General features: G+C 46.9%; 1 protein-coding gene across 1 annotated transcript; it reads left to right on the plus strand.

Moving 5' to 3' along the window:
* The first annotated feature begins 18,149 nt into the window (after positions 1-18,149).
* PIGQ (phosphatidylinositol glycan anchor biosynthesis class Q) lies at positions 18,150-59,458 on the plus strand. The gene is made up of 10 exons (XM_065412338.1): positions 18,150-18,847; positions 27,164-27,295; positions 34,179-34,299; positions 41,937-42,063; positions 42,980-43,133; positions 47,894-48,005; positions 49,831-49,911; positions 50,953-51,067; positions 55,498-55,559; positions 59,306-59,458. The coding sequence occupies exons 1-10, from the start codon at positions 18,174-18,176 to the stop codon at positions 59,456-59,458; spliced, it is 1,731 nt and encodes a 576-aa protein (XP_065268410.1). The 5' UTR covers positions 18,150-18,173.
* Positions 59,459-60,948: the final 1,490 nt, after the last annotated feature.

The raw sequence follows: 60,948 nt of genomic DNA on the forward strand, positions 1-60,948 counted from the left end.
TCCCCGTGCCCTGCAGTCCCTTGTCCCAAGATGGGCCTGGCCAGGGCAGGGCGCTGAGCTGTGTCAGGACCCTGCCTTGACAGAGGTGTCTCTAGGGCTTTGGGGGTGGCTCTCAAACAGGTTGTGACAGGGCCACAGTCCCGAAAAGGTGAATGTGAGCCTGAGGGCCAATGGCTGTGTTTGTTTATCAAACCAACAACAGCGCAACAAAAGGTCAAACCCTGTTGCCGTGGGAGATGGTTTTTGAAGCCTCCTACAGTCCTCCCAGTGTCCAGCTGAGACTGCCCTGCTTGTCATCTTGAGTTACGTATGGTATTTATTTGTACTGGACACCCCAGATCCAAACACTGCCAACCTTTGGGGGAGGACTCATCTAGATCCAAGCTCCACAGCTGGAGCTGTTTCCGTCGCAGACAGAACGAAATCCCTGATCCAAACACCCCCAAATTTCAGGGAAGTTCTGAGCTAGATACGAAAGCCATAGCTCGGTACAACAATCCAAACTCCAGATCCAACCTGAGTCCATCTCAGTAAAGGACAGAACCCGAGACTCCAGATTCAAACATCCCCAGACTTTGGGGAAGTTCTGATCCAGACGCATGTACCACAGCTTGAATCCATCTCAGCACTGGACAGAACCAGGCCCACCCGTAGATTCAACTTTGGGGAAGTTCTGATCCAGATCCATACTCCCTGGCTTTAGCCCATCTCTGCAACAGATAGAACGAAAACTCCTATATCCTAAATCCCCCAGTGTTTGGGGAAATTCTGATCCAGACATTTCAGATTGGACCCAGCTGATTCTTCTGGGTACAGGAACAGTCACAAGGGTGGATTCATGACAGTCATGAGTCTTTTCCTTGTTTGAGCTGAGCAGATGTACAACACTTTCACTAGGGGGCTGAAATGGCTCAGGTAAAGGTCCCCCCACTGCATCCTTGAAACCAAACCTGAGCCCATGCCCTAGAAGTCTGATTGATTTGGGCCATTGGTTGTCTCTGATCTGCTAGTTTCCAGCCGGGATGGGAAACAGAAGGGCAACCATAATGCCAGACAGGGTGTACACCTGGTCTTTGGAAAGCAGCTGGAAGTGGAGAAGCATGATCTAGTAGTTGTTGCAGCATAAAGCCAGGCGTAAGGAGAACTGGCTTCTATTCCTGTCTTTGCCACCATCTTGCCATGTAACCTTGAGTAGGGTATTCCGTTAGAGAAAATCCTGCCTTTACCAGTCGGAGCCATGATGGAGGGGGTGGAGGAGAACAGACCTGCTTGTTAATACAAGAGTCATCCAGCAAGATGGACGCATGAGATAGCTCAGACTGGGCACTGGAGGGGCACCGAGCTGCTTCATTGACAATAATAATACGTAGCAGCTTCTCATTCATTGATCTCAAAGCGCCTCGCAGAGTTGGGAAAGAATCACTATCCCCTATTTTATAGATGGGAAGCCTGAGGCACAGGGCTGGAAAGTGACTGGCCCAAGGTCAAACAGTGAATCAGCAGCAGAGTCAGTAAAAGGACCCAGGAGTCCTGACTCCCCCAGCCATGTACTCAGTCTACCAGGACACACCTGCCCCCCATGAGAAGGAGCAGCAAGCCCTCCGGCTACGGATGACAGCCCCTTTCATAGCATTCTCTTGAGAGCTAGGTAAGACCCCTGTGCTGGTGCTGAGCACCCTATGCCCTCTTCTCCCACCAGCACAGCCCAGGGCAGGATTTGGCCTTTAACCTCCTGTGCCTCAGTCTCCCCATCTGTAAAATGGGGGTGATAATCCTGCCCTGCTGCAAAAGTTAACTCACTAATGTGTGCAAAGTGCTTTGAGATCCTCAGAGGAAGGTGCAAGTGATGGGACGATCCCTACTTCCCTGCCTCCTGGCCCTGCTCCCTACAGGTGTGGTTCCCCCATTAGTGTGCTGCATTGCCTTTCCCAATGGGCCCGCTCTGCTTCCAAAGGCCCAGCCCTAGTTGGGTTTGGCAGCCCAGTTGTGTTGACACAGGCACAGTGAGTGGCTGAGTCGAGCCAAGCTCGGTTGCTAACAACAAAAGCAGCTCACAGCCCAGCTCATCCCTTCCTGCGAGACCTGCGCTGCAGGGAGGTGGGAAGCAACAAGGGAGCAACAAACCAGTGGGAGGAAAAGCTCTCCACGCACACAGCAGAACAAAGGTATATGCAATGTATTTCCTCGGCTTTCCGTGGGATTGGTTCTGCTTTGAGCAGGGGGTTAGACTAGATGACCTCCTGAGGTCTCTTCCAACCCTGATATTCTATGAAAGGTGTGTATTGTATGAGCCTATGCTGTACACCTATGGGTGTGTGTATTTCTGTGTGGCCTAGGGATTAGAATGCTGGACTTGAGTCCTGGATGCACTAGGACAAGGGTAGGTAACCTATGGCACAGGTGCCAAAGGCAGCACGCAAGCTGATTTTCAGTGGCACTCATACTGGCCACTGGTCCAGGGGGCTCTGCATTTTAATTTAATTTTAAATGAAGCTTCTTAAACATTTTTAAAACCTTATTTACTTTACATACAACAATAGTTTAGTTATATATTAAAGACTTGTAGAAAGAGACCTTCTAAAAACGTTAAAATGTATTACTGGCACGCGAAACCTTAAATTAGAGTGAATAAATGAAGACTCGGCACAGCACTTCTGAAAGGTTGCTGACCCCTGCACTAGTGTTGCCGGCACAGAGTGCCCGAGGAAAGCAACAGCGGGGTTCGTTGCCCGGTGTGCTTCGCGCCAATGAACACACCAGGGTGGAGAAGCAATCAAAGTTTATTTGAGATCTCAAAGCGGTGCAAGGAGACTGGCACGTCTCAGATCAAGCACACCATCATAAGCAGCTTTTCTCTTTTTATACATTTTGCAGCTAAGCTCTTTCCTTCTCCCACCCCTTCCCCCTTTCCCCCCCTCTTCCTCCTATAATAGTTACATTAAGCAAGTGTCAATTACATTTAAGCAGTTAAATCATCTTGGCAGCTATAAGTCCAGCTTGTTAGTAACTTCTCTTTGAATTATTATCTTGTCCCTTTCCTTTGATTTGTTATCTTGCCTTTCAGCCAGAAGTATGCAGGCCTCATTATTACCGCTTGGTACCGGTATGAGCGGTGCTGCACCCGATAACTGGCTGTTACACATTCCAATTTCTGCATCTGGCTTTTGAGGTCGATTAGAGTTTAAACATGGAAGGACTTTGGTTCATTTAGGCCTAGTGCAGGAAGGCTTCATCGACACTCGTGGTCTTCCACCCTCCTGAGTTACCTAGGGTTATGCCTAATGACACCAACACTAGGACAAGGCACTTTATCTCTCTGTCTCCATTCCTTTATACCCAAAATTGGGGTAATGCCACTGACCTCCTTTGTAAAGTGCTTTGAGATCTACTAACCGAAAGGTGGTTATTATTGGCACAGTGAGCGAGCAGGGGGGCCAAGCTCCAAGGTGCACTGGTCACTGCATGGTGCTGCAGTGTAGTTGAGCTTTGAGTGAATGGAAATTAGATGGAGAAGAAAACTGCAGCACTGCATTCCCAACCCCCAGATCCAAAGAACAACTGGGTTCGACCGTATTTGTGCCTGTGTTTTTGTTGCTTTTCCACAAACTGTTGCACAAATGGGATTTTTGTCTGCATGGCTGTTTAGGGAATGGCTGGTTTTCATAGACATTCCCATATTTGCATGCAAATAAGGGAAATTACACACCAAGATGGATACTTGCACCTGAAGCCTTCCCCTCCTGCATTTGTTTGGAAAGTTTTACTCATCTAGTCAAGAAGCAGTGACAACATCATGTGCTGATGACCAGTCACATGCTACAAAGAACATAGTTCAAGATCTAGCCAAAGTAATGGTTCATAAACAACCACTAGCAGCTAAAATGAGTGCTCATTGAAAAAGTAAAAATTTGCAGAAATCAGAGTCTGTTCATGGAAATACAGGGACTTTTAAAAAGGCTACTTCTCTCAGATAAACTCTTCACTAGGCGTGTTAACTTGGCTCTAGTCGCTCAGCCTCACGGTGTGTCAGTTTCCTCTTATTTAAAATGGTCATGCAGTGAGTTTGTGTAATGTAGCCCTTTAGGTTACTATGGAAACCGTGGCCCTGATCCTGCAATGGAGTCACCCTGTGTGGAACCGACCGTAGGACTGGGGCCCATATCTTTAAATTTCCTGAGTTTTGTGCATTTAATTTCCTAATTGTCTTGTTTTTTGAAGAGGTGAAGGAGAGAAAATCCCCAACCCAACCCCTATGTCTGATATCAGGTTCAAATAAAATTGTAACAACATTCTTGGCTGAACTGTCTGTGGGGACTGAATGTGGAACCTCTGGCTTTCAAATTAGGAGGCACTTCTGCTTTAGTTAAAGGAGCAGCTACAGTAGTTTAAGGGCAGCAGTAGCAGACATAAACCTCTCTAGAGGAAGACATAGAACCCCACTGTGTTAGCATTGGTTACAATAGTATTACATATCTTTGAATGTCTGATTTTTTAAATAAATACACAGGCATTTATTTCAGAGTGCAAGTCACCAGATAAATCACGCACAGACGCTGTGTGCTTTTTCCATGCCTTCTGACTCTTTAAAGACTATTTTTTTTCACACTTGGCAAAGCTGCAGACTACATCTGAAACTGAAAACAAAACTGGTGTTGAGCAAACAATGCAAACCCACATCTGAACAATCTGCCTAATTCTTTAAGGCCAGTGGTGCCCAAACTTTTCCTGTCACACCTCCCCACCCCACCCCTTACCAGTAATGGAATCGGTCCACAACCCCTTCCATTACTGCACAGTTGGCTCAGCAGAGGAGCTTGGGCTGAAGGTGGAGCTGGGGGAGAACTGGGGATGGGGGAGGAGCTGGCCTGGGGGTGGAGAGGGAATGAGGGCAGAGCTGGGCTGAGGGCGGAGCAGCAGAGCTGCGGCTGGGGCCTGATGGAGCTGGGCTGAGGGTGGAGTGGAGCTGCAGCTGGGGCTGGAGCTGGGCTGGGGGCAGAGCAGGGCTGAGTGGCACTCCCTCCCCAACCCCCTTAGTGGCTGGCCCACCCCCCACCACGCACCATCTCGAACATTCCTCTGAGCCCCACAGTTTTTGGGATCACTGGTTTAGGCAAATATTGAATGTTGCTTCAATAAATAGAGTTACAGAAAAAAATGAATTAAGTGATGCTGGGGCCAGCCCACTAACACAAAGAGTACCAGAGGCAGAGCTAGTGATCCTATAGGCTAGCCTGCGCTGACACCACTGTGAATTATAAAAACCCTGCGCCAGATCCTCAGCTAGTGTAATCTTCACTAATGTCAATGGACCTATGCCAGTTTACACAAGCTGAGAATGTGGCCCTGTTTCTTAGGAAATACCAGAGTCTTGGATGCAGAGGTTATGCAAGGGTAACCCCATCCCTGTTTGCCTTTATTTCTTATATATATATATTTGTATAAGAGGCCAGAATCTGGTCTTAAATACATGGGTCCACTGAAGACAATGGAACTGTTCTGGATTTACACTAGTGTATCTGCGATCAGACTCTGCCCTCAGACGATATTGCTCAGTGGGGACTGAAATGATTGTATCACTTTTTCCAAACAGGAAGAGAGACTAGCCATGGACTATACTCTGGAGGCCACCCGGCGGAAGGAGAAACTTCTGAAGACTGTTTACACGCTCCAAGTGAAATCAGACACTACACTCCAGAAGGCAAGCCCACTTCTGAGCAACCATCATGGGATGGGCATGGTGACAGAACACCAAGTCCACCAGCTGGCTGAGAAGGCCAAGATCATCTGCCATGACCTGGACAACATCAGAAACCACCTCCACTACCGACAAAATGACCTGGTTCAGCAGATCCCCAACCCTAATGGCTGCCGCTATGGCGGACCAAGCGGAATCCATTGCTCACTGGATGGCTCTATCTATGTGACTAGTGAGAATGCACCCTGGGTCCACATCCTCACTCGCTCGGGTCAGACTTTGCAGTCCTTGCCATGTGTGGTACAGGGAAGGAAAAGTGAATCCTTTTTGCCAGAAGATGTGACTGTGACTCGGGCAGGGATGGTGGCTGTAACTGACATGATGAATGGAACCATCCACATCTTCAACCATCACTCCAAATTCTCCAAAGGGGAGTGGATCAAAATCGGGAAGGTTGATTCTCCCAGGGGTATTGGAGTGGACTCCACAGGAAGGATCCTGGTAGCAGACTACACTCAGGGCAAAGTCCACAGTTTTGCTCTGGACCACACCTTCAAGATACAGAGTACCCACTCTGTCTCCAACCTGCGTGGACCCCGCTACGTCTGCTTGGCACGTGATGGTGGGTTCATTGTGAGCGAGGAATGTGGTGACGTCAAGCTCTTCAATAGCAACCATAAGCTGGTGGGCTCCCTTGGCTGCAGATATGGGCACCGGTTTGGCAACCCAGCTGGGGTCTGTGCCGACGTAGAAGGCAACATCATTGTGGCAGATGAACAGCACCGAGCAGTCCACCTGTTCCCCAAGAGCGGGTCTCCCATCTGCCTGGTGTCTAAGGGGCTGCGGAAGCCTGCAGGAGTGGCTTGTTCCAACTCTGGGCTGCTTTTAGTAGCAGACTCTGGGGATAATTGTGTCAACGTCTTTAAATACCGTGTGAGGCCCCCCTATAGTCCCGATAATCCTTGGGCGGCCAGTGACAGTCCAAACCCAACTCCTAGATAGGGCTCAACAGTTCTGCATTGAAACCATTTATTTCAGTTACTTAGGGAACCCAGTGCCCCGTGTGATTGCCTTACAGTGACATCTGCTGGCAGAGACAAGAACTGGGACCCCAGAATTCTACCTGAGTTATTTGGATTGGGTCACCTCCACTACAGTAGCTTAAGATGTGTCATGATTACTCAGAATTCCCTCTCATCCCTCCTGCACATAAATGCTATTCCCTTCCAGATGCTACTATAGCTACCTGTCATCAACACATACCAATCTCAGACTGACTGGGTCTTCACATTTATGACATCAAGGAAGATGGTGTGAATTGAGAATCAAGTCTAGGTCAGAAACAGGGTAGCATTGTCCATTGTGTGTAGTTCACAATAGCCGTCATCAGGATGGAGTTAAACATTAAAGATAACTGATTATTTGTGGGTCAGATGGTTTTGTTTGGCCTTTATGTTTTAGACAGTACACTGCACATCCCAGGGCTGGAAAAATATTCACAGAAAGCAAGGAGTTCAGAATAGAGACACTAAAAAGATTACCGTCTGAGATCACCAAATTTCTATATTGATCATGATATACACGCACACACAACCAGGACTGAGCGCCCCACATTTGTGCAGCAAGCATTCCACACACATACAATAACACACACATACACAACTGCACCATGGGGACTGAGTGTCTCACACTTTTGCAATGAGCATCACACACACACACACACACACACAACTGTCATTGACTACCCCATAGTCCTGTAGTGAATGTTGCACAGACACACTCCACAACTGGCACTGAGTGCCCTACACTTGGTAGTGAGCATTGCAAACCCCGCAGCTAGGGTTGAACCCCACACCTTTCTGTCATGCCACAATTGTCTGCCACCTTGAACAGCCAAGAGCAGGAGTCTGTGAAGCGCACACATGAACCTTATCAGCAAAGGGCAACATGCTGCAGAAGTGGTGTGGGAGGGAAGGAAGAGGGTGTCCCACCCAGGAGGGGTTGTGTGGGTTACGGTCATTTCACAGCCCTCCCCAGGCTTTGTAACTGATGCACTGGTAGCTGGAGTAAGCTGTTCAGACGCCACTCACTCCCACATCACCCAGGCCATGGTGGAGTTACACCAGGCGCTAGATTTGACTCCGTCCGGCTGATTTAAGAGAACAGCCGATGCTTCTTTCACCCCAGCTGAATCATGGAGAGGACTTTCCCTCCTGCACAGCCAGGGCACCCACCAAGCTGCCATACTTTGGATCAGATCCCAGGCCCCCTCCCAGTACAAGGACAGGATCAAAGAAGATGGGGAGATGGCCCAGGAAGAGCTAGGCAGGTAGCTAGGTGACGCAATATGGGGAGGAAGAGATTATGAATACCCCCCTCACCACATCCACATATTATTATTGTTAATCATATTTATTACAGCAATGCCTAAGGGCCATCCAATAATGGGATCCCATTGTGCTAGGCACTGCACAGTCCCTGTCCCAAAGAGCTCACCATATAACTAGACAAGACAGATCCAGGGCAGGGACGGCATAGAATACACCAGCAGCGTGAACAATGTGCTGGCAGCAAATAGCATGTTACCAGTAGTGCCATGGATTTTTTTCTGGGTGGGCTTAGATAGGAGGAGACTCACTAGAGGGAAAGGAAAGCGAAGGGAGAAGGGATATGGAAGGGAAGGGGAGCAAGGGGACAAGGTGGGGGAGAAGAGGGTAAGGGAGCAGGGGAGTGAAGCTGAGGTGATGAGGCCGTGAAGGAGAGGGAGGTTTGGAGCAAACAGCCATTCATGCAGGGCAGAGAAAGTCCACTCAGAACTGTAGCGAGTTCTCTGAGATCCCTGCTTTGGGCTGCTTCTGCTCCTACCAGCTGGAATATCTGGCTGGCTCCTCTCTGCAAGCTTTTCCCCAAAGCCACTTGAGGGGTGGGGCAAGAGGGGAGGCAACACCTGGGTCCTCGTTTCCCCCAGAGTGTGTTGGAAAGTCTCCCTTGCACAGTTCTGAATCTAGGGGAGACCTGAGGGGAGGAGGTCCTCAGTGCTTAATTTGTAATGAAAGAGGTGCCAGGGATCAAGCAATTTTTTTTTACTTTCATAACTGACGCGGCAAGCCAGAGGTGCCGGGGCTCTGAACTCCCAAGCCCAGCAGTGCTGGGGCTCTGAACTACCAAGGCCAGAGGTGCCGGGGCTCTGAACTGCCAAGCCTAGAGGTGCCAGGACTCAGCCCTGGCAAGCCCTGGCAGAAATTAAGCACTGGTGGCCCTGACTGAGCCCATTTTACCCTCTCCCCCACAATGCAGCACATGTTCTCCCTAAAAACATGTTCTCCCATCCACTCCCCAGTTACATGTTCCCCGCACCATATCCTTCCATTCCCCAGAGATCTGAACCCCAGCATAAGATCTTCCCTGTTCCCAAACACCTAGCTATTTTTCCCTTTACTCCCCAGTTATCCAAAAGCCCTGTGTATTCTCCACAGTCCCTAAGCCAGGCCAGCCTTCAGAAAGGAGTCCTGGTCTGGGGTTCCAAAAACATGATCACTTTTTGAATGCGTGTACCAGTCCAAACCAGTCTGAGGAAGTGGGGATGGGGGTGGACTATGTGTATATGAGGCAGAAGGGGTGTGAGTACATGGAAAGCTAGTTGGCCAAATTTGCCCCTGAGATAACTCCATTATCATTAATAGACTTACACCAGTGGCCCTATTCACCCACCACAAGGTGAGAGCAGCTCCCTTGAGGTCAATGGGAGTTACTCATACCTTTTTGGGGGAGGGGAAGAATGGGGCCCTAGGGCTGAAGTTGGCCCACTAGCTTTTTCAGGGATTCAGACATTGTTACACTAATTGGGTCCAGCATTTGAAGAGTTAAGCCAGGCAGCTTGTCCTTATCAGTAGGCTCAGCCTGCTGTAGCAGAGCAGTTACATTTTGAATGTATGATGTAGTGCACTCACTGCTCTCAGGTATCCCGAGGCCTAGGAAAGAAGCAGGCAAGGGGGTAAGTTCTCTCACAGCTGTACCTGCCTGAGTTTCCTCTTTGCAGGGCTTGATACACTCGTTTCAGTGGAAGTTAGAAGCCTAATACCTTTGAGGATCTCCACCCAGATGCTCAGGTGGATGTGGCTGCTAGGGCATCCCTCTCAGTTTGCTGCTCCTCTTAGTTGCTAAAATATGGGGGAAGAAGGAATCGAGAGATGCTGATAGAAAAGGAAAGAACAAGACTGGTCCAGTGTCTTGGGGCGGGATTCCACCCTACTATGCGGGAGAGACCTAGGTTTGGCACTGGGACTCCTGCTAACATGACTGGGATGGGAAGTGCTGTCGTGGCAACATGCATGACAAGCTGAGAGGAATGCACAGAGGTAGACGGGCTGGGTCACAGGACAGTGGGCTGTGCTAACAGCATTGGACACAGCAAGCAGAGCTGGTTAGAAAACTGACATTTTCCCCGCAAGAGAGATAAGACAGGTGAGGTTTTTATTGGACCAACTTCTGTTGGTGAGAGAGACAAACTTTTGAGCTTACACAGAGAGAGTACCTCTCCCACCTTGTCTCTCTAATATCCTGGGACCGACACAGCTACAACAATCCTGCATTTCCCTGCAAGAAATTTTAATGACCAATCTTCATTCTAAATGTTTTGGTTGATTGTTTTCGGTTTGAATCAACACTTTCCTGTTAAAAAATTCAGCGTTTATAAAACCATATTTTGGGTCAGGAAAACTTTATGCACAAAAAATGCTGACAGCTGTAACTGTAGGATACCTGCTCCCTAAGACAGATCTCCCTATATGCTTGCCTCCAGAACCACAATCAGCCTTATTACTGTAACAGGGTAGCCTGCCCCTTTAAGAGCCATGGAGCCTGTGGCTAGCCAGCCCTATTCAATTATCAGACCCAGCTGTTGTAAAGGCTGAGCGTGCTCAACTAGCAGGAGCTGCTGGAGGGAGATGTGCTCCTGTGGTAGGTTCTGGAGCAGGGGGGGTAGGGTGACCAGACAGCAAGTGTGAAAAATTGGGACAGGGGGTGGGGAGTTATAGGAGCCTATATAAGAAAAAGACCCAAAAATTGTGACTGTCCCTATAAAATTGGGACATTTGGTCACCCTAGTGGGGGGGTTTGAAGGGAAGGATGTATTGTTCTTTCAGCCTTGGGAGAGGCCAGGGGGGAAACTCTGGGAGCTTTATGCTAGGGTGGGCAAAGGAACTGCTCTGTTTTGCCTATTTTGTGTTTGAGTTAATAAACTGAGCCCTGCAGGAAGGGTCCGAAAGAGACTTTGGTGTGGCAGTGAGCGTGTCCTGGGCTGGGGAGATAGGCCAGCAGCCTACAAGCCTGTATCCAGGGAGCTGCTACTTTGGAGAGTTTGAGACTGTACAGATTTGGGCACTGGGAAAACATGATGTTCACATTGGAACATTTAACATCATGTTGTGTCAGCAAATCACATTTCAATGTGAAGCTGGCATGACACAGTTTTGCCAGATCCTAGCATTCAAAAGTAATGTTAGCCCCTCCATCCCCCCAAAAAACATGAGACTTGCTCTAAAATTGTGAGGTTTTTAAATACAAAAATACCTTTTGAGGGCTTTTTTTATTTGCCTTCTGGTTTTTGGGACTTCAGGGTGAAACTGAGTCACATTTTCAGGCTTTTCTCTGCAAGCATCATGGCTAGAAACTTTTTTTTTTTTAAATAAAAGGTGAGATTTGTACAGTTTTATAGATTATAAGGCCAGAAGGGACAACTGTGATTTCCTAGTTTGATCTCATAAAACAGGCCAGAGGACTTCCTTGAATTAATTCCTGTTTGAGCTAAGGCAGATCTTTTAAAAAAACATCCAGTCTTGATTTAAAAATTGCCAGTGATGGAGAATCCACTGTGACCTTTGGTGGTTAATTACTCTTACCTAAAAATTTGCACTTTCTTTCTAGTCTGAATTTGTCTAGCCTCAGTGTCCAGTCATTGGACCTTGTTATACCTTTGTCTACAAGACTGGAGTGTCAGATATTTGTTCTCCATGAAGGTAATTAAGCTGTGATCAAGTCACCTCTTAACCTTCTCTGTGTTGAGCTCCATGAGTCTATAATCAAGGACCCCAACTTATTATTTTAAAGCCAAGCTCTTGACTTTTGTGGCCTGACTCACAGTTTATGGTCATTGGGGGTGAGTGATGCTGGTGTCATCAGGCCTCTGGCACCTTCCCTTTGGCTGGGTGCCCACAGGCACCCCGGCCAGGGATAATGTATCTGTTGCCTATAGAGGGGCTTTGGGGGGTGAAAGATGGCCCTGGGAGCAGAAGTGAAGTGCTGCAGAGTGCCTGCTCCCCTTGCCAAGGCATCATGAGTGGGAGGGAGTGGAAGCTGCTGGCCCTATATTAACCTCACACTCCCACCCCACTCACAGCTCAGGCCCCTCCTTCTATTCAGGGGAGCCGGGGTCGGGCACCGTATGCCTGGGGAGCTGGATAGCTCCCCCCCCCGCCCCACTGTGAGAAGGGTGGAGCGCTGCAGGCTGCGGAATCTTAGAGCCACGGCTTCCGGTGCCTGCCCGGGACGCATTGGGGACCGGAAGGCACGGAGTCCTCCGAGCGGCAGACCGCGTCTCCTAGCAACTCGCCAACAACACCCGGAAGTGGCTTGAATGTCACGAGGGTCCGGCCCGCTGTCTGTTTGACTGGGGTAGGAGAGGGTCACTCCCTGCGGTGGGGGGCGGAGGAGGTACTTTTGGTGGGTGAAGGCGTGGACTGCAGGGAGGGGGGCTCGGGTGGAGACTGGGAGGAAGTCATGGTGGCGAGGCTGCAAGGGAAGGAGCAGGAGAGGTCACAGTAGGGAATTATGAGAGGGAGGGAGTACGCTGGGGGATTGTGGGGGGTCAGGCTGGGGCAATGTGAGAGGGAGGTGTCACACTGGGGGATTGTGGGAGAAGGCAGTGGGGGGGTCACGCGGGGCAATATGAGAGGGAGGGGGCAGTGGGGGGGTCACGCTGGGGGAATGTGAGAGGGAGGGGCAGGCTGGGGGATTGTGCAGGAGGGGTCATGCTGGGAAGAGGTCACGCTAGAGGATTGGGGGCAGTGGGGAGAGGTGGTGTTGTGAGGGCAGGCAAAGGGTGGCACTGTGTGGTGTGAACTATGGAGAGAAGTAGGGTGGGCTCACAGTGATGGTGGGGGCTGCAAGAGACAGTACAGTAACTCCTCACTTAACGTTGTAATTATGTTCCTGAAAAATGAAACTTTAAGTGAAACGATGTTGAACAAATCCAATTTTCCCATAAGATTTAATGTAAATGTGGGGGGTTAGGTTCCAAGGAAAAAATTTTGGGGCAGACAAAAGGCATTATATACTGTACTGTACTGTGGTTGGGACGTGCCCCTGGATTACCCCACACAGGCACAGCCCGCTGCAGGTAAGGGCGCTAGGAAGCACCTTCGCAGCAGCAGCGGCAGCTTCTCCGAGAAGAACAGGCGCCGACTTTGCTGGGAATGCTCCAGGTCCGCCTCTTCCTGTCCCCGCTCCACTCCAGGCCCACCTCTTCCTACCCCCACTCCACCTCCTCTCTGGAGCACGCCGCATCCCCGCTCCTTCCCCCTCACCCTCAAAGTCCTAAGCACCGCCAAACAGCTGTTTGGCGGCGCTTAGGACTTTCTGGGAGGGAGGGGGAGGAACGGAGACGCGGCGCTTCCCCGCTCATCCCCCTCCCTCCCAGCGCTTCATGCTTAGGATTTTCTGGGAGGGAGGGGGAGGAGTGGAGACGTGGCGCTTCCCCTCTCATCCCCCTCCCTCTCTCCCTCCCAGCGTTTCCCTGCCGCCAAACAGCTGTTTGGGGGGTGCGGGGAGAGATGGAGAAGAGGAATTTGTGCAATGCTCCCTTGTAAAGTCGCTGCTCTTCCACAGAATCTTACAAGAGGTGGGCAGAGCAGGCAGCCAAATGACGTTATAAGGGAGCATTGCACAACTTTAAATGAGCATGTTCCCTAATTGATCAGAAACGTAACTTTGAAACAACGTTAAGCGGGAGGACGTTAAGTGAGGAGTTACAGTATGTGGAGTATATTGGTTGGGGAAGGGTTATTGTAATCTGCTCACCTCTGTTTCATTGCTCTGATGAAGGGCATGTCTCTCTCTCAGGTCCTTGCACTGTATCCTCCATTCCCTGATGCTGGCAGCTCCCCAGTATGCTCTGGCTACCCGGATGGGATCAGAGACACTGAGCACCCACAGTCAGGCACCTTCATCCCCTGTGCTTCAGTCCTTTCTTAATCTGCACAGATCCCAGGGTCTGGTGCTTCCCCTACCTTTGGCAAGCTAAAGCCATCTGAGCTTGTGACAAGAACCCATTAAAACAAAGGGGCTGAAATGCGCCCTAAGTGATTTCCTCACCAGAATGAAATACTCTGGCAAGAGCCATGCAGTACATATATAGCCATGAAGGAGTTAAAATGAAGCCCAGTGAGTGAGCCTACTTATTTCTGCCAGCCTGAAGGAAATTGCAGTGTACACCAGTTCTGTGCTTGTACATATTCCTCCTCCAGGCTGGCACTCTGCTTTAGATGCTAGCTAGAGAGTTTCCTCTGCCAATGGCTCCACAGCTTGTATGCCAGTTCTGGAGGCAGAGAACTCTCCTGCCCATTGTAAGCTAGGAGGCAGCTTGGTGGCAGCCAGCTCACAGAGCAGTATTTGAACAAGGATCTCTCTTGCGGGGTTGGAAGTGGGGTTTGTGCTCTTGTATGGTTCTAGCCTGGCACCCCTGTGGACTGAAGTTCTTGTATTCATCTCCAGAGTGGGTACAATCTGCCAATGTTTCTCGCTCCTGTCCTGGACAAACCATGTCTAGGGATGAGAAGGGAGTTCAGGCTCATTCGGTCTTTGGCCTCTCAACTGAGAGAGATGACAAGATGGTTAAGTGATGCCAGTTGTTGAGGTGATTTTGTGATGTGGATAGAAGTAATGCTAGGGAGGCAGAAGGAGGTCACAACATATTTCTTAGAGGCAACTGAACATCCAATGACAGTAGCAGCTTTCACTCACTTCCAACCAGTACTGGATTTGAGCTGGCAACACTGTAATGCTCTATGTCCATTACCAGTACTCTGACCCAGCCAGTCCTCTGGGAATGCTTTCTCTGAAGCTTAGATCCCTTAGGAAAGAGTCAGATTTGAAAAGCAGAAAATGATACCTTAAAATATCAAGGTTTTTAATGAGTTGAGTATGAATTATAGAATCAGTACTTTAACTTTTGTTTATTTTTATATTAATGCATTTATTATATGGTGTCCCCACATTTTCCATTTCCAGTATTCCAAAGATTTTCATAGTGGCAATGTATAACTGCATTGGAAAAGTTTGGGGGCTGGGGGAAGGTGGGGACACCTGAGTAGCAGGCATCTATGAGGGAGCGATAGGCAGTTTGGGACTTTGGTAAAATAAGTACATTTGGGGGATGTTTCTGCTAAAATGATCAGCAATGAAATATTAGGTCAGGGGTGGCCAACTTGAGCCTGAGAAGGAGCCAGAATTTACCAATGTACATTGCCATAGAGCCACAGTAATATGTCAGCAGCCCCCATATCAGCTCACCCACCCCACTCCCAGCGCCTCCCACCCACCGGCTGCCCCACCAATCAGCGTCTCCTCCTCCCTCCCTGCACCTCCTGATCAGCTGTTTCATGGCATGCAGGAGGCTCTGTGGGGGAGGAGTGAGGGCACTGCAGGCTGAGGGGAGGAGGCGGGAAGGGGTGGAGTGGGAGCGCCAGGTCTCTGTTCCTCCCCCTCCCTCCCAGAAAGTCCTAAGTGCAGAGCCAGGGGTTGAGCAGTGAGCACCCCCTGGCACATTGGAAAGTTGGCACCTGTAGCTCCAGCCCCAGAGTTGGTGTATATACAAGGAGCCGCATATTAACTTCTGAAGAGCCGCATGTGGCTCCGGAGCCACAGGTTGGCCACCCCGTACTAGGTTGTGGTGACATTTAAAATCTTTAGTTTTCAGATATAACCTATTGAAATGAATGAGGCAGTTTACACTGCAAGTCACTGGCAGAGTTGGAAATAAGCCCAGGTCTCATGAGTTTCCAGGTTGCTTCCCTGATTACCAAAATATGTTGTAGTAACGTATTAACATGATACAATTTATTTTCCTGCTGTAGAGATATTACATGTCCCCTTAAAAGTAATATCTGAGCTCCCTCTGCTCGATTTCCAGCAGTTAACAAACACACACATTCAGAGCTGTGTTGTTATTTATACTGATGCACAATTAAGGTAGTAAATAACTCCAGGTTAATTCTGGGGGGCAGGAGGAGAGAGGAGAGAAATACAATCAATGTTTCCCAAATAGAGAAGGGAAAAATAGAGACATTTTACCTTCATTCTTCTTAGTGGGGGTTATAAAAAGTTGAGAACAAAATGAATGCTAAAGCTACATGAAACAGCAATCTGTTTCTAAAATGATGGTTGAATTGGCAAGGAGGGAGAGTAGCAGAGGACACTGGAAATCTCTTGCTATAATAGCACTTTTAAAACTGCTGACACTACCTGGAAAATTTAAAAATAGAAATTCAGCTTTAAAGGTACACTGGCAGGATAAGTGTCACCATTTGAAGAAAAAAAAAAATATATATATATATCCCTACCTATGCCATGTTACTAAAAATACCTTAGACTGTTAAAACGGAAACATCTACAATCTTATTCACCTTTCACTAATAATTATTTGAGGTTCTTCTAAAATCCCACTTCCTCAAAGGCTCCACATAGCAGAAATTATCCCTCTGGCCCAGGAGGGAAGGATGTAACTCCCTCTGTGGCCTGTGAATGCTGCTCTTGCAGTCGGCCCGAGGGGACTGTCAGACAGCAAGGCAAGGAGCTCACTCCCCTCAGGAGCTAAGGGGACTGTCTGCTCTTAGCAACATTCAGAGTTCTGCACCTATGTTGCTACACTAAAAATCCCAAAAAACACTCATATGCACCCTGTTCAATGCAGGTATTGAGATGGCCTCAGCTGTTGTGAAATGACGGGGAAAATTCAGACCCGGGAGATATTTGCCTTTGATAGCAGCAATTGTGGTGCTTGCCCCACTGCCAACACATGCCAAGAAAACTTCACCTTTCCGCCTCAAGGGGCTGAAAGGAATTCATCCATGAGCAGTCAGTTCCTACCATTGCATTTGGCAGGCTGGGGGTTATGTGACTTGTCAAGTGACTTGACTTAATTGTTCCCCACCACCCTCCCCATCACAGACAAGTGTATCTTTTCATAGCAAATTGCCAGGTGCATAGATTCAGTAGATCAGTTAAACTTTATTAAATAGAGAGAAAAACACACACACCAGGGACTTCCCTGTTCTATGTACTCTCAACATGTTATAAATATACTGTGTATTTCTCTTTCCAATTGACTGCTCCCATCACAAAGATGCCAGCCTGAGGGATTCATGGAGTTTTCACATCCCTAGCACAGCACTGAAGGACAGAAAAGGACAACAGTCACCGGATGCTGATTATTCTGAGGAAGCACCCTCCTTAATGCAATTATATTTCTATTAGATGAATCAGCATTATGTAAAGAGACATTGTCAGCTAGTTCAAGGCTCAAAATGTATTTATTTATTGTTAAGGTGATTTATAAAACCATAGAAATGTGTTCTCCCTGAATTGGGGGGAAAAAACTACTTTAGATTGCAGGGTGGTCAGGGACTGCTGGCAAAACAGGGATAATAAGTGAATATAATATTTGCCCTTCTTTAGGACCTTCTATCAAAGGAATTAAATCAGACTTTAATCAGTTAAGCCTTCCAATCCTCTTGTGAAGTAGATCAACAGTTATCATTTTACAGGTGGAGAAGCTGGGACACAGAGAAGTTAAGTGACATGATCAAAGTTACACAGTGAGTCTGTGGCAGAGCATATCTCCCGCTCCAATGATATAAGTGAGGATATAAGTCCTCTTGTTTCAGGGCATAAGTCAACTTCTAATTGAAGGAGTTAGGGAGAAACATTACCCTATCGGCAGGTTATTATACAACTTTCCATGTCAAGGTTTCTGCTCCTTTCTCTGGGCCACGTACTGCTGGCTGCTGTCAGAGACAAGATACTGGACTAGATGGACCCTTGGTTGGAGCCTGTCCAGCAATTTGCATGGATTTTAGTGCAGAGTTATGAGAGATGATTCCAACACTCGCAAAATGCCCTTGTGTCGGAAGCTCCACTACAAGGTCATTTGAAGAGCTTGTGTTTATCAGAAATGTGCCAAGTCCCTCTTTCACCTATTATTTTAAATGCCACTTGGCTAATAGCACCAATGTCAGCTTCTTAATCTAAGATGCAGAGGCAGTTCTCAGCTCGCTCTTGAATTTGGTGTTTTGGAACTTTACTGGATCTCCTCAGCAATGGCTTTCATTAAGCTCAGGTTTTTTTTCTTTGCCTTTACCCACAGTCTCTTAAGTTTTATTTTTGTATTTATTGGCAGGTATTACGTTCTTCCGGGATTGCTGTCATGGTTCTTAAGGTCTTCTTCCCCTCTTGCTGTGCCACAGCAGAAAGTGGCCTTTTGATTGGCCGTTGGATCCCAGAACAGAACTCTGCTGTTGTCCTTGCTGTGGTCCACTTCCCTTTTATTCCTGGCCAGGTGAAGCAATATCTCTCTGAAGTCCAGCGGGTGACTCAGATCAATATGTGTGTGCTGGGCTCATGGAGTAACAGCAAACAGGAGAAGGAAGAGGTCCTGGACAAGTTCCTGGAAGATCTCAGCACAATCTTTTCCCATGAGCCCTGGATACAGCTCAGCAAAGAGAGAGACAGCAAGTTTTGGAGCTGCTGTATCTTTCAGAAATACCCCAGCAGCCCCAAGGAAGATGAATTCATCTTAGTATATTATGACCAGCGCAAAGTAATGCTTTCACAGCTGCATCCCACCGACAACCTGACCACATCTGCTGACCATAAGGGAAATGATGCCTCAAAACTAGGTGCTGTGTTTGACACCGTTGCAAAGAGCAAGGTACTGTTCATGACAGACAGATACGATGATGGGCCCATCAAGCTGACTCACTGGCAGTCAGAAGGAGTGGAAGCCAGTATAATCGTGGAACTGATGAAGCAGGCTTCTGTGCCTGTGTGTATGCTGCTGACATTCCTGCTTTCACTTGTCTCCAGTGTCTGTAAAAGCAGGTATGTGATGCAAGATGGGGCAGCTTGTGTGCTACATTGAAACGTAGTCCAACCCAGTAGGGCACAAGTTTCCTGCTCAATCCCAGCAAGCAATGTGCATTGTGTTAAAATATCTCCGCCTAGGTGGGGGTGAGACAGTCTGAGTGGCCATCAGGGACCTGTTAGCCAACTCAGAGTCAATTTCCCCACAATGAGTAAAGACCATACTGTATCTGTCTCAAAACAGCAATTCCAACCCTGAGGAGCTGCTACTGATAGTAGCCCTATCCTATTTAAGTGGGAGGGCAGGGACCTGCTGTCTGTGATAGTCTCCCTAACACCCATGGGCCAGCCCAGTACAAGTTAATGCTGAATGAATGATTAGCCTGTGTTGGGTGGGATTTGAGCTGGTACTGATGCAAGGTAAAATGTTGCCATATAGATAGTAACAGTTCCCTCAAACTCCAGGAGGTTTCTGGGGGAGCTGTGAGGTTTTGCAAGCTGAACTTCTTCCCTTTTTCACTGGGGGAAAACCCTCTGCCTCAGCTTCATGAGTTGAACCATGGGTTCTTCCAGCCACTGCTTGAATGACAGGATGATGCAAAGAGAGCTAACAGTTCGGTGTTTCACCCCAGTAGCTCTGTAGCCAGGATGCCCTAATCTCTGTTTGCTGTGAAGTGCCTCTGTAGCTGAGGAACACTGAAATGTTGGCAAACTGGGCATCTAATTCCAACTTTTGACATCAAATGGCACGGCTGCAGCCCTGGGACTGGATAGCAGGAGGTTAATAGGAGCACACTGGATCAAATACATCCTTGCTGGAACTTTGTTAATTTTACTTACCTCATGTACTGAAATGGAGTTTCACCAGGATGAATATGATGCCTCCAGTGTAACATCCTGCAAGTGCTGGCACCAAAGGGGAAATCTGAACAGACCTGAAGGAAAAAAGCTCTTGTATATAAAGCTTAGTACCACAGCTGGGAAAGCCGTCTAGTGAGATTGTGTTGTGTTGCCAAAAAGGGGATTGGTGTTCAGTGTTCAAGCTGGAAGAGGACAGTTTGATTAATCAGATTTGGATAACAGATACTAAAGCATTCATGGACAAATCTTTTCAAGTATAGCCTCAAGCTATGGGGAATGGAATCTTTTAACAGGTTTCCAATTGTGTAATACTGTCATGAAAAATCACGGTGAACCATTTCATACAGAATGGTTTGTTGGATTTTTCTACTAGATGTGTAAAGCTGAAACTATTATAATTTTTTCTAATTATCTGTTAAAGTCATTTTAGGGTCAAACTCAGACTTGGTGTAAGTAGATGGAACTCCATTGGCTCCAATGGAATTTCACTATTGGCGTGGCTCTGAATTTGGCCCCTTGATTATACTCATGGAATCATTATCTAGTTGGGTAGAGCACTCAACTGGGAATCGTGTTCCAAGTTCTTTTTCCAGCTCTCCAATGATTCACTGTGTGGCCCTGGAAAAATCACTTTGTCTCTCTCTGCCTCAGTTTCATTATCTGTAAAATGGGCAGAACACCTATCTAGCAACGGTATTTGAAGGTATTAGGCTGGAACTTAAGAAATTTGGGTTCAGTTCTTGGTTCTGCCACAAACTTCCTGTATGACCTTTACATATCACTACTCCTTGGGAAATTCTGCGCCACTGTGCATGCGCAGAATGTATGTCCCCCGCAGATTTATTTGCTTCCCCGCAGAAAAATGACTTTCTGATGGGAAGCAAAAGGAAGCCACAAGAGCGGTCATGTGACACCCCCCACCGCCCCCCAGCAATATGTTTCAGGTGTCTGGAGCAGCCAGTAGAGAGGTAAATCACTGTGTGGCGGGAGGCTGGACTGGGGAAGCCCTGGCTGGTGTCTCCTACCCTGTGCCGAGCTCAGCTGCTAGTCCCAGCTGGGCTGGGGAGGACGGGACTTCCTCTTCCCCTGCACGGCATCCGGAGCTGTGTCAGACCCACCCCCAGATTTCTCCCCGAGCTGTAAGAAGCTCTGCAAACTCTTCCTCCCACCCCAGCCCCCCCGTGCTTTCTGCATCCATTGCTCCTCAGCTGCAGGGGGAGGGATCTCTGTACAGGGAGCTGCTCTCACATCCGCCCAATCCCCGTGCATCCAGACCCCCCCCCCATACCCAGACCCTCCCGCTAAGCCTCATCCCCCCCCCCCCCTTGCACTCAGAACCTCCCTAATGAGCCCCACTCTCCCTGCACTTGGACCACCCTGACGAGCCACCCGGATCCCCACCATACCAAGCCTCAACCAGTTGCACCTGGATCCCCACCCCACTGAGTCCCACTCCCCCAGCATCTGGACCCCACCACTGAGCCCCCCACACCCAGACCCCTCCCATGCTCTATCCCCCCACCACACCCAGACACCCCTTCTGCTGAGCCCCAACTACCTTCACCTGGACCCCCCTGCAGAGTCCCATTACTATTGCACCCAGAAACCCCCAATAAGCCCCCGTGTGTCCAGATCTCCCCCCGCACCTGGATCCCCTACTGAGCCGCCCACACCCAGATTGCCCCACACAGAACCTTTTCAACCCACACCTGGATCCCCCCACATTAAGCCCCTCCACACTTGGATCCTGCCTTGCTGAGCCTGTCTGACCACACCTGGTGCACCTGGCACAGAGGGGCAGGGCTCTGGGGTGTTTCTGGTGCAGGCCCGGTCCTTGCACTGTGTCAGGGTTGGGTGCAGCCTCACCACTGAGTCCGTGACCCCGGGGAAAGCTGCACAGTGATCTCCCACCTCTGTGCAGCCAGTGGCCTGTGTTCCCCAGTGCCATGCTGGAGCCTCCACGTTTATTTGACAAATAAAATGTGCAGAATTTTAAAATATTGTGTGCAGATTTGTAAAAAATTTTGGCGCACATTGCCCTCAGGAGTAATATCACTTAATCTCACCGGGCATCTCATTGCTTAAGGCTCCTTTGTGTCAGCCTACTTGGTGCAAGGGTCACAGGGCAATTGTAAGGCTTCTCCCCCTTCCCCCTCCCCCCCCCCCCGCCATGGAATACTTCCAGTCCTGGGCGGGGGGCATCTATATCTGGCATAGAACTGGCTCCACCAGGTCTGTGCTGCCTCCAGTCGCTGAGGGCATTCCAGGGTTTGGAGCAGGGGCAGGAAGGAAGAGGGAGGACCTGCAGCCTGGTGATTCTGCGTCTCTACGAAGCCTCCTAAGAACCATTGAAGTCTGCCCCTCCAGCCCTTGCAGAGAGGAAGGTGGTGGTGGTGGTTCAGATTTTGTACAATTTGACTTCAGAGAAGCTGGATATGGCAGTGACTTTTGGCAGTCACTATTGTCCCTGGGGTAATTCTTTTTGATAATCCCTGTCGTGATAGAATTGTATTTGGTGAAGACATATGTGGTGTCCTCTCTGCCTGAGCTGCTGCAAGTGTACCTCACTGAGGTTGAAAGGTGCTTGGGGAGCTTCAGTCTGCACTTTACATATTGGATGCTAGTTCCTTCCAGCCTGTTAAAATCAAACCATGAGGTGATGAGTCTGTTATTGAAGGTGTTGTTTTGATCTATAAATGTCAAATGATTTGGGTCCTGGCTACCTTAAATACTGCAGCTAAGGGTACCTTAGTTACAGTCTTGTACCATAGTAGATGAGATCACCTGGGGTGCTTGAGCTAACAGTTCTCTAGTTTAATGAGAAGGGGCTTCTGGCAGGGTGATTTCAGTGAAGGGACCTCAGTTCTGGAACTCACTTCCTCGCCTTGTGCTGACAGAGACCAAGTTTGATGCTTTTTGGGGCACGCTGCAAGGCTTATCTGTCTTTCCAAGCTTTTGTGCAGTGAGTGGGTTAGAAGGGATTATTAGTCTTGACGGGCTGGAGGATTTGATTACTGAAATCCACCCAAACTCAGGGCTTTTTGTATGTTTCTTTTCGAAACTATACCTGCACATGCAGATAGGATGGCACATGTAAAAATCTCATAAATGAGATTTCCCTGGCAACAACATAGGCTGCATACAGTGATTCAATGATTCAGGCTTACAAAATGCCCACACATTCTGTAGCAGGTACATTGATCTGAAACATAGGCATCTCTTCAGCACCACCCTGTGCCTAGCAGTGGTAATTGCAGCTTAATTTTTAGGGTTTGTGTGCAGAACTACCATTAACACTGAAAGGTCTCCAGTGCATTGTTAAGAGCATTAGAATAATTTAATATTGGGGCAGTAAATGCCACGTGTTCCTCTTTTTAAAAATAAGCTGCTTAATGGCTTCCTATTGATACTATCTGACCCTCAGAGTCGTCACCCAGTAGGGAGGCTTTGTTCCTGGAATTGTAGCGCAGAGCAACAAGGCAGCCAAGAGGTTCTAGTTAATGGAGCTTTCACATTTGTGTGCAGTCCAGATTCAAATATATTGCTTTTCATCTAGAAGCTGCGGTATCCATCCACAGTCTCGGAACAAATTATCTGAACTGGAAAATCAAGCCTCTCTGTGCAAAGTACGTTAAATTACTCGCATTTGGAAACACCCCCGATATCCACTCTCATTGCTCAGAACTTTTCCATTTAAACAGTGTAACGATATAAAAGCCAGTCATTCTGCTCCATATTAGAATTTTCTGATACATTTATAAGAAACCAGTCTGCATCCTATAAGGCTGAAAAACAAACAGGAGCATTTGTGGCAGCTTGCCTTACATTTCAGAGTAGCAGCCGTGTTAGTCTGTATCCGCAAAAATAACAGGAGTACTTGTGGCACCTTAGAGACTAATAATGCTCTAATAAATTTGTTAGTCTCTAAGGTGCCACAAGTACTCCTGTTATTTTTGCCTTACATTGCAGCGGTAACATAAAATCCTGGAAGTATTTTTGCTTTTCTTGCTTGGATATTATTACAAATGGAAATTTCCATAGCTGATCCTACAATCGCTTTATTGGTCTCTTTCTCTGTGTGTCTGGATTAGATATATTTTCAAGATTACTGCTTTTTCTTTCTCATTTCTTTTGACTAGAAGTGAGGAGTGGAGGCTGGTTTTGATGAAGTTTAGTACTAAGAAAAGAGAGAGAATCAGGCATAGTACAGACACGCATTGCACAGACTTCCTCAAAACTACATTTTAAGCATCCTCTGTTATTCCAGTCCTGGGCTTCCCTGGAACAGTGTCTGCAGGATGTAGTGGTTTTGTGATTTGGACAAGCATCCAAAATATAGTAGTATTCCTATCACCTCTCTTTGCTGCTGCATTGGGTCCAGGATTAGATATGACATTGATCTCTCACAAAGTTCAATCACAGAACCCCCCTTGGAAGCTGCCAACTGATGTGCCAAGACTACTACTGCCCCTGCCTTCCTGCCTTGTCACCTTAGGACTTCAGTGCCCTGCCTGGTTTGAGCCAGACTCGCTAGCCTGCTGCAAACCCAGACCCAGGTCTGAATTATGTCCCCTAACAGCTGTAGGCTTACCTGAAAGTAGCTAACAGAGGTGTTCTTGTCTTTAACACTCAGATGCCCAACTCCCAATGGGGTCTAAACTGAAGTAAATCCATTTTACCCTGTATAAAGCTTATGCAGGGTAAACTCATAAATTGTTCGCCCTCTATAACACTGATAGAGAGATATGCACAGCTGTTTGCCCACCCAGGTATTAACACATACTCTGAGTTAATTAATAAGTAAAAAGTGATTTAATTAAATACAGAAAGTAGGATTTAAGTGGTTCCAAGTAGTAACAGACAGAACAAAGTGAATTACCAAGTAAAATAAAATAAAACACGCAAATCTAAACCTAATACAGTAATATAACTGAATACAGGTAAAATCTCACCGTTAGAGATTTTTCAATAAGTTTCTTTTCTCAGACTGGACACCTTCCTAGTCTGGGCACAATCCTTTCCCCTGGTACAGCTCTTGTTCCAGCTCAGGTGGTAGCTAGGGGATTTCTCATGATGGCTGCCCCTTTGTTCTGTTCCACCCACTTATATATCTTTTGCATAAGGCGGGAATCCTTTGTCCCTCTGGGTTCCCACCCCTCCTCACTGGAAAAACACCAGGTTAAAGATGGATTCCAGTTCAGGTGACATGATCACATGTCACTGTAAGACCCCAAGCCTTCATTCCTCCCAGCCTGACTCACAGGAAGGCCTGCCTGCAAACAGAGCCATCCACAGTCAATTGTCCTGGTTGTTGGGAGCCATTAAGATTCCAAACCACCATTAATGGCCCACACTTTGCATAATTACAATAGGCCCTCAGAGTTATATTTCATATTTCTAGTTTCAGATACAAGAGTGATACCTTCATACACATAGGATGACCACACTTAGTAGACAATAAGCTTTGTAATGATACCTTACAAGAGACCTTTTGCATGAAGCATATTCCAGTTACATTATATTCACCCATTAGCATATTTTTATAAAATCATATAAACTGCAACATCACAGTATTCTTATCACCTCTCTGCTGCTGCATTGGGTCCAGGATTAGATGTGGCATTGATCTCTCACAAAGTTCAGTTGTGACAGTGTCTCATAACAAAGGTCCATGGAGATGTCAAAGACATTGATGTCAATATCAACTGTCAAAGACATTGGAGAACCAATCTAGTTTCAAAATGGCTTATTTCTCACATTTCTTACCAGTGTTCCAAGTAAGGGGTGAGGCAAGGGAGATTTCCAACCCCCAAATCAGTTATCTCCTGGGAGGAGCTTGCAGATGTTGACTGGAACAGTGGGTTCTTAAATTTTGGCCGCCTGTGGACAACCTCATGGGAAAGGGGAAGAAGATCTCTCTCTTTCTCCTGCATTTGTAGCAGGATTCTTTGCCCCAGCAAATGTTCTGTAGGCCTTAATTTGTGAACAATTGGGTTAGAACATGATCAGAAAAGAAAACTCATCTCCACTTGTGCCTCATTGCATCTGTGAAGCCAGGTCTGCGAGATCAGTGGCCAGTGTAATAACCTACTGTGCTTTTCCTCCTCCACCTGTTCTTTCCTCTGTCACTTTGGATGTTACACCCTGACAGGCCAGTTGAACAGCAGTGCATTAATTTGGCTGTGAGATGGATGGCTGTACTGATGAGCAGAATTATTCAGATTCCCTGAATTGAGGAGAATGATTCAGAGTACACTGCATGGGATTCAAAGCCAGTGCATCGAACATCTGAATTGGCGGGGGGGATTAATCCCTCCAAGGCTCTGGGTTTTAAACTGACAAACCCGCTGTGGAGTGCAACTGAAAAGGACCAGAGGTGCACCTTCACTGAATCCTGCAAAGTTCTCAGCCAGCCACCCAGTTACTGTTTGTGGGTTGGATTACTCTCCTCGTGGTTGAATAGCTAGAATGATGTATGAATTGCAGCACAAGGCCCAGTTGGTATGTTATGCTGTCCACTTTTAAACACATGCTCCTGCTGCTAGACCCCAGCCTAAATTCAGCCAACTGTAGTTTGGAGAAAGCAGGTGCAAGCCCCATGGAAATCCAGATCCAGCAGTGATGTAAATTCTAGAGCAAAGTAGGGTAACTTGCACAGATTTGGCATTCAGTGGGGGTGCAGACTGAGTGAAGCTTACATGAACATACCAAGTAACTGGAAGGGGTGGGTGATGTCCTTGAAAAGGCAACTAATAGGTGGGCATAGAGAAAGAAGCTCACTTACCCTTAATGTAATGTATGCTGCAGCCTCCCCAATACTCCCATGGCCAAACTAAGCTCCGATGGAAATGGGTGCAACACCTATTGACTTCAGTAAAGAACTGACCCCCACTTGATAATTTTTCCTGCTTAGCCATGCTGCAGTCAGACACTTTAGTAGACAGTCATGATAACTAAGACTGGGATTTTCAAAGGCACCCAATTTTCAGTGAAATTCAATAAGGGTTGGGTGTGAATAATCCCAATTTAAAAAGGTAGTTAATGCAAAAAGGCCATATTGTACCATTGCTCACTATGCAAACCTTCCATTAGTGGGAGATCTGCTGTGGATTGAGGGTAGCGTGCAGTCCTACACATACACCCTGACCCACAAGCCATAATTAAAAAATGGAATTCAGCCCTCTCTGGAGAATGAATTTGACACAAGGGAAGCTGGTAGACTGGCATCTTTATGGGGGCAGAGTTAAGGTAATTTGGGTGTCTTGTTTTGAAGGGCATTGCTTAGTTTTCTAATGGTAGAAGGTTTTTAAATCTCTAATTTTTAAAAAATTATTCTGCACCCAAACCACTTATGTGTGTGCACAACCTTAAATTGACCTGAAGTAATTGTTTGGTGTGGGAATTTGTAGAAGCGTAATATCACCTGTTTCACTGACAAAAGTAGCAGAGAGGATTCCCCTTGTGTTTCTGCAGAGTGCTGAAGTTTTGGCCTTTGTCTTTCATCTGGAGTAAACTCTCAACTTGTGAACAGTTGGGGCACCGACTGGAGCACCTCCAGATCATCAGCAGCAACAGGAAGGCTCAGAACCAGACCCAGCTAATGAGGTATGCTGTGTATGTTCTGACAGCCCACTGAATCCTTGACCCCTGTCACCAGCTGGAGCCTTCATCATCAGTGTACCCACCAATTTTTTTCTAGCTTTAAAGAAATTCAGCCTCCTCTGGCTCTGGTATAGCTAATACTGAGGTTGCCACCCAGTTGTTTTCCTGCACTGAATGGTTGGCTTGTTTTTTATTGGAGAAGCATCTTGTTTTGTAGCAGTAATATGATTTTACAGGAATATGTGGGGGTGGCTTTACCTTTTTGTGGAGTTGCAGTGTGAGAGAGACTTTTACTATCCCATTAGTCTCTTCCTCATATAATCCCTTTCCCCCCGCCCCACAACACATACTTATGCCTGCAGAACATCTCTGCTATGCTAAGAAACATTTAAGTTCCATCCAGAAACTTAGTGTCACTGAAGCTAGCCTGGGAAACAGGACAGGGATGCACTGGTTGAGCTGCACAGGGAAAACTTGCTCTGCGGTTCTGTAGAGCATAGGGTCTCAACCTTTTTCTTTCTGAGCCCCCCGCCCCCCAACGTGCTATAAAAACTCCACGGCCCACTTGTGCCACAACAACTGATTTTCTGCATACAAAAGCCAGGGCCAGCATTGGGGGGTAGCAAGCTGGGCAGTTGCCTGGGGCCCCATGCCACAGGGGCCCCTGCAAAGCTACGTTGCTCAGGCTTCAGCCCCGGGTGGCAGGGCTCAGGGCCCTGGGCTTCAGCCCCATGCAGTGAGGCTTCAGCTTTCTGCCCTGGGCCCCAATGAGTCTAATGCTGGTCCTGCTTGGAGGCCCCCTTGAAACCTGCTCACGGCCCCCCTGGGGGCCCCGAACCCCTGGGTGAGAACCACTGCTGTAGAGCCTTTGCTTTCACAGGCATTGAATTAATCAGATGGGATATAAAATCAAGGTTCCATGGCACTTGTCACAAGAGTAAGAGTATCAATCCCCACCCCCTTATCCCAGTGTTCTGGAAGATCCATCCTCTGGTAACTGAAGACAAGGAGTGGCAATAAACATCGAAGTAACAGAAAAACCAAGCAAACACAAAACCCCATAGTGAGTAGAAGAGGGAGAGGCAAAGATCAGAGATGGATATAGACTCCTTAAGGCCATCACTATGCAAATCTTACTCTATGTGGTGCTCAGATACTATAGTCATTGACTCCGAGGGAATACTTAAAATACACTAAGGGTATGTCTACACTACGAGGGTAGTTCGATTTCTCTTAAATCGAATTTGTGGAATCGATATTGCAAAGTCGAACGTGTGTGTCCACACTAAGGACAGTAATTCGACTTTGTGAGTCCACACTAACGGGGAAAGCATCGACATTGGAAGCGGTGCACTGTGGGCAGCTATCCCACAGTTCCCGCAGTCCCCGCTGCCCATTGGAATTCTGGGTCGAGCCGCCAATGCCTTCTGGGTAAAAAAAAACGGTAGAGGGTGCTTTTGGGTAATTGTCGTCATCCGTCCGTCACTACCGCCCTCCCTCCCTCCCTGAAAGCGCCGGCGGGAAATCAGTTCGCGCACTTTTCCGGTCAGTGACAGCGCGGACGCCACAGCACTGCGAGCGTGGATCCCGCTGCGACCATCGCTGCAGTTGTGGCCGTTGTCAACGCCTCGCAGCTTATCATCCACCTTTCCCAGAGGCAGATGCAGATAAACCAGGCGAGGAGGCTACGGCACCGCGGTGAGGGCCTGAAGTCTGAGAGTGGCACAGACCTGTCACAAAGCACGGGACCCAGCGCCGAGGACATCACGGTGACAATGGGTCATGTGGATGTTGTGGAACGGCGATTCTGGGCACGGGAAACAAGCACGGACTGGTGGGACCGCATAGTGCTGCAGGTCTGGGATGAATCCCAGTGGCTGCGAAACTTTCGTATGCGAAAGGGGACTTTCATGGAACTTTGTGAGTTGCTGTCCCCTGCCCTGAAGCGCAATGACACCCGGATGCGAGCAGCCCTGACTGTCCAGAAGCGAGTGGCCATAGCCCTCTGGAAGCTTGCAACGCCGGACAGCTACCGGTCTGTCGCGAACCAGTTTGGCGTGGGCAAATCTACCGTGGGGGTTGTTGTGATGCAAGTAGCCAACGCAATCGTTAAGGTACTGCTCTCAAAGGTAGTGACCCTGGGAAACGTGGAGGTCATCATAGATGGCTTCGCCGCGATGGGATTCCCAAACTGCGGTGGGGCTATAGATGGAACTCACATCCCTATCCTGGGACCGGACCACCAGGCCAGCCAGTACATTAACAGAAAGGGATACTTTTCAATGGTGCTGCAAGCACTGGTGGACCATCGGGGACGTTTTACAAACATCAACGTCGGATGGCCGGGCAAGGTTCATGACGCTCGCGTCTTCAGGAACTCTGGTCTGTTTAGACGGCTGCAGGAAGGTATTTACTTCCCGGACCACAAAATAAGTCTTGGGGATGTGGAGATGCCTACAGTGATCCTTGGGGACCCAGCCTACCCGCTAATGCCCTGGCTCATGAAGCCCTACACTGGAGCCATAGACACTGAAAAAGAACTGTTCAACTACCGGCTGAGCAAGTGCAGAATGGTGGTGGAGTGTGCTTTTGGCCGTCTCAAGGGGAGATGGAGAAGCTTACTGACTCGCTGTGATCTCAGCGAAACCAATATCCCCATTGTTATAGCAGCTTGCTGTGTGCTCCACAATCTGTGTGAGAGCAAGGGGGAGACCTTTATGGCGGGGTGGGAGGTTGAGGCAAATAGCCTGGCATCTGATTACGCCCAGCCAGACAGCCGGGCGATTAGAAGAGCCCAGCGGGACGCGCTGTGCATCCGGGAGGCTTTGAAAGCTAGGTTCCACAGTGAGCAGGGTAACCAGTGACTTTTAAGTTTCTGTACAGAGAAGCTGAACCTGCGACCGTTTCTTTACCCAGTTAATGTTGACTATCCTCTCCAGTTACAGACCCCCTCCACCCCCTTCCAAAAAAATAAAATCAGTTTTATTTTGTTAATGAACACCGTTGTCTTTAGTACTGTTTTCGCGGGAATGTTTGAAATCTGGGACGCAGACTGTGGTGGGGAGCGGGTGTAGTGTACTGATGCAAATGATCCTTCTAAACTCCAGGAATGACAGGATTCGCAGTGGCGGACTGGTTGTTTCAACGGAGCCTGCCAGCCCTCCTGAGCGGAACTGCGTGTATGTGGGGGCTATGTGAGTTTATGGCAGGGGGAGGAGGGTTACAGATCCCCTGCTGCGTGGCTCTGTGATCCAGGACAAGGACCGCTGCATAAGATTTGTAACTGCCCTCCCCCGCAACAAAGTCACAGTGCTACACCTCCCCCCGCCCCCCACGCACAGAACATGAAAACCACCTCCCAGACTGACCAGGGTAACTAGTCACTGCGCTGTGTATGTGCCCTGCTGCTGGACCTGCCCCCGCCTCTGTACCCTGCTAAAGGTGACTGTCCTGTCCAATTACCAAGCCCCTTCCCCCCCTTCAGACAGACTCTCCCTCAAAAGAACATGACTGAAACAGTAATGAACAGAAACGTATTTTTTATTAACAACCACACATGAAACTGGGGGGTGAAACTTGGACGGGGGCTTGGGTGAGGCGGGCAGGAAAGGACTTTTCAAATTTTGGGGAATGACAGCCTTCTGGTGCTTGAGCAGTCTGCAGGGGTCGAGTGAGAGTTTTCACGGACTCTGCCGCCCCTCCTTCTTTGGACTTTGGGCGAGGGGGGTATGGGACTTGGTGGCGGGGGAGTGCGGTTACTGATAGACTGCAGCGGGGCTCTGTCCTCCTGCCTCTGTTCCGGCAGAACATCAACAAGGCGCCAGAGCATGTCCGTTTGCTCCCTCAGAAGTCCAAGCAGCGTTTGAGTCGCCTGCTGGTCTTCCTGCCGCCACCTCTCCTCACGTTCCATGTGTGTCCGGTGCATTTGGGACAAATTCTCCCTCCAATGGTTCTGCTGTGCTGCCTGGGCTCGGGAGCAGCCCATTAGTTCTGAGAACATGTCCTCTCGCGTCTTCTTCTTCCTCCGCCTAATGTGCGCTAGCCTCTGGGAGTGTGATGCCAGGCTGGGTTGGGAGACAGTCGCAGATGTGGCTGTGGGAATGAGAAAAAGGTAGTGAATTCCTCCGAAAGATAAATGTAGTTGTGAACAAAGAACATAGTCTTTCTCTGTGAACAAGACCATGCACCGCACCTATCACATGCGCACTCAGGACAAGGTCGAATTTTCGGACCTCGCCTTCAGTGCCTGGGGTTTTGCACTGCAGATCTGGGAAGCGTGGCAGGACACCGTAATCTCTGTAGCAGGCAAAGATGGTAAGCCGTAGACTTGTGGCTGCTTAAAACTTTAGTAGTACCACTGGCCTCCTTTCACATTGAAAGCAATGCCAGTCTCTGCTGCCAGCAATCGGCCAAGCATGAACTCTGTCCCTGTCCCACCCCCTCGCGGATGTCCCAGGGAAAGATCCCTGTATGCTGCCCCTCTCCCGCATCCACCGCGTGGCTGCAAACCAGCGGTTACAGTTCTGTAAAGGAACTTGCAAGCAGTCCCAATACTAACAGTCCCCTACCTAATTCAAAGCAGGTCATCATGAGCGACATAACTATCATGAGGATCTCGGACACCGAGAAGGAAAGGATGCTTCGAGAAAGCCTGCAAAGACCAGGGCCCTATGCCGCCATGCTGTGCAAGGCAATGATCCCGGAGTACTTGCTCGTCTCCTGGCGCGGGAATGTCTCCTACTTCGGAGGACCCAATAAGGCCGCTCTCCCCAGGAACCTGATGAGCAGGCTTTCCCATTACCTGCAGGAGAGCTTCGTTGAGATGTCAGTGGAGGATTATTGCTCTATCCCCGGACATATAGACCGGATTTTCATATAGCTGCAGTTGCAGGGACTATAGAGTGGAGCAGCTTGGGCAGCAGAATCATGCACAACCGGACACTGTTTGATTTTTTTTAAATAGTTGGAACTGAATACTTACGCGCCCAGGGTAAAGAAATCATGAAGCACACATTATTCTTATTCTTAATATTCCAGTTTTGTAAAAAATAAATGTTTAGATGTTTAAAGCACTTACCGCTTGATCCTTCCCCTGAATCTGTGTCCGGGTTACATGCTGGGGAGGGTTGGTAGGGGATCTCTGTAAGGGTGATGAAGAGCTCCTGGCTGTCGGGGAAATCAGCTTGGTAAGCGCTGTCGACTGCCTCGTCCTCCTCATCTCCTTCCTCATCTTCCCCGTCCGCTAACATGTCCGAGGAACCGGCCGTGGACAATATCCCATCCTCAGAGTCCACGGTCAGTGGTGGGGTAGTGGTGGCGGCCGCACCAAGGATGGAATGCAGTGCCTCGTAGAAACGGGATGTGTGGGGCTGGGATCCGGAGCGTCCGTTTGCCTCTTTGGTCTTCTGGTAGCCTTGTCTCAGCTCCTTGATTTTCACGCGGCACTGCGTTGCATTCCGGCTGTATCCTCTCTCTGCCATGGCTTTAGAGATCTTCTCATAGATCTTTGCGTTCCGTCTTTTGGAGCGCAGCTCGGAAAGCACAGACTCATCGCCCCACACAGCGATGAGATCCAAGACTTCCCGATCAGTCCATGCTGGGGCCCTCTTTCTATTCTGGGATTGCACGGCCATCTCTGCTGGAGAGCTCTGCATCGTTGCCAGTGCTGCTGAGCTCGCCACGCTGTCCAAACAGGAAATGAGATTCAAACTGCCCAGACAGGAAAAGGAATTCAAATTTTCCCGGGGCTTTTCCTGTGTGGCTGGTCAGAGCATCCGAGCTCGGACTGCTGTCCAGAGCGTCAACAGAGTGGTGCACTGTGGGATAGCTCCCGGAGCTATTAGCGTCGATTTCCATCCACACCAAGCCTAATTCGATATGGTCATGTCGAATTTAGCGCTACTCCCCTCGTTGGGGAGGAGTACAGAAGTCGAATTTAAGAGACCTCTATGTCGAACTAAATAGCCTCATGGTGTGGACGGGTGCAGGGTTAATTCGATGTAACGGCGCTAAATTCGACATAAACGCCTAGTGTAGACCAGGCCTAATAGATGTTAAGGCCAAAAGTAATACTATGATTATTTAGTCTAATTTTGAGCGTAACTAAAGCCATAGAATTTCATCCAGAAACTCTTGCAGTGAGGGGGGAGTTATTCTACCCTACAGTGTAAGTAAACATTATTTAGCCCAATGACTAGTGGTTGAACTGAAGCATACCTTTTAGAAAGGCCTCTGATCTCAAATTAAATACTCCAAGTGATGGTGAATTTATCATAGCTGAACCCCAACTTGAGTGCTTACCTAACATTCCTCTTGGAATTTCAATCCAACTATTCAGTCCCCCTGCGAAAACCTGTTGTGTAGTGTTCTGGCTTAGCATGGATGCTGTGTTTGACCCTAGAGACAGCAGTATATTAGTGATAGGAAAGCAGTCCCTATTCTGTGTATACCAGGGGTGGCCAAACTCACTGACCCTCCAAGCAATCTTCAGAAGCTCGAGAGCTGGAGCACACGAGCCAGGTCTCAGGGCTTCAGCCCCATTCCTGCTGAAGCCCCAAGCCCTGGCAGATGTATCCTAGAGGGCTGAAACCCTGAGACCCTCCTCCCCGCTGGACAGAAGCTCCTACCCAACCACCCCACTGCAAAGCAGAGGTCCCGAGCTTCCCTCCCCCACAGTCTGGTAGGCGGAGAGGACTTGCACTTTAATAGTAAAAGAGGCTCGCGAGCCACAGTTTGGCCACTCCTGGTGTATATCTTCAGTAAAGAGTCTTGATGGCCTTCAGAAATGAAAAGTACTATGTAAATGAAGCTGGTGATGATTGTTATCCAAACACGAAACAGCCTCCTTCCTGTGCTCTAATTTTGTTGTTCTTTCTCCTGAATGCAGGAAAGCCAACATCTTTGTTTCTCTCCTCATTGACATGGCTCTGGGAATACTGCTAATGTCCTGGCTGTACAGAGAGAATCGGATTGGTCAGCTTGCCGACACTCTCATCCCAGTGGCTGATGTAAGTCTGCCTGGAATCGTTTGTACTTAATCTCTAGTGTAGAAAGTGGAGAGCAGTTCATGCTTGTGGTAATTGTAGAGAGGCAGGGCCTGTGCATGATGATTTCATGCAGAGAAGAAAAGCATTGACTGAAGTCACAAAAATTAGGTCGCCTCAAAAGCGATTAAATGTTCAAACCAAACCTGTTGAGACTGATCAAATGTAACATTGCTCTCCTCTGAGTATCCAATGAATACAAATTAGATGTTTTCTGGAGGGCACTTCCTGCTCACAAGGTAACAATTACATCATGAGCACAGTAAATAACTCTAAGGCTGGAGAATGGTGTGCTTATCCGCCCAGGACACTTTTATTACGGAGTTAACAGAAAGTGCCCTCAAGCTGTTGTTCTAGTTGGGTATCTGGGAGCGGGCAAAAGTTAGCCCAATTAGGTCTCAGAAATCATTAAACTGGGAACATAACAGGAGAAGCTGAGGCAGCTATGTTTGGTGAGAGCATGTTGGTGGTGAGTTCTGAGGGCAGTAGCTAGTCAGGGTAGTTAACACTGAAATTCTCTCTCAAGTGTGCTAATGATAGATTGGGGAATTCACCTTCTCCTGTGCCATTCTCCAACCTCAGGCCCTCAATGGCCAGTATAAATTATCTAAGAACGAGCATGACACATAGCATCCTGTTTTTCTGTCACTAGGGACTTATCTACAAGGCTAATTAGTTCACGGCAGGGCTAGTGCACTGTATGACACCCCAGCTTGCTGTGCACTAACTAGCCATGTAGACGAGCCCCTAATTTCTTATATTTTGAATGTGTAACTTGAACATATGTGCGACCTTCGCTCCAATTTAACCTTTTATTTTTTGTCCTGGGAACATACTGTGTTTGTGTGTAAATTATTATCTAAGTAGAACTTACCTTTAATAGGTAAAGGACCATTTTGTCATTCTGTGGAGCTGCAAAAAAACATAAAATGTGTGCATCCTGCTCTTGAGTTGCAACATTTGTGTCATATTGTTGTGTCAATATGTGATGGTGTTCCATCATTTTGTGACTCAGCATTGTCATATACAGATGAATACCGTGATAAGGCTGCACAACATCATCCCTTCTCTGTCCCTTCCCTTTGGTTTCTGGGAAAGAGGGACAGATCTTTCCTTTTGTCTTACAATGCCTCTGCTGCAGGAGTCCTCACTTTACTGTCTCCAGCTTCTGGATGGGAAGGGACTCTCAACCTTTTTATGAGGAATTCCATCAGCAACTTATTTTCTCTTCTTCATCCACTTATTGGGAGGAACTCACAGCTGCCCTGCTGTTGGTCCCTTTGCTCAGTGCTTATTGGGCAAAACTAGTAGCACTCCTGTGATCATCTTTCTGCATGCGACGCAGACACAGCAAGCAAAGTGTCTATCATGCACTTACCACACGAGCTTAAAGCAGGGGTCTCAAACTCAATTTACCTTAGGGCCAGTGCCAGTCCTCAAATCCTCCCAGCGGGCCAATGTCACTCATGCTGCCCAGAACCCCCCACCCCCAAACTCCGCCCCCCCAAAAAACTCCGCCCCCCACCTACCTAAGGCTCTGGGACGAAGTTTGGGTTGGGGAGGAGGTCTGGGGTAGGGGATTTGGGTGCAGGCTCTGGGAGGGAGTTTGGGTGCAGAAGGGGTGAGAGGTTGGGCTCTGGGAGGGAGTTTGGGTAGGGGAGGAGGTCTGGGGTGCAGGCTCTGGGATGGAGTTTGGGGGCTGGGGGAGTGTGGGGAGGGGGTGCAGGCTCTGGGAGGGAGTTTGGGGACTGGGGGGGTGGGAAGGGGGTGCAGGCTCTGGGAGGGAGTTTGGGGGCTGGGGGGGTGGGAAGGGGGTGCAGGCTCTGGGAAGGAGTTTGGGGGCTGGGGGAGTGTGGGAAGGGGGTGCAGGCTCTGGGAAGGAGTTTGGGGGCTAGGGGATGTGGGGAGGGGGTGCAGGCTCTGGGAGGGAGTTTGGGGGCGGGAGGGGGTATGGGGACCGGGTGCAGGCTCTGGGAGGGAGTTTGGGGGCAGGAGGGGGTATGTGGGGAGAGGGTGGAGGTGCAGGCTCTGGGAGGGGGTCGGGGGTGTGGCGCGTACCTGGGGCTCCAAGGTGGGGCGGGCCGGGGGGCCTCCATGCGCTTCTGCCCCAGGCACCGCCCCTGCAGCGCCCCATTGGTCGCAGGGGCGATCGAGGCGGGGGCAGCGTGCAGAGGCACAGCCCCGCCCTGCCCCTAGTCCGCAGAGACGGGCCGACAGCCACTGGAGTGAGCAGGCAGACGCCGTTCAGCTCCGCTGCACTGCCGGGGCCCCTGAGGGGGGAGCGCCTGGGGGCGGCAGGTGGGGCCAAAGGAGAGACCCAGCCCCAAAACTACTGGAGCCCCGCGGGCCACATTGGGGAGGCTCGCGGGACGCAGATGGCCCGCAGGCCGGGCGTTTGAGACCCCTGGCTTAAAGTGTCTCATTGCTATTGTCTAGTCGAACTTTCAAGGGTGGGCCCAGTTTCAGCTGCTCAATGTTGCGGGGAAAGGGGAAAGAGAGCGTGATGGCTGGAATACAAATCTCCCCTTCTAATATTTGATCCAGTGGTAGGATTAATATGAGGCATAAACTCTCAAACTTTTTATACATTATTATTCTGAAGTCTGTTCCCATGTGGAGATGTTTCAGCTGGAAGATCACCTGCCCTCTAGTGCTCTCTGCAGTCTGCTTTCTTAGCAAGTGTGAGACAACAATGGCTTTGGCTCAGTTCCCATGTGCACAGGTGGACTCAAGTGTCCATGGCAGATGGACACTCTCATGCTCAAAGTGCATTGGACCACACCACCTGTCCTGGATGGGCATGCTGTAGGATTTTCTCATTTTCTCCTCTTCAATCATGCAGATAAATCATTCACTCCCACTTGGATGTTGCAATATCCATTACTTCCTTCTGGCCCCTTATCTAAGTAGCCTATGATGTCTCAGAAATACAGAGAGGTGTGCACTCAAGAGCTTACTTCCCTGGAGATTTGAACTACCCCCTTGCTGAACATTCTTCTCAGTTTGCCCCTCACTGTTTGTCTAAGGTCTTGCTTTACTGGTATGTCCATGATTATCGGTGAGGTTTCATGCCATTTACAATTTCTCCTTGCTTCAGGAACGTGGTTTCTTCACTGTGGGCTCCATGGGCACATAAAGTGCCTCTAAAGTCACTGGGAGCTCTTTCATAGACTTCAGAGGGCACGGATCAGATGTCAATACACATAAAAGAGGCGGGCCTGAGCCATTCAGAAATATCACCCTGATGACTTCAGCACATGTGGTGCAAGACAGCACCATTTTGTTTTCCAATATGACAGCAAAATCTCCTCTGATCCATCCTGCAGTGAGTTTCTGCTAGCTGCTGCATTTCTATCCGGCATTCATTATCCCCCGCACTGGAGCTCTGTCAGGCTGGGTAAAAATTGCCAAGTTTGATAATAAAAACTTTCCCAATGTTTTGGATTATTATAACTTTTCCCAGTGCACCACGCTATTCTAGTTCTGATATATACCCTGGGTCAGTTAATGTCATTGGTCTCTGGGCTTCTTGTATCAGTAGGTCTGACAGTAAAAATAAGACTACTTAATCTGTTACCACAGTTCCTGGCCTTGAGAGAAGAGAATTGCCTCAGTTGATTTTATACATGCAAGCTTTTAACTGTGTGGGAAGAAGTGCAGTGCATAGTTTCCCTTGCTATCTCCTATTAATCCCATTCACAACAAGCCTCTTCTCTCTTGCTTCTCTCACTTCTATTGCATGCTAATTGGAATCCATCCAGCATACTGTAGATTTGACTCGCCAAACCTTCCATCCCTCCTGTGATGGAATACACCCTTGTATTCACATCCAAAACACTACTGTAATGACCTTTGTACAAGGCACACCTTGGGAGGCATCATTTGAAATCTCATAACATATTGTGGTAAAATGCTTGTGGAAACATTATGTGTGAAGTTGTTAACATAAGCTGACATCATGTCTGACGTGTGTTTCCCAAATACGTTTGGGAAGTGGCTAAACCAGTTTCTCTAAGACAGAGGGCAAGCAGATGCCCCAGCCAGGTGTCAACAAAGCTGATGGGTCATCATCTATCAAGTGGCCATTGTTTGGCAAGAAAGAGGGGCAGGGACAAAGAGATCTGCATCTTAGGAAAGAAACAGCATGAGGTCTCCTTCCTCCACCAGCCCCTGTCTCTTGGTTCTCAGCTGGAAATGCTTTTCAGAGAGGGACTGACACTATAAAAAGAAGGGAAACACCCCAAGAGACCCCTCCTCTCTCTCCCTGTCCATCTCACTCTTTGCACCTGAGAAGACAAAAGAAGCAGCCGTTGGACTCTGGGGGAGGGGTCCTGACCTGAAGAGTTTGGTCAGTAATACTGTTGGAAGCACGTGGTGAGAAACTTTGTTTTCAATCTAATATAGTTTGTCAGGCACTAGAATGAGTTTTATCTTTATTTTTCTTGTAGCCATTTCTGACTCCTATACCTCATTGCTTGTACTCACTTAAAATCTCTCTCTTTGTACTCAATAAACTTGTTTTGTTGTTTTATCTAATCTAGTGTGTTTAAGCTAAAGTGTCTGGATAACTCCATTTAGGGTGGCAAGTTGTGTGTATATCATTCTCTTCAAGAAATAATGGACTTAATATATTTGGACTGTCCAGGAGAAGGCTGGGCAGTATAAGGCATACATTGCTGGAGGAAAATCCGGGACTGGGAGTGTGTTGGGGCACCCTGCTGTACAACGAAGGCTGGTGAGAGTCAGGGTGTGACTGGCAGGCTGCAGTTACACAAACACATTTGGGAGGGACCTGCATGCTGGCAGGCTGTTTGTGAGCAGTCCAGATTGGAAGCTACAAAGTAAGGCATTGCAAGGCAACCCAGGTTGCATGGCAAGGGTGACATACCCCCCCCTCCCCCCGGTGTGGATTGCACTCTGGTATGTCACACCTTCCCACTAGCCCTGTCTATGGAGACAAAAAATAATAGGTATGTCACTTTCTCCTTTTCCAACTGCCAGCACTGTAAGCCCAACCTGCTGTGTGGAAATCAAGCTGTGCTCCTCCCCCATCATTCATTATCCCCAGCGATAATGATTCAGCACTTAGCTGACAATTGTCGAAAATGCACAAGACATCATCCGCTCCAGCTCCCTCTTTCACAGCTTGACTAGCTGTGCAGTGCTGACTATAATAACAAGTTGCTTTTGTCAGCAAATGAAGCAGATGTGATTCAGAGACATCTAAGGAATAGCTCTGTGCAGTATAAAAGGCCAGTTTTGGAGTCAGCTGTCTGAATGTATAGTGGAAAATAACCTTTCTTAGTTCCATGTCTGCCCTCACCACCTCCTACACACCTTCCCACTTTCTCTGTTCAACCTAAGCTTCCCTGCTGGCAGCTCCTGACTCTGCCTTCTTCCAAGCTGCCCCTTCTCCCAAAAGCCTCACAATGGATCTTCCCTGTCTGAAAAAGAAACAAAACCTTCTAACTCCCTATCTTCTCTGTGAAGTGTTGTGGTTATAAAGGCCAATCCCCCACCCCGTGCTGTCTGTGTTCTGTATTAGTTTTGCTCATGCATTTAAACTGTAAGCTCTTTGGGGCAGACACCTGTTTATTATCAGTCACAGATCATGCCCCAATTAAACCACGCTGAATATTTCTGATGCTATACTAGTGATAATTGAATGCATCTCAAGTCAGACTTTAAAACAAGTCCCTTGTCAGTCATATTCTGCTAATCCATAAATAAAACAAGGAGAAAAGATGTTAATTTCATTATTATTATTAGTAATAGTCCAGTAGTGCCTAGAAGCCAGGGCCTGTTGTGCTAGGCACTGTACAAACATATATCAGAAAGACAGTTCTTTAGCTTTTGAACAGCTATGGTTTGCTCTGAGTTTTATGAGACCACCCATTAAGAGCTCTTCCTTGCCTGTGCTTGTGCCCCGCTACCTATCTTGAACGGGCCTGTTATTCTCCTTTGATGCCACACCACCGTCAAAGTCTCTATTGAGAAGAACAGGTGCACAGCAGTTAAACAAGAAAGTCATTCCAGACTGAGCTGATCTAAACCACTTTAGCTGTGTTCTCAAGGTTGGTGATGCTCCCACAGCACCTTAATGAAATGACTTCCATGTAATGCACTACATTTAATCTATTAATATCTGACACATTCAGTATTAACGACTGCAGCTAGAGGATCGGACTCTTAAAGTCATGAATTTTAGTCTATTTCTTTTTGCTGTCAATTGGTTCTAAAGCATCCAACAGCAAAAAACCCCCACAAGAGGCTACACCTCAGGGCCTACAAAGCAACAACAGCCAAGACACCATGCAGGAATGCTTAGCAATAGTCAGGATTTAACTACAAATTGGAGTCATCTAAGGACTTCAGTAATTTTCCGTACCAGAAAACAACCTTGCAGAAGGATTGCTCTCAAACATTTAAATATTTAATTAAAATCCTTTTGCTAAGTTACAGCTGCAACACTTTAAATATTAACAGAGTTCTATTTATAAAGTATCTGGCACTTCTTTCTCAATGAGGGCCAGATTCATTGGTACAAGCCAGCCCTGGCTTGCAATGAGTGTTTTAAGGGATGTGAGGGCAAAGGAGAGTGGATGAGATGAACAGACAATCCTGTTGGCAAGGAAAACTGTGTTCACGTTGAAAATGTACTGCTACTAAACTAAAAGTATGTGTCTGTTATGTTTATAAATTCAGCAATGTCTGTGTGACTCTAGGTTGAAAAGACGTTATGCACATGCATCATTGGGAAATTAGGTCCATAATCCATCAATCTTGGGTACTAAATCTAGATTCTCCTGCATAATCCATCATTGTAGGCATATGTTTGATTTTGGTTATGTATGTGATTTGGGCACCTAACTCCCTTAGGCTTTCTCTTCACTGACACAAAGATGTTTTTTTAGATCAAGGTAACTAACGTGATAGTTATCTTGTTGTACAAAGTGGAGATAATGCACTTGTTGTGTTACTGCCCTATGCCCCCCTCCCATGGCTGACCTCACCTAATTTATCTCATGGGAAACACTACAAGTGCCTTGTCTCTCTACTGTGTTTTTACAGCAGGATAACTACACACCTTATTGTCAATGAAGACATAGCCTCAAGCTCTTCTGAAAATCCCAGCCTATTTGTGCAGCAATCTTCCTCCGACAGATTTCTCCACCCATCTTAATTATTTGATCATCTCGAATATATGTTACTTTGAGTAACCTGTTTACTCAGCTCTCAAGAGTTATCATTACCTCATGAGAGCCTTCTGTGAAAATCACTCAGGTTGCTCTTCTCCCTGCAAAAGAGTTGTCAGAAGCACAATCTGTGATCTAATTTCTGACAAGGCTTCTAAGGAGATCCTGCTCTTAGGTGGTGGTATCTTAAGATTCAGAAAGAGGTTCGCTGGCTAATCGTGAGGTATATGCTATTTCTAGTGTAACTCCTATAGTATTTTTTGTGCCTCTGAGGCAGTTTTTCCCCAAAGGTTTTAACTTTGGAAAAATCTCACCATTCCTCTATCAGTGCACGTGGGGAGTGTTGTGAACGTACAGTGTAATAGCTTTCCAGTAACTAATATTGCTTGTCTCCTTACATTGTAGCATATAGCCAAAGAGCTCCAGGACCTGCTTCAGTGGCTAATGGGAGTGCCAGCTGGTTTAAAAATGAACCGGGCTTTGGACCAGGTGTTGGGCCGGTTCTTCCTTTACCACATTCACCTGTGGATTAGTAAGTGCAATTGTTTAACCTTTCATCTTTCCTTCTCACTTCTCCCTCCCTAGTGTCTAAGATTGTTCTAGTGATGTACGATGAATCCAAATTTGTATTGCAAGGACATACTGGTCTGTGAATCTTTCTGGTCTGGGAACATGAGCCAAATTTGGATTCATGGAATCGACACAGGGAAATGATGCAAATAAGTACAGTGCTCACCTAGTTACTTTGCATGGTGGTGGGGAAATTTTATTTGAGGGTTGAAGTACAGGACCTGTCCTGTAACTGACTTCTGTTTACTAACTGTCTCATGTTTGCATTCTTCCCCCCACTTTGAAACAGAATCTCACTGGTCATAAAGATATTTTTTATGTTGGAAAATAGCCACGTTGGACACAGAATCCTGTGACTGTCTCCTTCTGTTAATGAATGAAGCAGAGCTCTGGTTTTCCAAGGTTTCACCCTACCTTGATGATGATCAGAGAAGCTTTATGCCACTAAAAATGTTGCACAAACCATTTTCACAACTCCTTTGCGATGGTTTCTGTTGGAGTAGGAGATTTTGGTGAAAATGTATCAGTAATTGATTAGTATGTTCCTGAAAAATGTACCCCAGAGGATTAAAGGAATAACAAGATGACCTTGTCTGGACAGGGTGAGCAGGTGTTAGTGTGTCTCACTAAAACTGCCACACCTGGGCTGAGAAGATCGGGAAGGAAATGAGTGGTATTTGCCAGTCATTGTAGTTATAAGATGGCAGCCTAACAGAATTTGCTGTTTTTACTTTCATATGATCTTGATTCTGATCTCTGCAACAACATTCTGCGAGGGGTGGGGGAGAGAGACGCTGAGGCCATCAAGAATTTCATCTGAGGCTCCAGAGAGCAAATAAATACCCTTTGTACAGTGTTACTCTTCCAACTTCCACCAGGCTATATCCACCTGATGTCTCCATTCATTGAGATGATCCTTTGGTATGTTGGCCTGTCAGCCTGTCTGGGCCTGACTGTAGTGCTTTCCATCCTCTCTGACATCATTGCACTCCTGACCTTCCATATCTACTGCTTCTATGTCTATGGAGCCAGGTGGGTGTATTGACCTGTTTGTTTCTCAAGTATATCCGGTCCAAACATCATATTAGGCCTAGTTGATCCCTGGTTTGACCCCATTGATTTAACAGGTTTAAAGCAGAAATTAGTTTGGCCAGTTATGTTATGTCCAAATGATTGAGTCTCAGCATTGAGCTATAAGCATCCTAAGTGTCTTAGATATAAGTGTCTTCTCCCTTTCGACAGTGGCCGTTAGAAAAGTAAAACTATGCTGAGGAGTGGAATGAGAGAGATCAGTTTGCCCAAGAGCCCTAGATTTGAGGGGATAATTTGTGTTTAAGGCTGCTCCAGACGTGACCTCTCCGGGCCGTAGGGTTGCCAACCCTCCAGGATTGTCCCGGAGTCTCCAGGAATTAAAGATTAATCTTTAATTAAAGATTGTGTCATGTGATGAAACCTCCAGAAATACATTCAACCAAACTGGCACCCCTACCTCCTACCTTGCTTCAGAGGATTGCATCCATATGGAGTAACCTGTCTGGATTTTCAACTGCAATATTCAGATTGCCCGATTTTGTGGTTAAATTGCTGCTGTATTACTCCCTCTGCCCCACTAGAGGGCCATGTGCACTTTACAGTCACGGGGAAATGGGTACCAACTGGGAAGGCCAAGGATATGTGTGTAAATGGCTGATGCTCATTCTGCCTTTCATGTCAAATTCTGTACTAGGTATGTCAGAGCTATTCTTGCAGTAAGAATTCAAAACAAAATATGTTCTGCTGATGGTCTACATTAACGTGGGGGCATCCTTTAAATCACAAACTGCGATAGCGAATAGCAGCCTTATAGAGAAAACAAAAGAGCTGAAGGGATAAATAGAGAAGCTCCTGCCTAATAAGTATAGAGACAGCATTCTCCCAGCAGGACGGTGGGGAGGTTAGAGGTATAGTACATTGTGTAGGACAGAAGGAATTTCAGAGGAGGCTGCCCAGACAGAGTTCATACGTAATTCTGGAAATGGTTAGAGGTAGAGAGATGTCTAATTTAAGAATCTTACTGTTATAATTAGAGAGCTTAGGACTAATAGCAATATTGCCTAGTAGGAAACTCATCCACAGAGCTCTTTTACTTGAAGTCTCTCCTTCTGGCTGTAGAGAGTGCATGAGGGGTTCTGTTCCTCAGAGGGCTGGTCTACACTGGGGGGGGGGGGGGGGGGATCGATCTAAGATACGCAACTTCAGCTACTTTAGCAAAGCTTTTGATACGGTCTCCCACAGTATTCTTGCCGCCAAGTTAAAGAAGTATGGGCTGGATGAATGGACTGTAAGGTGGATAGAAAGCTGGCTAGATCGTCAGGCTCAACGGGTAGTGATCAATGGCTCCATGTCTAGTTGGCAGCCGGTTTCAAGCGGAGTGCCCCAAGGGTCGGTCCTGGGGCCGGTTTTGTTTAATATCTTTATTAATGATCTGGAGGATGGTGTGGACTGCACTCTCAGCAAGTTTGCAGATGACACTAAACTGGGAGGCATGGTAGATACACTAGAGGGTAGGAATCAGATACAGAGGGACCTAGACAAATTAGAGGATTGGGCCAAAAAAATCCTGATGAGGTTCAACAAGGACAAGTGCAGAGTCCTGCACTTAGGACGGAAGAATCCCATGCACTGCTACAGACTAGGGACCGAATGGCTGGGTAGCAGTTCTGCAGAAAAGGACCTAGGGGTCACAGTGGACGAGAAGCTGGATATGAGTCAACAGTGTGCTCTTGTTGCCAAGAAGGCTAACGGCATTTTGGGCTGTATAAGTAGGGGCATTGCCAGCAGATCGAGGAACGTGATCGTTCCCCTTTATTCGACATTGGTGAGGCCTCATCTGGAATACTGTGTCCAGTTTTGGGCCCCACACTACAAGAAGGATGTGGAAAAATTTGAAAGAGTCCAGCGGAGGGCAACAAAAATGATTAGGGGGCTGGAGCACATGACTTATGAGGAGAGGCTGAGGGAACTGGGATTGTTTAGTCTCCAGAAGAGAAGAATGAGGGGGGATTTGATAGCTGCTTTCAACTACCTGAGGGGGGGTTCCAAAGAGGATGGAGCTCGGCTGTTCTCAGTGGTGGCAGATGACAGAACAAGGAGCAATGGTCTCAAGTTGCAGTGGGGGAGGACTAGGTTGGATATTAGGAAAAACTTTTTCACTAGGAGGGTGGTGAAGCACTGGAATGCGTTACCTAGGGAGGTGGTGGAGTCTCCTTCTTTGGAGGTTTTTAAGGCCCGGCTTGACAAAGCCCTGGCTGGGATGATTTAGTTGGGAATTGGTCCTGCTTTGAGCAGGGGGTTGGACTAGATGACCTCCTGAGGTCCCTTCCAACCCTGATATTCTATGATTCTATGAGTAGCGTAGCTGAAGTCGAAGTATTTTAGATCGATTTACCTTGGGTCCTCACCGCGCGGGATCAACGGCCGTGGCACCCCCGGTGACTCCGCTACCGCCGCTTGCTCCGGTGGAGTTCCGGAGTCGACGGGGAGCGCGTTCGGGGATCGATATATCTTAACGAGACGCGATATCGATCCCCGATAAATCGATCGCTTAGGGATGTACCCTTAGGGACGGATCAGGGTGGGCGGGGGCGAAAAAGGCAGAAGCTCTGTCCATGTCTAGCTTTTCTGTCTTGTGGGCTTTGACGTGCCAGTCTGCACGGTTCTGTATCCTTGTTAGAAGAATAGCTACACAAGACACTTCATCGTGAGGCCTGCATCAAGCTAACTCAGCTGTTGAGAATGACCCCTGGTTGGGAGGGAGAACCAGGCAGTGAGCTCAAAATACCCATGTCAAGGCTGTATCCCCACTTTGAACTTTAGGGTACAAGTGTGGGGGCCTGCATGAGGACTTCTAAGCTTAACTACCAGCTTAGATCTGGTCCGCTGCCACCATTCCCACAAGCTAATTCCCTTCCCTGGGAAGCTTTGAGAAACCTTTCACCAATTCCTTGGTGAATACAGATCCAAACCCCTTGGATCTTAAAACAAGGAGAAATTGACCCTTCCCCCCTCCTTCCTTTCACCAACTCCTGGTGAATACAGATCCAACTCCCTTGGATCTAAAAACAAGGAAAAATCAATCAGGTTCTTAAAAAAAAGGCTTTTAATTAAAGAAAAAGGTAAAAATCATCTCTGTAAAATCAGTATGGAAAATAACTTTACAGGGTAATCAAACTTAAAGAGCTCAGAGGACTCCCCTCTAGTCTTAGGTTCAAAGTACAGCAAACAAAGATAAACACTCTAGTAAAAGGTACATTTACAAGTTGAGAAAACAAAGTAAAACTAAGACGCCTTGCCTGGCTTTTTACTTACAAGTTTGAAATATGAGAGACTTGTTTAGAAAGATGGGGAGAACCTGGATTGATGTCTAGTCCCTCTCAGTCCCAAGAGCGAACGACCCCTTAAACAAAGAGCACAAACAAAAGCCTTTCCCCCCCCAAGATTTGAAAGTATCTTGTCCCCTTATTGGTCCTTTGGGTCAGGTGTCAGCCAGGTTACCCGAGCTTCTTAACCCTTTACAGGTAAAAGGATTTTGGAGTCTCTGGCCAGGAGGGATTTTATAGTACTGTACACAGGGGAGCTGTTACCCTTCCCTTTATAGTTATGACAACCCAAATAATAAAATTACCACAAAATCCTGGAATTTGAGCAACTGGGAGGAGAATTTCTGCAGCAAATGAATGCTGTTTAAGTGGCAAATTCACTGGCCAAGGAAATATGGAGTTCTTGGGGGTCTGTTTCCAAGGTAGCCACATGGTGAATAAATGACACCAAGCATACATATACAGATAGACACAGAAGGTGTGGCAATATCAGACAGGCAGGTCATTGACACTTGACATTAAGTCATTGATTGCTTGGGACTGGGCATGTGCAGTATTAGTCAAAGGAATGAGACGTGTGCACCAATCAGAGGAATTTGGTGCACAAAGATTGAGTTGTCTTGGGAACACTGTAGCCTATTACTGTGCTCTTCTGAGCATTACCAGCTCGTTAGTAGCATTATACTAGTCTCTTTAGGCTTTATGCTCCTTTCAGCTGTTTTCCTTTGTTTTATAAGATTTACCCACTTCCACTTTCACAATAGTGGTTTACTGTTTTAACTGACTGTATATTTTAATTGCACTCACAAAACTATGCTAAAAGAACAGTAGGTTTGCAAAGTCAAGCACTCCAAAGTTAGGAAATGCCAGAACTAAGGTGGTCTGTGGAACTCTTGTGCATATGCATTAGGATAAACTCTTTACACAGGAATTATTATTAATTATTATAATTATTATCTCTTTTATATAGTGCTTTTCGTCAGCAGATATCAGTAGATTGCATTTTACAATCTTTAATGTATTTATCCTCACAATATCCCTGTGAGGTAAGTAACTAGAATTATCTCCATTGTACAGATGGGAACTCAGGCACAGGAAAGCTAAGGGTCTTGCCCAAGGTCACCCAGGAAGTCTGTGGCAGAGCAGAAAATTGATCCCAGGTCTCCCAAGTCCTAGGCTAGTGCGCTAACACTATTTTTCCCTGGCTCATTCAGTGCGCAGGCTGGACACTGCTCACTGAACGAGCAGCTATTCAATATTTTGTTTTATCTCTTTGGTCACTGTGTTTTGTCTCCTTGAATTTGTGTGACTTCATTAGGTTCACATCCTGCCCCTGCTGAACTGAGAGTGTGTGTGTGTAGCAATGGCAGTTGCTTTGTGGTATAGCTGGGGATCTCTTGGTTCTAATTTGTGGTGCTTCTCCCCTTTGCACAGGCTCTACTGCCTGAAGATCTATGGCTTGTCATCTCTCTGGCGCCTGTTCCGCGGGAAGAAGTGGAATGTCCTGAGACAGCGGGTGGATTCCTGCTCCTATGACTTGGATCAGGTAGTGGCAGAGCATCAAGGAGGTGCTGTGCTACACTGTGGCCACAAAGTCCTGCAGCATGACCTGATCTTGCCTCATTTAATATTGGGGTGCAGACCACCAACTGCTCCATTATATCCAAATTGAGTACAGCTCTTGGCAAGTTGTCTACATGGCTCCTCTCTGCTGTACCCCAGAGTCATCATTCCTCCCCAGATTCAAGGGAACTGATCCTGTGAGGTGCTGAGCAGTCGTAGCAATGTCAGTGAGAGTTGCAGATGCTCACCACCTCTCAGGGTAAGGGTAGAGGAGTGGATATGTGGGAGCGAGACAATTTAAATAATTATAGTGGTGCCCAGCAGTGTTGCTATAGTAACATGCTTCTTAGTGTTTCTATTAAAAGACCCTATTTAATTCACATTGGGTTGGAGCTTGGCCCACACGTTTTCACCAGCATGTAGAAAACATTTTTCTGGAATAGTGTAAATCTGCCTTTTAAACTCTAAAATGTCACAGAAACAACATGAAAGTTGGTCAGAGCCAGGCTCCTCTGGCCTGATTTTAAAAAGAATAATTTAAATGGTGCTGAGTAAAAAATCTTCTTGGCACACTATTTTGTATTTTCACTTACCTTGAGCTTGAGAATTGCAGGTACAATGATGAATACCCTGAGAGAGTGGCTAGCTTCATTGCAGCTTCCGACCTTGCGTTTGTAATCTCTGCTGAAGTGCTATTTAGTAACTATTTATTATTATTATTTAATTATTATTATTATAACTTCCGGGACCAATGCATCTCAGTGAATTGCAACAGATAATCTTAAGCCTCTTACACAATGCTAGAGGAGCTATTTTTCCTCTTTTCCCCAATGACAGGAAAGTAAGAACGTCAGTGTCAGAAAGGCTGTGTGTGCTACTGCAGGGTTCTATTCCATTGTATATTGATGATAATGGGTTTGGCGCTAAGAGCCTCATCCTGCTGACATTGAAGCCAGTGGGAGTTTTGTCATTGGCTTCTGTGGGAACAGGCTTTCAAAGCACAGACGTGAAAAGACTTTCTGAAATGCTAATACATGATGATTTTGCTAAGTAAAGGTGGGGGATGAGAGAGGAGCCTTTATTTGAAAACAACAGCTGTAAACTAGAAGTTGTCCAGGAGTGAGTGATGGTGTATTTCTGGTTATGTGCTTAAATCCATGATGTTGATCTGCCTCTGGGGAAGGACCCTCTGGATACTATACTGAAGAAATGATGATGCATTATTATCCTGTATCCTCTCTAGCTTTGGATTCCATTTTCCATAACAAAGAGTCAGGTTGGAGCTATGTTGATTTATGCCAGGCATTTATTGACGGCGGGATCACTGGAAGTATTCAGAGTAATAAAGTATTATTCACCAACTAGATGGGCTCAGAAGCAGTGGCATGGGGAGAGGGGTATTGAGAATCTTCCACATGCCCACAGTCTAACCCAGGGGTCGGCAACCTTTCAGAAATGGTGTGCCGAGTCTTCATTTATTCACTCTAATTTAAGGTTTCGTGTGCCAGTAATACATTTTAACGTTTTTAGAAGGTCTCTTTCTATAAGTCTATAATATATTACTAAACTATTGTTGTATTTAAAGTAAATAAGGTTTTTAAAATGTTTAAGAAGCTTCATTTAAAATTAAATTGAAATGCAGAGGCCCCCCCCCCCGACCGGTGGCCAGGACCCGGGCAGTGTGAGTGCCACTGAAAATCAGCTCGCGTGTCGCAGGTTGCCTACCCCTGGTCTAACCACTTAATGCTGTCTAAATTTCTTGTGCCAGTACTCTACTAACAATAGTTTATTGTGTCTTTTTTTCCCAGTTATTCATTGGCACTTTGTTATTTACAATCCTGCTGTTTCTTCTGCCCACGACTGCACTGTATTACTTGGTGTTTACCTTGGTAAGATTCAACCCTTAGAGTTGGTCACATCTCATCTATGTATGTGATTGAAGTATAAATAAGATTCCTAGTCATTTTCCCCCATCCCCATACAAATATATTCCTATGACTGTCCCAGGAAGGGTTCTTGCCCGCAAGCAATGTGGACCAAGCAGATGGAATTCAGGATACACACTTGTGTTTCTCTGAAGGAAATTCCCAGAAAATCAAAGTCATCGGGACAAACTGCTCCACTGTCTTTCCCTGGAGCCATGTTTAATCTTTCCCTCCCATTTCCTGGGGTGGCTGCACCTCTGGTTTGACCCAGAACTTTTCCATCTGGAAATTTAACCTTTTCCATTAAAATCTACTTGGCAAGACTTTTGGGGAGGGAATCGGACTCTTTGTCCAATCTGACCAGTCCGATTTGAGACATGGATGCACACTTTTCCACTAAAAGCTGGAACCTTCACATAATTTTAGCCCCTCTTTTGAAAGGGAGAAGGTAAAAATAGTACAGGACTCAAATGAGTTTGACAGAAAAAATGATCGATAGTATGACAAAAGAAGGTGCTCAAATCAGCGATGGCAAGGCGCTGTGTGAGGATACTAAGCAGAGAACTCATTTCTAACTGGCGTGCTCCTGCTTAAATGCTCTATAAAGGGATTCTTCAGTCACAAACAAGCTATTTCTAGAGACAAGGGTTTGCACCTATTTGCCAGCAGCTGCTAGACAGAGCGATGGATGCTACTGGAAACAGAAGCCTGAACTCCCCACATCAGCCTTTGATATCCTGGCCCATTATCTGAAAGTAGAGTATACCACATGCTTTTGCCACTGGCACCAAGGTTACTGTTATAGACTTAAGGCAAGATTCTTAAGGAGCCTGACTCTGACAGGGTGGGTGCTTAGCACTTTCTGAAAATCTGACCCATTGAAGATGCCTTGTGGTGAACATCCACAACTTGAAGCCCCCCAAATCACTAGTCCCTTCTGATGTTGTTAGCCCAACTGCTTACCTCAGTCCTGCCTGTTTACATCACTAACTGTTTCTTTTTTAGCTCCGTCTGCTGGTGGTGGTTGTGCAGGGCCTGATCCATCTGCTCGTGGACCTCATTGACTCTCTGCCCCTTTATTCAGTCATCCTTCGGCTCTGCAGATCCTACAGACTTGCAGGTTGGTCCTACACCACTGCACTGGCAAAAACACAGGCTTCTGCGTTCACAGTGGTATTGTGAGTGGGCTTGATCTAATGCACAGGTAGCTTATTGCACTGAAAGAGGCAGGGTGCCTGAAAAGTACTCAGGTTCCTAATGCAAAATCCATGCACTTGTCAATACTATTAACCAGTTATCCTGCGAAGCCTGATGATAAAGTCACTGGAAACTAATGTGACACTAAAGCTGAGTCATAGGCAACATTATAAAGAACATTAAAACAAAAGGTGCCATTCTACTATACAGCTTTTAAATCAGTTCAGCTTATTCATAGCAGAATAGGCCAGCTGGGTCAAGTAAACAGGGACTGGTCCAAACCTCAACTCCTCTGATATTCAGATAAGTTGTTAACTTGTGCTTTTCTCTTTAATTTTCACCCATCCCTATGTGGCTGGGAACCAAGGTATAGATATACTTCAAGAGAATCTGTTCTTCAGAAAAGTTAGGCCCTCAGGTTGCATTGACTTCTATGGAGTTATACTGATTTGCATTAGCTAAGGATCTGACCTGTGGTTGCTAGCTTAATTTCAGAGCCTAAGAACTCTGGGTAACTTTTAGATAAGCATCCACCTTTCTGAGGTTAACCTGTCGCCATTTCAAAGTTACTTTCTGCCAAGCCACTGTTTGACAGCCATTTTTGGGACCAGGCTAAAGGATAGCACTGAAATGGGGTTAGCTGAAAACAGAGATAGCTCAACCAATTTAAATCAAGCAGGCTAAACCACAAGCCCCAAGCAAGTTTAAGAATATGAAGCACAGAGTTCTAAAAGCAAGAAACAGTGTGAAGAGCTTGATCATCACTGAACCAAGGCCAGTCATGAAATGGAAAGGAAGCCCGAGGCTGATGATAGTGGCCTTGTCTATTGGAGAGATGCCAGGCTCAGCTTTGGGAGCGAAGGTGGCGAATGCTACCAACAATGTTGCTTTCCAGTGCCTGTTGTCAGTCAGTCTCCATGTATTGCCTTGCAGGAAGTTCTTGATCTGCTAGGAGCTGTCTTTGTGGGACAGAAATGCAGCTGAGGAAAGTTGTCCAGTAAACTGCAAGTGATTAGCTAGAAGGAAATCATGTTGATATTGATAAATAATAGATAAATAACTTTTCTATGATACAATCCGGTCTTCAAGATGAAGGAAAATGAAAATATATTAGGACCTCTGTTCAGGAGGGACATCATGGGAGGTCATCTTTTAGGGTTTCCATGGTCTCTGACCACCCCCAACCCAGAACAGGAACATTTTATCTGAGAGAGGTGGGGAGAGAAAGGATCTGATCAAAATTCAAAGCAGAGATAGCCCTTCAAGAACCAGCATTCTTTCATTTCCCTCCTTCTTGGTTTCTGTCACCAATTACAGAGTCATGTCCCAGTGGTATTGCTTTTTTGGCATATGTTACTGATCAGTTGATCTTGGAAAGATCATGAAGGTTGTTTCAACACTCTGAATTTATTACTTTACTATCACTGAGGATTTAGTGCAGTGTTTAACTGCAGCTCAGTTCAGTCCTGACATCTGGCCTCTGATTTCCTTGGCTTAGACCAGGGGTGGCCATTCTGAGCCTGAGAAGGAGCCAGAATTTACCAACGTACATTGCTAAAGAGCCACAGTAATATGTCAGCAGCTCCCCCCCACCCCCACAGCTCCCAGCACCTCCCACCCACCGGCAGCCCCGTCGATCAGTGCCTCCCCCTCCCTCCCTGCACCTCCCAATCAGCTGTTTCGTGGCATGCAGGAGGCTGGGGTGGGGGGGAGCGAGGGCATGGCAGGCTGAGGGGAGGGGGTGCGAAGGGGGGGAGTGGGGGCAGGGGTTGAGCAGTGAGCACCCCCCGGCACGTTGGAAAGTTGGAACCTGTAGCTCCAGCCCTGGAGTCGGTGCCTATACAAGGAGCCGTATTTTAACTTCTGAAGAGCCACGTGTGGCTCCGGAGCCACAGGTTGGCCACCCCTGGCTTAGACTCTGAATTGACAATACTCTGGTATTCATGTCACCTAAACAAGTGTAGATGGGTAATGATCAATCCATAGGTTAGAAGTCTATAGATCTTACTCCTACACACCTAAAGTGAAATGTTTTTATAAAACCACCTGGAAATCTATCAGAGCTGTAGTCCTCCAGCCAAGAGAGCTGTACGCCCAGCAGTGACAAAAGAGAGAGAGACTGAAGCAAGCTGTCCTGAGTTGGGGTGGATATGCTGCATTCTGGGGTTAGAACAGTTTTTCTCTTGAAAGTGGCATTATGTAGTGGGTGAGGCACTGCACTGAGAGTCAGGGAAACTGGGTTTTGTTTCTGGCTCGACCACTGACCTGCTGTATGACCTTTGGCAAGTCACTTCACAGTCCAGCCTGGCCTTCAGGCAGGAGAAGCACACGTGTTCTTGCTCTGCTAGTCCTCTCTGCAGCATTTGATACTATTTGAACATTCCTGTCCCATCTCAAATAAGTTGCTGGCATGAATAGAAGTGCCCTGAAATGGCTCAGATACATCCTGTCAGACTGAACGCAGAACGTCACTATGAGCAACCGTTCTTCCTTCTCCAGAGCCCTCACCTGCTAACACTCACAGGGCTCAGTCTTCTACTTGATATTATTCACTATCTATATGAAACCACTGGGAGCCATTGAGGCAACATGGGCAGAAGTGCCAGCAGCCTGCAGATGGCACCCAGTTCTACATCTCCTTTGTGACAAATGTAAACAGCATCATTTCCCAGCTTTCATCAATGACTGACCGGAATAAACACCTGGATGACAAGTTCCTGGCTTGAGCTGAACCCAGACAAGACTGAGGTGATGCTGGCTGGCATTGGGAAGTGCTTCAAAGATCTTGCCTCCTCTATAACGCTCTGCACTGTCAAGGGAATCTGCCCTCAAATTTTTTAAGTCCCCAGCCTTGGGGTCCTTTTGGATTCCTTGGTGCTATTGAATGCCTAAATAGTCACGGTAGCAAAAAATGCCCACTACCATCTGTGTCTGGCCAGAAGAGTGTGCCCCATCCTATTGCATAGAGACTTGCCCATAGCGATCCATTCATTCATGACCGCCAGGCTTGATTACTGAAACTCAATACATCTGGGAATGAAGCCACAGGCTACAAAATGTGGAAGCCTGTCTATTTAGCAACACAGATCACCAGAACACATCACCCTGATGCTTTGCTTTATGCTGGTTCCCCAATTAAGCCAGAATCCAGTTCAAGGTCTCTGTCCTGATATTTAAAATGCCCCATGGGATTGGCCATAGCTACGTGAGAAACACCTCTCCTTCCATCACCATGACCTTCCACAATATTTACCTTCCACTGGAACAGTGAAACTGTCATCCTATAGGGGAGGCTCATGTGGAGAGTGAATTCCCTATTCTAAGGTCCGGTTGCTGTGTAAATTCTGCTTTACACAGGAGCTGGACTTTAGACTAGGGAATTCACTCCAACAAGAGACAAGAATGACCACAGGCCTCACCAATTGCAGAACTTAAATGTCATACTCCTTTGACTTAGCTTTCCCTTAATTTCTACACACATAACTATAAACAAACAAACTATACAAACAAACTATAAACTAATCTAAAGATTAAGAAGGGGGAGAGGTTATTTTTGTTTTTAAAAAATTTGGGATGCACTTAGATACTACAGTGATGGGGCCATATAAGTACTTATATAAAGGATTTTATTTCTGATTCTGCAACTGACCTTGGGCAAGTCACTTTAGCTCTCTGTGCCTCAGTTTCCCCATCTGTAAAAAGGGATAATAATACAGACCTGTTTTGTAGGGGTGTTCTGAGGATTGATTTTTTTGGGGCGGGAAGTGTTTTGAGAACCTCCAATGAAAGGCCCCTCTATAAAGTGCAAAATACTGTATTCTCCCTCTTTTAAATGTTACGTTAAGCATTGTTTATGTCGAATATGTCATAGCTTGGATCTACCACCTTCCCTGTCTGACTTTAAGGTACTGTGGGGTTTAGTGAGCCCTGGAGGGAATACAGGAGTGAAAACTGGAGTGGCAGCTGCAGCGGTTAATAGCATGCTGAAAATGTATGAATGGCTTCATTGTGATCAATAGTCATTGATTGTTTTGAATTTACTCAAATGCCTTTGTGTCATCCACTATCACAGGCCTATCCCCACCTAGTCTGAAAGCAGAAGGGAAACATATACATGTACAGTAGCCATATGAAAAATGACTAAAGGAGAGCTTTGTCCCTCATTTACGTGGGGTAGAGCATTCCCCTTTTTTGTTGGAATGCTGGGAGCAAATATAGATCATTGTAGTTCCCTTGCCATGATCCCCAGGCTTGCTTTCTTGTGTGACTTTTAGGAAATCCCTTTCAACTCATTGATCCAAGAAGAGAATGGAGATTGTTCTCCTCCATCATGGTTCTTTGTTTGTTTTTCAGCTAGCGTGAAGTTCAGAGTCCTTGAACAGAAGGCTGGAAAACCCCTTCGACTCTTAATGCAGGTAAACCACAGGCTGCTTGGTGCTCACAGTTACGTCCTCTGCTATAGAATTGCCAGCAGGACTGTCCCTATGATTCTGACTGCTTTAGAAAGAGTTCTGATCGCTCTCCCAAGATGGAATTCTAGGGAAAAGCATCTCCAAAGTTTCAGTGGAGTTCTGGGATATGGAGGTGGGGGAAAGTATATTTCACCTCGGTGCTGCAGTTTATCGCTCCTAGCTAGTGTGCCTTGCTTTTGTGTTCATCTGGTTGGCTTCTAATGAAGCATTATACATAAGAAGCAGCATTCTGTATGTTACAAAATGAAACTTGAATAGTTGTGAGTAATGATGGTCCATCGCTTCTGTGCTTAGCATTATCTCACTGCCCTGGTATCTGCAGCTGTGCTTTAATAAATGCTGTGCCTTGAGAGAGGCAAAAAAGACTGGCCACGCTCAACCAGAGTAGCAAACAGTTAAGGAGAACCAAAACCCAGCTCTAGTAAGAGGGCCTTCCCTTCCAGATGAGCTGCTAAGCATGAGCTACCTAATGCACCAGTCAGCTTGGTTCATTGTAGACAGGAAAAGAAGGGTGGATGCCTTGTGAAATGTTCTTAGTTTCGGGATTGCCCTGTGATGAGCTGAGGGGAGGAGTCTCCTCCTTGCTGTCTTTCAAATCTTACATTTTCCATCCTCTAAGGAACAGGCGTTCAAGGAAGGCTTTTCTGAAAATGGGCTGATATGGTGGCAACAGATAATTTCTCATTACAAGTGCAGGAGCAATTGGGGGATCTCCATTTCCTCATCACTATTTGCAGAGCTAGTCCATTCTTGCAGTACAGTCTGCTGGTCAGTAGAATAGCAAGAAGCAAGACTTTGACAACAGTGGGCCAGTTTCTTTGCTGCAGCTGAGATCTACTTGTTGCAGTAGAAGGGGGGCCATCAAGAAGTCAGCTACAGCTCATCTATACTTTCACCTGGTTCCACCCCCGCTCTAACTCCTACTTGCATCTCCACATAGGATAGAGCAGCCTGGAGCTAGTCTAATCTGCACCAGCTGGCAACAGTTCTCCAGGTACCATCCACGAGCTGGGTATAGCAGAGCTAGAGCACGCTGTGACCATGCTGCCTGTTTCCTCTGCTGGGGCCAAGGGATGGCATAAGAGCCAGCTGCTCTGACTACACTCACAGGGATCTCCCCCACAGGGAAGGTGTGCACAGTTTTGGCTCGCTTTATGCCACTGGAGAGATGCAAGGCAATATGGTGGGGCTGAGGATGTGGCCCCAGTGATTATAGCGGCATGGTGGTGGCTGCTCCAGGTTAAAGGGATCAAGGAGTTAGTTGGTGAGCACAATAAGATCTTGATCAATAGGCCCATCACAGAAAGGAATCTTCCTAACATGTGGCACCATATATTGTACCAAGAGAGGTTCAGAAGGGCCTGGATAGACAGACCTTCTGTATCCTGGTCCTGCCACGAAAGGTCAGCACACAGTAAAGGTGGCTTTCTGCTGCAGTGTGGGGGCAGTAATGCCAGGCAGGCCTGTCTCAGAAATCCGGTGGGCCTTGCCACTATCAGATCAGGATTTGCAGCATGAAAATCTGGAAAACCTATTTTGACACAGATTAAAATTCACACAGTGCTACACTGAGCTCTCAGTGTAGCAACTTGTGCTATTTCTGTCCCCAGCTTCCATGATAGTCTTGCCTTGTGTCACCTGCCATTATCCCCATGTGCCTCATTACCCTGCGGAGCAATGCTTCCCCACACTGTGCCAAAGGGGAGGAAGTTTGGGTGTGTGTATAATTGTGCGCACACGTACAAAATATAAGACCTGGACGATTGATGATTCTCCCTGTCTCTGGGCACTAAGCTGATCTAGGTGGCAGCAGATCAGAAACGTATGATAATGTCATGATAGAATAAAAATGATTAGTAGACTAATTTGAATTGGGCTGTCTCTGCAGCTGGTTTATGAGGATGCTTATTTCCCTTGGGATTCAGCAAACGATTGGTTTTTTATTTTAAAAAAAAGTTCAGTGTCATCAGAATGTAGAATCCAAATACAAGTATATTGGTGAGGGCAGGAAGATTCCACGGGTGTTTAATTCATTCCAAAAAGCACTATGCAATTTAGTATTTACACTGGATTTTAAAATGTCTTCTGTAAACATATCAAAAAATACTCCTGGTTACTAGCTATTGGCTTCCCTGATTTTCATGCAGCCAAGTTTTATAAAAGGGGATCTAGAGGAGTTGACTCCTTTACAACTTTGATCCCTCTCTGCACATTCACCCAGAAATTTCCTTTTCCACAACAACCTGTTTGGAAAGGGTTAAGCGAAAGAGGAAGGGAAAGGGGAACGATTCCATTATGAAACAAGGGAGGTATATTTTATCAGTTTATATAGCCTTGAACTACAGAGATTGTATAAAAGGAACTCACGACAGCAACTTCCCTAACAAAACTGTTGGTTTTTTTAATTTAAAACATGACAGTAAGACACTATTATGCTGTGCTGGGTTGAAAGCCATTTCTTACCCCTCAGTAGGTGAAATTCACTCCTATGCCACCAGTCCTCCACACAGATGTACATTTCAACTAAATGGGCATAGGAATATTGTGTCCAAATAGTCAGTGGCTACCAAGTGAATGTACAAGATGGCTCACTTCCCTAGCAACAATCCCTTGTCGTCCCCCCACAATGGACCTGTTTCCATCTAAGATTTAACAGAGTGGATGGAGCTGGGTGAATAGCTAGTAATAAAGTTATTCAAATGTTGCTTCTTTTTCTTTTGGCAGATTCCCTGTGGTCCCCAACTTGAACAGATTGAATCTATTCAGAATTACTCTCCAGTAACTTCAGTGATTAATTATTGGTCTGGAGATTGAGAGTATTTGAAATTTGAGCTGCATGAGTTATTTTGGGTTAGAAAGACAAATCTCATAGTATGATTCTGTTCCCTGACTGGATGAGCGCAGCTCTTAGATTTCTGCTGTGAATGCTCATCTTGACAAATTCAAACCTAGCTTCTTGTGAATCTGCTCAGTATTCACTTAAAATTATTTTTCCATGAACATGTCTCATTCACTAGCAATTGGTACAAAGCAAATACGAAAGAGATGTGAACCCAGCCGAAGAGAATTAATTTTAAAGTGTTACTGACAAGTCATGTGAAATGTTCTGTGGCATGCATCCAGTTCTAATTGGACTTGATGCTGCAAAAGGTGGAATAGGTGCTTGCTGGATCGGTGCCACAGTGCTCAGCCTCTTGCAGGATTGAGCCAATAATTAATTAATCTTACTGGTATATTCCACAGAAGTGCTGTAAAAATGTGTCCCCAAAAGAGTATTCTATTGAATGCCATGTCTGTGGACATGGTTACAGTACAGTTCCATTTTGTCAGGTAGATGAAACCTTAGCAGTGCTCTAAAACAGGCTTATGACTTGGGCTGTGCCTCTGTTTCCCTATCTGTAACCTGAAGGTAACAATTCTTTCCCCACTGAGAGATTGTGAGGCTAAATTCATTTGAGATCTGCAGGTGGAAGGTGCTGTAGAAGAACAAAGAATTATTACATAGCCAGCAAACTCTTTTAATCCATTAGCGTGCAGCAGTATAGCTGGGAGATTCTAATAGGGCGTTAATGTGATGGTACAAAGGCAGAAAGAATTGCACACACACACCCTCGCTTTCCTCAGTTGTCCACAGTTCACACCATGACCCATTTTCATTGCCATTGTCCCTCTTCCTTCTCTACTTCCAGATAAACCCTCTGTCCTATGGCAGCGTGGTGCAGACCTACAGGCTCACAACCTATGCTTGTTACCCTAAGGATTCCTGGAGCTCTCTGTGCAAGAAGCTGTTTGTTGGAGAGCTGATCTACCCTTGGAAGCATAAAGGGGAGAAGCAGGATTAAAGGGAAGCAAACGAGCCAGGCCTGAAAGAATGAGCCAAAAAACACCATTCAAACCCACTTGCTGCTCCCAGGACCAGTGAGCCTGGACCCAGCAGCTGCTAGCTGGGACAATGCTATCAAATCCTCTGCTGAGACTTTGGTAATATGTGAGGAGGGGCTGCATTTTAAATGGGAGTGTTTTTATATCCGTGGTTCTCAAACTTTTGTACTGGGGTGACCCCTTTCGCATAGAAAGCCTCTGAGTGCGACCCTCCTTATAAATTAAAAACACTTTTTATATATTTAACACCATTATAAATGCTGGGGGCAAAGGGGGCTTTGGGGTGGAGGATGGCAGCTCACGACCCCCCACATAAGAATCTTATGACCCCCTGAGGGGTCCCGACCCCCAGTTTGAGAATCCCTGTTTTATACAATCTCCTTCAGCTTTCCCCTACCTATATGGCCCCATCCAGCTGACTTGATTTCCAGGCTGTTCTCTGTTAATGAAGTGTTATTCCGCCCTAGATTACACTGTTCCTGCCTGGCAGCACTAGGGACTAGAGGTTTAACCCTTCAGTACCTCTCCACAGCAGCATACCATGTAAGCCAGGGAGTAGCTCCTGATCAGCCTGATGGTCTGTTAGTCTTTCCATGCAAGTTCATGGGGCCTGGGGGTGATTAAAGCCAAAACGCTGAGGTGGATTATTACATCCAGGTATTCTGGACCTTTCATATTCACGTGTTCAAGCCAATTCATCAAATGCATGCTCTCAAACTGGATGGTCAGCTTGGAAACAGTACTGGTATGTAGCCCACTGATTTGTCCCATTGCTTTTTCTTTGGTAATAGAATTGGCTTTTTCCCACTGCAGCACCACAGCAAGGGTGAGCATAGAAAAAATGTAGCATGGAGGCCAGAAAACACACACTGCTCTGGGATCATGCCTAACCCACCGTTTACAGCAGGAACAGACACAGGTAGGGTTTCACCACAAAAAATCATCTTTGGCCTAAATTTTCCTAACTGACTAGTGACGTTGGACGTGTCTGTTTCTCGGTGCCCAATCTGAGACCTTTTAAAGGGGCCTGATTTTTAAACAGTCCAGACCCTGTAACGGCTCTCAAAATCGGCCTCTAAAACTACTAGTCACTTTGGAAAATGTAGACTCCAATTCTTAAGAATACTTTTCTTGCTTACGGTACTAACCTCCAGATCACAATGAAAACAATGGTCTCTTTCTCTGTCAGGTTTTAAGTACATACACATTATGGTGTCTGTTCCCCTTTCAAAGTGTTCCTCCTATTAACCCTAATGGGAAATACATTCATGTGTTGGCCAGGGAGTAGATTCTTTAGTATGTACCTATCACATACATTTCTGTAGTTTAAAATAGACTGTATACAGATGTGTAAGTACACTGTGCCTAGGTGTACAACCGTCACTTCCCATATCTTAAACAGGATATGTAGTGTTGCTGTGCACTGTTGCCAGGTTGCATTCCAGAGGTG

The sequence above is a fragment of the Emys orbicularis genome, chromosome 10 (genome assembly GCF_028017835.1).
Source record: "Emys orbicularis isolate rEmyOrb1 chromosome 10, rEmyOrb1.hap1, whole genome shotgun sequence".
Lineage (NCBI taxonomy): Eukaryota > Metazoa > Chordata > Testudines > Emydidae > Emys > Emys orbicularis.

What these genes read in the sequence shown, in the direction of transcription:
- PIGQ (XM_065412338.1), top strand. Translation starts at nt 18,174, where the DNA reads ATGGTTCTTAAGGTCTTCTTCCCCTCTTGCTGTGCCACAGCAGAAAGT. An exon ending in CCACATTCACCTGTGGATTA is followed by an intron (nt 42,064 to 42,979) that starts GTAAGTGCAATT and finishes AACTTCCACCAG; the next exon opens with GCTATATCCACCTGATGTCT. An exon ending in TTCTATGTCTATGGAGCCAG is followed by an intron (nt 43,134 to 47,893) that starts GTGGGTGTATTG and finishes CCCTTTGCACAG; the next exon opens with GCTCTACTGCCTGAAGATCT.